The sequence below is a fragment of the Cupressus sempervirens genome, chromosome 8 (genome assembly GCF_028749045.1).
Source record: "Cupressus sempervirens isolate cs-2001-9-10 chromosome 8, ASM2874904v1, whole genome shotgun sequence".
Lineage (NCBI taxonomy): Eukaryota > Viridiplantae > Streptophyta > Pinopsida > Cupressales > Cupressaceae > Cupressus > Cupressus sempervirens.
Window position 1 is genome coordinate 50581796 of NC_143125.1, and position 72089 is coordinate 50653884.

The window sequence follows — 72089 nt, forward strand, 5'->3', positions numbered from 1 at the left end:
CTTTATTATTTTTCTTTATTTTAATTTTGTGCAACTTTTTGCATTTAATTAAAATAAACTTTATTAAATTTATTTTCTCTCTTTGTTTTATTAAATAACAAGACATCTTTAATAATATATTTATTAATTCAACTAATAATAATATTTAGAGTTTATTATTAAAATGGAACTCTTAAAAAAATTATTATAAAATAAAATAAATATAATTATGCCAAAATTAGAATTTTAATTAAATATTTTATTTAATTAATTTCTTAATTAATTAAATACAATCTTAAATTATTTTTTATTTATAAAATTTTCAATAATATTTTTATTTGATTTAATTATAACTGAAAATCACAAGAGACCCACAAACTAAATAAGAAAACCCATCTGAAAGACAAAGTACTAAATCAAACTCAAGGGTCAAAATCATGAATTCACGTCACTTGACAAATTCAAAAGGGTAAATAACTCAAATACTTGCCCTACTTTCTAGGACAATTGCCTTAGGGTTAGGATTTGGACTCAAGAATTATCTCCCCTCTTTTACCATTGAGATACTGTGATAGGGCACGCTCATCTTGGCAATTCAGGGAAGTTGATACCCAGTACCTATAATTTGCATAAAAGTCGAGCATGTACATATACATATAAATCTAAACTAAATAGATAATGGCAGGGAGTGGTGAATTTGTAGATCCCGACAAGCTGGTGACTACGAATCCCTCCCTCAACCATATTAGAAATGTCAAACATATAAAGTAAAGCATACAAGTACAACATACAAATGCAAGTATACCCCATAGAAACTGCATATAAATCATCCATCTAACTATCATCATCAAATAACTGAAATCACTGTATAAACATACATGTATCATCATCGAAAGAATAATCATGAACACATGAAATAATTGAGTGTCAAGTAGTTCATCAACTATATAAACTAAATATGAAATAACATCCAATCCAATCCAGTAACCATGGACCACTAATCATAAAACATAACCACAAAATTGGACCAAAATAATTCGACAATAACACATGAAAAGTAAACTAGGGGTAGACATTGCACCTCTAGTTTCTAAACCCATCATCATGTTATGTACATAGGTGATGTCCAATTTAGTATGTTTGGCTAGACTATGACAATCATCAACCTTCATCCTAGCTTTCTAAGGTTCTTAGGTCTACTACAATTGATTGGAAGGTATCTCATCTACCCTCTAAGAGAAAGTTCAAAGAGGGATTCATAACCAATTTCTACAACCAAAAATCTATTGGACTAAACACCAACATTTGTCTTTGCAATTCATGGCATGGTTTAATTGTCTATTGTATTCTTGATGCAGGAGCATCCAGAGGTATAAGGGCAATCCTGTGTCACCCAAAAAAAATGTACTTAGACTTAGTTTCTATTTTATGTCTTTGCATTTTTGGATACCCATTTGGCTCAAATAAAGGTTCCAACTCTCATAGTTCAACTAGCAGTGCATTTAAAAATCCCGAAAAAATAGGAGCATGCAATTTGACCATCATTTTGGTGACCTAGAAGGTGTGACTTGGCCAGATGAATGTAGTCGAGATTTAGAGCATTCCAAAAAAAGAATCAGGTCAAAAGGCCCCGCGGTTTGAAATTTATTGCAGTTTTTCGGGTTTTGGAGACCCCCTAAGAATGCTTCAAAGTCAGGTTTGGGGCATTAAATGACCTCGAAAAGGGTTGAAAAATGGGGGACGAGCAAAGCTTGTCCATAGGGCTATAGAGCGCTTCGAGAGCTTTCCGAAAATGTAAACGGTTCGTCAATCGGAGTTACGGTTCAAAAGTTATGCCTCCCGAAAGTTCGGCTACCGTTTATGGATTCTTCTAGAATTGCACCGACTTCTAACGCAACTTCTGGAACCTTCTATTTTGTTGGTGGATGCCTACTAGCACTTTCTAGAATGTACTCCTAGTCCTTAACCCTTCGGGGTCTATTTAAGGAGATTTCTGGCATTGTAAAAGGCAGTTCGGATTGGAGCTTGAGAGGAGGTGCTAAAAGGAGAAATATTCTCCAGATTTATGCTATTGTAAGCCCACAGGGCATGTTTTGGAGTTTATTTTCTCTGCACTGTTTGTACCAGCTTATTTTCTCAGTTAATATAATTTCCCCTTTCTATTGTGTCTATTCTGGTTGTTGGGTTGTGTCCCCATCAAGTGGTATCAGAGCCGGTTCTCCTGAGTGTGTAGACAGAGCGCCGACTGTGAGGCAGTTTGCACCAGGACTGTGTGGTTGTGGGTTCGAGTTAGAAGATGCCTCCACGAAGAGAGCGTGGTGGAAGGGCCAGAGCTGTTGATCCTGAGGAGGTTAGAGCCCTCCAGAGACAGGTACAAGCATTGCAAGAGGAGCTTCGTAGAGGAGCAAATATTGCTGCAGATGACAATAGTGAGGATGACAATGAAGAAGAAGTAATGGAAGTTGACGGGGAAGTTCTGAATACTGTAGAGGAAAGGCTTTTTAGGGCCATTTCTAGGTTTGGGAAAAGACCTACAATTGAAGTGGGTATATTTTCGGGAAATTTGAAACCAGATGAGTTGATCGATTGGATCAATGAATTGGACGAATACTTTGAATATGAGGATATAAGGGACCCAGATAGGGTTAAGTTTGCAAAGGACAAACTAAAAGGCCATGCCAAAATCTGGTGGCAAGAGATTCAACTGGAAAGACTTAGAAGAGGAAAGGAGAAGATCACAAGATGGGATCGCATGGTGGACAAATTGAAGAAGCAGTTCATTCCTGTGGACTACCAGCTTGATCTGTTTAAGAAGATGCATGGGTTAAAGCAAGCAGGAAGATCAGTCCAAGAATATACAGAGGAGTTTTACCGACTCCTGATTAGAGTGGGGCATGCAGAAGCAAATAAGGAGAAGGTTGCTCGTTATATCAGTGGGTTACGACCTAGCATCCAGGAGGAACTAAGTCTGGTAAGAATGACCAGTGTTGAAGAAGCATACCAGTTTGCCCTACGAGTTGAAGAGAAGCTGAGTAAAAGGTTTGAAGGAAGACAAAGAGGGCGCGGTCAAGGAGGAAGGGGAAGCGGTAGATCATCTGGAGGCCGCAATGAAACTCAAAAGAAAAATGAAGATGAGGGTACTAGCAGGAACCAGAGGAATGAGGGTTTCAAACGCTCCCGTGATCAAGACTTTGGAAATCAAAGAGGAAGAGGTAGAGGACGTGGACAAGGAAGAGGAGGCTTCCGTGGTACCTGTTTCCATTGCAATGAAGAAGGTCATCGTGCCTTTGAATGCCCTCAACGACAAGGAAGGACAGATAAGAGAGCTGAGGGCCAAGCTAGGGTTGCTCATGTGGATGAGGATGCATAATCATCACATTCAGAGGATGCAGAAAGAGGAGAGGCCTTGGTAAATGAAAGAGTCCTACTAAGTGGTGAGAATGAACCAGGGCAACGGAGGAGTCTGTTTCGTACCAGATGCAAGTGTGAGGATAAATGTTGTGATGTGATCATTGATGGTGGTAGCACTGATAACCTGGTATCAGAAGAGATGGTCTCTAAGCTGAAGCTCAAGAGAGAGAAACATCCCCAGCCCTATCGGATTTCTTGGGTAAAAGATGATCATAAGGTCCTGGTAAGTGAACAATGTTTAGTAAAATTCAAAATTGGGAGTTACCATGATGAAGTTCTCTGTGATGTTATTTCGATGGATGTTTGCCATCTATTGTTGGGTAGACCATGGCAGTTTGATGGACATGCGAACACATACTCTCTGACAAAGGATGGAGTTCGCCACAAATTGAAGCCCATGAAAAAGGAAGGTGAAAAGGTATGTAGCAGTGCTAGGATTTGTCTTGTTGATGGAAGGAAGTTTTTAGATGGCATGAAACATCAGCGTATGTGCTATGCTTTGATTCCTAGGAAAGATAAAGAAGGTAGTAGTGAAATACCATTTGAAGTTTCAGATTTACTAGGAGAATTTGGAGATATTATCTCTGATAATGTTCCAGATGGATTGCCACCAGTAAGGCAAATCAGTCATCAGATAGATCTGATTCCAGGAGCTAGTTCGCCTAACAAGGCTACTCACAGGATGACTCCTACTGAAACAGAGGAGCTAAATAGACAGGTTCAGGAGCTGTTGAGGAAGGGCTTGATTCGAGAGAGCCTGAGTCCATGTGCAGTACCTGTAGTACTTGCACCAAAGAAGGATGGAGAGTGGAGGATGTGTACAGATTCTCGAGCTATAAATAGGATAACCATCAAGTACCGATTTCCTTTACCAAGGATGGATGATCTTATGGACTGCTTGAGTGGAGCTCAGTACTTCACAAAGATAGATCTGAAGAGTGGCTATCATCAGATACGGATTCGAGAAGGAGATGAGTGGAAAACAGCCTTCAAGACCAAGGAGGGTCTTTATGAGTGGTTAGTCATGCCCTTTGGATTGACGAACGCCCCAAGCACCTTCATGCGGCTCATGAATGAGGTACTTAAGAAGTTCTTGGGAAAATTTGTTATTGTCTATTTGGATGATATTTTAATTTTCAGCAAGACTTTGGAAGAACATTTACTGCATATTCGTAGTGTCTTTGAAAGGCTAAGGGAAGAGAAATTGTTAATTAATCTAAAGAAGTGTGTCTTTGCAAAAAGGGAGTTAGTCTATTTGGGATTTGTTATATCACCTGAAGGTCTCAAAATGGATCCAGAGAAGGTAAAAGCCATCTTGGAATGGCCTACTCCAAGGTCTGCTACTGAGGTAAGATCATTTCATGGTCTGGTTGGTTTTTACAGGAAGTTTATTAAGAATTTCAGTGGCATATGTGCACCCCTAACTGATACAATAAGAGGGGATAGAAAAGAGTTCAAATGGACTGCAGCAGCTGCGAGAAGTTTTGAATTGTTGAAGAAGAAGGTGACTGAACAGCCTGTGTTGGCACTTCCAGATTTCAGAAAAGTATTCCAGGTGGACTGTGATGCTAGTGGTAGCGCTATTGGGGCTGTATTAAGCCAAGAAGGTAAGCCTATTGCATATTTTAGTGAAAAATTGAATGATGCAAAGAAGAAGTATTCTGTTTATGATCAAGAGTTCTATGCGATAGTTCAGGCCTTAAAGAAATGGAGGCATTATTTATTGCCAAAGGAATTTGTTTTGTATACTGATCATCAGGCATTACAGTACCTAAATAGCCAAGGTAAATTGAATCAGAGGCATATGAAGTGGGTAGAATTCTTGCAGAGTTATACATTTGTGTTGAAGCATAGAAGTGGAAAATCTAACAGGGTTGCAGATGCATTAAGTAGGAGACAATTGTTGCTTACAACAATGCAGGTTGAAGTAGTTGGGTTTGATGAACTCAAGAATTTGTACCCCAAGGATCCTGATTTTGCTGAAGCATGGAAAGCTTGTAAAGAACCTGTTGCTGTAGATAGAACCAAGTGGTTAGACTATTTGATTCAGGATGGCATGTTGTTCAAAGGTAGTCAATTGTGCATTCCAAGGAGTTCCATGAGGGAAAATCTGATTAAGGAGAAACATAGTGGAGGGATGGCAGGACATTTTGGTCGGGATAAGACCATTGCCATTCTTAGAGAACATTATTTTTGGCCTCAAATTACACAGGATGTGAAGAAGTTTGTACAGAGTTTCCAGGTTTGTCAAGTTGCCAAGGGGTTTAGTCAAAATACTGGCCTATATCAGCCATTGCCTGTTCCATCAAGGCCATGGGAGGACATAAGTATGGATTTTGTTCTTGGATTGCCAAGGACACAAAGGGGTAATGACTCAGTATTCGTGGTGGTTGATAGGTTCTCCAAAATGGCACATTTCATTCCATGCCATAAAACTCATGATGCTGTCCATATTGCAGACTTGTTTTTCAAAGAGGTGGTAAGACTACATGGTCTTCCAAGGAGTATAGTTTCTGACCGAGATACTAAATTTGTGGGGTATTTCTGGAGGACATTGTGGAAGAAGTTGAGAACAGACTTGAAATTCAGTTCTACGCATCACCCACAGACTGATGGCCAAACAGAAGTGGTAAATAGAAGTCTGGGCAATTTGCTGAGATGTTTAGTTGGAGATAAGCCTAAGGGATGGGATTTGATTCTACCACAGGCAGAGTTTGCTTATAATAACTCTGTAAATAGGAGTACTGGAAAATCACCATTTCAAATTGTATATGGAAATAGCCCAAGGACTGCACCAGAATTGAGAAAGATAGAACAAGGGGAGAGAACAAGTGCTGAAGTTGAGGATTTTGCTGAACACATCAAGCGTCTACATGAGGAGGTCCAAGCACACATTATCAAGATGAATCAAGAGTATAAAGCTAGGGTTGATCAAAGGAGAAGACATAAGGAATTCCAAGTAGGGGATCTTGTCATGGTGCACTTACGAAAAGAAAGATTTCCAGTTGGTACTTACAACAAGCTGAAAATGAAGAAATTTGGCCCCTGCAAAATTTTGAAGAAACATAACTCAGGAAATGCATATGAGGTGGAGCTACCAGATGGTATTCACATTTCTCCCATTTTCAACATTGCAGATTTGACAGAGTATCATGATGATGGTACTGATGAGGAGCTGGTTTTAGAGCCATGTCCAATTCCTGCTTCTAAGAAGGAGGAGATAGAAGACATTCTTGATCATCGTGTGGGTAGGAGTACCAGAAATAGGCAGTATGAAGAGTATTTGGTCAAATGGAAAGAACGACCGATCGAAGACTCAACTTGGATTTCGGCAGCTGAGGTTTCCCATTTGGGATTTCCTCTACCATCCATAAAGTGACAGGGTCACTTTTCAATCTACCCTGGGTGTCTGATGCAGGAGCATCTAGAGGTATAAGGGCAATCCTGTGTCACCCAAAAAAAATGTACTTAGACTTAGTTTCTATTTTATGTCTTTGCATTTTTGGATACCCATTTGGCTCAAATAAAGGTTCCAACTCTCATAGTTCAACTAGCAGTGTATTTAAAAATCCCAAAAAAATAGGAGCATGCAATTTGACCATCATTTTGGTGACCTAGAAGGTGTGACTTGGCCAGATGAATGTAGTCGAGATTTAGAGCATTCCAGAAAAAGAATCAGGTCAAAAGGCCCCACGGTTTGAAATTTATTGCAGTTTTTCGAGTTTTGGAGACCCCCTAAGAATGCTTCAAAGTCAGGTTTGGGGCATTAAATGACCTCGAAAAGGGTCGAAAAATGGGGGACGAGCGAAGCTTGTCTATAGGGCTATAGAGCGCTTCGAGAGCTTTTCGAAAATGTAAACGGTTCGTCAATCGGAGTTACGGTTCAAAAGTTATGCCTCCCGGAAGTTCGGCTACCGTTTCTGGATTCTTCTAGAATTGCACCGACTTCTAACGCAACTTCTGGAACCTTCTATTTTGTCGGTGGATGCCTACTAGCACTTTCTAGAATGTACTCCTAGTCCTTAACCCTTCGGGGTCTATTTAAGGAGATTTCTGGCATTGTAAAAGGCAGTTCGGATTGGAGCTTGAGAGGAGGTGCTAAAAGGAGAAATATTCTCCAGATTTATGCTATTGTAAGCCCGCAAGGCATGTTTTGGAGTTTATTTTCTCTGCACTGTTTGTACCAGCTTATTTTCTCAGTTAATATAATTTCCCCTTTCTATTGTGTCTATTCTGGTTGTTGGGTTGTGTCCCCATCAATTCTATAAGTCTAGTGGTCATATCAGACATTCAAAGGTTGATCTTTTTGTGTAATGACAACCTTGGTTCACAAAAAATGGTATCAGAGCTTGGTCACATGTTTGAATCTCCTCAGGTAATGTTGATGGGGATTATTGGACTAACAACCAACATTCCTCTTAGGGATTCATGACATGGCTTAACCGCCTCCTATGTTCTATAAGTCTAGTGGTTGTATAGGGCATTAAAAGGTCAATCTTTTGGTGCAACGACAATCCCGATTTGTAAAAAGATCTACTTAAGAAAATCTTTTATATATTTTGTGTCTGTGATAGAGAAGGCTCTTCCTTCTTCAAAAATTGCCACCGTCCCTTTCATAGAGGCCACTAATAAAATAAATATAATTATGAATAATTATGCCAAAATTAGATTTTTAATTAAATATTTTAAAATTATTTATTTATTCTATGAGTCTAGTGGTTGTATAGGGCATTAAAGTTAATAAAGGTATTAACTAGAAGATAATAATCAGAATAATCATGAACACATGAAAGTTGAGCATGTACATATACATATAAATCTAAACTAAACAGTTAATGGCGGGGAGTGGTGAATTTTGTGGATCCCAACAAGCTGGTGACTACTAATCCCTCCCTCAGCCATATTAGAAATGTCAAACATATAATATAAAGCATACAAGTACAACATACACATGCAAGTATGGGGTAAGTAGCCATAGAAATTGCATATAAATCATCCATCTAACTATCATCATGAAATAACTAAAATCATTGTATAAACATACATGTATCATCATCGAAAGAATAATCATGAACACATGAAATAATTGAGTGTCAAGTAGTTCATGAACTAGATAAACTAAGTATGAAATAACATCCAATCCAATCTGGTAACCATGTACCACTAATCATAAAACATAACCACAAAATTGGACCAAAAGAATTTGACAATAACACATGAAAAGTAAACTAGGGGTAGACATTGCACCTCTAGTTTCTAAACCCATCATCATGTTATGTACATAGGTGATGTCCAATTTAGTATGTTTGGCTAGACTATGAAAATCATCAACCTTCATCCTAGCTTTCTAAGGTTCTCAGGTTGGCTACAATTGATTGGAAGGTATCTCATCTACCCTCTAAGAGAAAGTTCAAAGAGGGATTCATAACCAATTTCTACAACCAAAAATCTATTGGACTAACCACCAACATTTGTCTTTGCAATTCATGGCATGGTTTAACTGTCTATTGTATTCTATAAGTCTAGTGGTCATATCAGACATTCAAAGGTTGATCTTTTTGTGTAATGACAACCCTGGTTCACAAAAAATGGTATCAGAGCTTGGTCACATGTTTGAATCTCCTCAGGTAATGTTGATGGGGATTATTGGACTAACAACCAACATTCCTCTTAGGGATTCATGACATGGCTTAACCGCCTCCTATGTTCTATAAGTCTAGTGGTTGTATAGGGCATTAAAAGGTCAATCTTTTGGTGCAACGACAATCCCGATTTGTAAAAAGATCTACTTAAGAAAATCTTTTATATATTTTGTGTCTGTGATAGAGAAGGCTCTTCCTTCTTCAAAAATTGCCACCGTCCCTTTCATAGAGGCCACTAATAAAATAAATATAATTATGAATAATTATGCCAAAATTAGATTTTTAATTAAATATTTTAAAATTATTCATTTATTCTATGAGTCTAGTGGTTGTATAGGGCATTAAAGTTAATAAAGGTATTAGCTAGAAGATAATAATCAGAATAATCATGAAATCATGAACACATGAAAGTTGAGCATGTACATATGCATATAAATCTAAACTAAATAGTTAATGGCGGGGAGTGGTGAATTTTGTGGATCCCAACAAGCTGGTGACTACTAATCCCTCCCTCAACCATATTAGAAATGTCAAACATATAATATAAAGCACACAAGTACAACATACACATGCAAGTATGGGGCAAGTAGCCATAGAAACTGCATATAAATCATCCATCTAACTATCATCATCAAATAACTGAAATCACTGTATAAACATACATGTATCATCATCGAAAGAATAATCATGAACACATGAAATAATTGAGTGTCAAGTAGTTCATGAACTATATAAACTAAGTATGAAATAACATCCAATCCAATCTAGTAACCATGTACCACTAATCATAAAACATAACCACAAAATTGGACCAAAAGAATTCGACAATACCACATGAAAAGTAAACTAGGGGTAGACATTGCACCTCTAGTTTCTAAACCCATCATCACGTTATGTACATAGGCGATGTCCAATTTAGTATATTTGGCTAGACTATGACAATCATCAACCTTCATCCTAGCTTTCTAAGGTTCTTAGGTTGGCTACAATTGATTGGAAGGTATCTCATCTACCCTCTAAGAGAAAGTTCAAAGAGGGATTCATAACCAATTTCTGCAGCCAAAAATCTATTGGACTAACCACCAACATTTATCTTTGCAATTCATGGCATGGTTTAACTGTCTATTGTATTCTATAAGTCTAGTGGTCATATCAGACATTCAAAAGTTGATCATTTTGTGTAATGACAACCCTGATTCACAAAAAATGGTATCAGAGCTTGGTCACATGTTTGAATCTCCTCAGGTAATGTTGATGGGGATTATTGGACTAACAACCAACATTCCTCTCAAGGATTCATGACATGGCTTAACCGCCTCCTATGTTTTATAAGTCTAGTGGTTGTATAGGGCATTAAAAGGTCAATCTTTTGGTGCAACGACAATCTCGATTTGTAAAAAGATCTACTTAAGAAAATCTTTTATATATTTTGTGCCTATGATAGAGAAGGCTCTTCCTTCTTCAAAAATTGCCACCGTCCCTTTCATAGAGGCCACTAATAAAATAAATATAATTATGAATAATTATGCCAAAATTAGAATTTTAATTAAATATTTTAAAATTAATTATTTATTCTATGAGTCTAGTGGTTGTATAGGGCATTAAAGTTAATAAAGGTATTAGTTAGAAGATAATAATCAGAATAATCATGAAATCATGAACACATGAAAGTCAAGCATGTACATATACATATAAATCTAAACTAAATAGTTAATGGCGGGGAGTGGTGAATTTTGTGGATCCCAACAAGTTGGTGACTACTAATCCCTCCCTCAACCATATTAGAAATGTCAAACATATAATATAAAGCATACAAGTACAACATACACATGCAAGTTTGCGGCAAGTAGCCATAGAAACTGCATATAAATCATCCATCTAACTATCATCATGAAATAACTGAAATCACTATATAAACATACATGTATCATCATCGAAAGAATAATCATGAACACATGAAATAATTGAGTGTCAAGTAGTTCATGAACTATATAAACTAAGTATGAAATAACATCCAATCCAATCTGGTAACCATGTACCACTAATCATAAAACATAACCACAAAATTGGACCAAAAGAATTTGACAATAACACATGAAAAGTAAACTAGGGGTAAACATTGCACCTCTAGTTTCTAAACCCATCATCATGTTATGTACATAGGCGATGCCCAATTTAGTATGTTTGGCTAGACTATGACAATCATCAACCTTCATCCTAGCTTTCTAAGGTTCTTAGGTTGGCTACAATTGATTGGAAGGTATCTCATCTACCCTCTAAGAGAAAGTTCAAAGAGGGATTCATAACCAATTTCTACAGCCAAAAATCTATTGGACTAACCACCAACATTTATCTTTGCAATTCATGGCATGGTTTAACTGTCTATTGTATTCTATAAGTCTAGTGGTCATATCAGACATTCAAAGGTTGATCTTTTTGTGTAATGACAACCCTAGTTCACAAAAAATGGTATCAAAGCTTGGTCACATGTTTGAATCTCCTCAGGTAATGTTGATGGGGATTATTGGACTAACAACCAACATTCCTCTTAGGGATTCATGACATGGCTTAACCGCCTCCTATGTTCTATAAGTCTAGTGGTTGTATAGGGCATTAAAAGGTCAATCTTTTGGTGCAACGACAATCTCGATTTGTAAAAAGATCTACTTAAGAAAATCTTTTATATATTTTGTGCCTGTGATAGAGAAGGCTCTTCCTTCTTCAAAAATTGCTACTGTCCCTTTCATAGAGGCCACTAATAAAATAAATATAATTATGAATAATTATGCCAAAATTAGAATTTTAATTAAATATTTTAAAATTATTTATTTATTCTATGAGTCTAGTGGTTGTATAGGGCATTAAAGTTAATAAAGGTATTAGTTAGAAGATAATAATCAGAATAATCATGAAATCATGAACACATGAAAGTCGAGCATGTACATATACATATAAATCTAAACTAAACAGTTAATGGTGGGGAGTGGTGAATTTTGTGGATCCCAACAAGCTGGTGACTACTAATCCCTCCCTCAACCATATTAGAAATGTCAAACATATAATATAAAGCATACAAGTACAACATACACATGCAAGTATGGGGTAAGTAGCCATAGAAACTGCATATAAGTCATCCATCTAACTATCATCATGAAATAACTGAAATCACTGTATAAACATACATGTATCATCATCGAAAGAATAATCATGAACACATGAAATAATTGAGTGTCAAGTAGTTCATGAACTATATAAACTAAGTATGAAATAACATCCAATCCAATGTGGTAACCATGTACCACTAATCATAAAACATAACCACAAAATTGGACCAAAAGAATTTGACAATAACACATGAAAAGTAAACTAGGGGTAGACATTGCACCTCTAGTTTCTAAACCCATCATCATGTTATGTACATAGGTGATGTCCAATTTAGTATGTTTGGCTAGACTATGACAATCATCAACCTTCATCCTAGCTTTCTAAGGTTCTTAGGTTGGCTACAATTGATTGGAAGGTATCTCATCTACCCTCTAAGAGAAAGTTCAAAGAGGGATTCATAACCAATTTCTACAACCAAAAATCTATTGGACTAACCACCAACATTTGTCTTTGCAATTCATGGCATGGTTTAATTGTCTATTGTATTCTATAAGTCTAGTGGTCATATCAGACATTCAAAGGTTGATCTTTTTGTGTAATGATAACCCTGGTTCACAAAAAATGGTATTAGAGCTTGGTCACATGTTTGAATCTCCTCAGGTAATGTTGACGAGGATTATTGGACTAACAACCAACATTCCCCTTAGGGATTCATGACATGGCTTAACCGCCTCCTATGTTCTATAAGTCTAGTGGTTGTATAGGGCATTAAAAGGTCAATCTTTTGGTGCAACGACAATCCCGATTTGTAAAAAGATCTACGTAAGAAAATCTTTTATATATTTTGTGCCTATGATAGAGAAGGCTCTTCCTTCTTAAAAAATTGCCATTGTCCCTTTCATAGAGGCCACTAATGTGGTTCCTCTTATCTTGCCTCAAGTTTAATCACCTATATCTTATGAGACATGCATGTTTAACCTCCTTTGTAACTACCACTCTCCTCCATTGTAAATAAATGCAATCAATTCTAATTCCTCTTGTTCACTTTATTGTTTGAATTGATAGATTCTAAAAGTATGACATTCCCTTAATAGATTTTCCAAAGTGGAGCTATGGATTCATGTATTAGCTACAAGATAAGAATATATATAACTGCCTGTGATCATAATTAGAATAATAATTTATATATTTTGGACCAAAAGAATTCGACAATAACACATGAAAAGTAAACTAGGGGTAGACATTGCACCTCTAGTTTCTAAACCCATCATCATGTTATGTACATAGGTGATGTCCAATTTAGTATGTTTGGCTAGACTATGACAATCATCAACCTTCATCCTTGAAAAAGAGACATAGAGACATACAAAGAGAAACTACTGTGATAAATTTAGAAGGGTAAATAACTCAAATACTTGCCCTACTTTCTAGGACAATTGGCTTAGGGTTAGGATTTGGACTCAAGAATTATCTCCCCTCTTTTACCATTGAGATACTGTGATAGGGTACACTCATCCTAGCAATTCAAGGAAGTTGATACCCAGTACTTATAATCTGCATAAAAGTTGAGCATGTACATATTCACATAAATCTAAACTAAATAGATAATGGCGAGGAGTGGTGAATTGTGTAGATCCCGAAAAGCTGGTGACTACGAATCCCTTCCTCAACCATATTAGAAATGTCAAACATATAAAGTAAATCATACAAGTACAACATACACATGCAAGTATGGGGTAAGTAACCATAGAAACTGCATATAAATCATCCATCTAACTATCATCATGAAATAACTGAAATCACTCATCATGTTAAGTACCTCGTATCTTGCCTCAAGTTTAATTACCTATATCTTATGAGGCATGCATGTTTAACCTCCTTTGTAACTGCCACTCTCCTCCATTGTAAATAAATGCAATCAATTATAATTCCTCTTGTTCACTCTATTGTTTGAATTGATAGATTCTAAAAGTATGACATTCCCTCAATAGATTTTCCAAAGTGGAGCTATGGATTCATGTATTAGCTACAAGATAAGAATATATATTGTTGTGGTAGCATTTGCTTAAAAAAAAAAGTTAGATACAATTGCAAATGACTATAATATGTATTTTAAATGCAAAAATTCAAATTGTCTTCATACAAAAAATATAAATTTGATACAATTTAATTAATTAAAAAAAAGGAAAATGAAGGGTCATGAGATTGTTTGAGTATTCATAAGACATTTGTTATTGTTGTTAAATTCTGCCCTCATTTCATTAACCTGCACATTTGATTACACAATATTATGTGTAGATCCATTTATGCAGGCTTGAACTTGAATGCATACTTTAAATGATGCAACCCACATAAATTTAAATTGTTAAGTATGGATTATCAATATTCACTCGTCTAGACTTTCATGTCTACTTGTTGTAAGTACAAGTGGTGTCCATAAACAACTTTGAGGGTCTTGTTTGTCTGCTAGGGTCATGTTTTCCTTAGTCAAATCCCTAATAGGTACATTTCATGATTAAGTGAAATAATCATGCATTGAACCTAGAAGATGAATTGATCTTTAATTGTTTGCCAAATTTTCATCCACTTCCACAAATCAAACTCTAGGTGTGCTCAATAAGTTTTAGTCCATATTTAAAAGAATGAGTGAATTTCCTCAAATACAATATCCAAGTACGTAAATCAATAGATTATGCATCAATTTGGCTTATAATTGCTTGTAAAATAAATGGATGAGATCGCCTATTGTGAAAGTGGTCTAGGTCAAGTCCATAATTGTAGATTCGATTCATTATGACGAATAATGGATCCAAGGATTAGTAACAAAATTTGAGGGTTGATGATAAAAAGACCATAATATGGTTTAACCTCTGCCAATTTTACATGCAATTATGTCACTTGTAAGTTGATTATAAATTCATGACACTTCAATCAAAACATACCCAATAAATAAGGGAAAAGAGTGCGGGTGTGCAATTTTCATCATTACAATTTTGATCAAAAGTATGTGTTTCCCCCATAGGAAATGACGTGGAGGCATCAAAATTTTTTATGATGCAAAAAAATTAACTACGAGTTGACTAACCTTGCACTAATTCAATACACAAGGCTTCCCTTTTCAAACCCTCAAAACATCATGTTGTTGAAAAATCCACTCCTAATTTCAATTCCAAAAGTTAATTCATGACTAAATCAAATCTCATCCATCTATCAAAAGATCATGCGAAAAGACAACACTTTAAATAACACCAAATAAAGTCATCTCATTGAATACAATTTGATAAATTAGATTATTCCTCCTTATGATACACAAGAATGATAAATATAATTAATATTTTGTATTTTTAGGTAAGATTTTAAATAAGACTTTTTCAGCCCTTTTTTTATAATATAAAATTTTCAAGCAATACTAATATATACATAAATTTCTCACAAAGTTAAATTAAACTTTATCTAACAAACTCTTAATTTTTTTAAATTAAAAAAGAGGGAGAAAAAGATAGGTTATCTCCTTATACAAGTTTAGGTTATCTCCCACATGTTAGTGTGCATATACTCATGAATATCCTCTTTACACCAGACCTTTTAGACGTGATCGCATTATAGCCTGCTCAAAATAATAGGTTTAATTTGATGGTTTTCTAATCTTTAATTGTTTCCACCTTGGAATTCTATATTTTCCCAACTGTGAAACGTAAAAGTTAGAGTGTAATACGTGGCATCCCGCCATTGGACCAATTCATTTAAGCAAAATGGTCCATGTCATCTCCTTTTGTTGCAGAATAATAGGAGAATCACATAACAACAGCAAAAACAAAACAAGAATTTAAAAACAAACAATTAAAAAAAATAAAAATGCTTGGGCATATACACAGAATGTATACCACAACTAAAAAATAATTATCGCAATCGCGAGGTCCAGAAATCGATCCAATAAGACCTACTCCATATTTTCAGTCCACGAGCACTGTAAATTCTTTTCTAATCACTGGCTCCGATTCACTGTTCTTGAGCGTTTTTGGGGCTACTTTTTTGCCTTTTTGGGGTCCCTCTTTTCATCCACAGGAACAAGCAAAACCTGGGACAAAGACGAAGACTCGAACCCGTGACCGGTAAGTCACAAATTTATTGCTGATCAATCCAGGGAAACATTAAAAATAAAAGAAATCGATATCCAATTTTGAACTAGGGTTACTTTCTAACTCTATGGCGGGGTTAGATTTACAAAAACCCACCTGCATTACCGATCTCGCATTTTAAACAGATATTTTTAAGGCCGGCTGTCTTTTGCTTGCGATCTGAGCTTTGAAACGCCTGGCAATGGTCACGAGGTCGAATCGCTGGAAGTCGTTTTTATCTTGACACATATACATATTTTACTTCTTCCTTGGCTCTTACAATACCGTTGGAGGGCGTGCCTGAAGATAACAACTGTGCTGCAAATGCTGCCGTAACCCTAGCAGGTAGCTATCACACTTACCGAGGACACTATTTTTTGCACTGATACCTTGCCTGATATTTTGTTTCGCTGAATTAAAATGTAAATTTTGCGCTTTGAGCTTTGGATACGTGAAGTGAGCAATTGAGAGCGTAGGTTTATTATTGGTTTTGCTGTTCTGTTAAGCGGCAGATCCTTTTGCGTTTGCGGAATATGCTTGCCATAACATAAATTTAGAAGTAATAATCTTTCCAAGGCACAGAAACTTCTATTGAAATCTTGTGTGATATTGTCAATGGGTGAATTAATTTGTAAGTTTTACGGTTTCAGTTATATCTGCATACTGGATACATGAAATGTCTACTGATAGACTGCAAATTTGTAAATTCTTACTACTTAGTGAAGCTTTGTATCCATTTTTGTTTAGGGACTGGCAATTTCATTTATGGATCTTTGCCATTTTTCAAGCTACGTGCTCAGTATGTATATTGTTGACAGCTTTAATAAGATACATTTGGCTGTAGTAGTCTTCAGTTTTGAAAAAGCAATCTAAAAATCACTCTGCTACATTTACGAGACATTGTGCCTTACATGTGAACCACCCTTAGAGCTTTAGAAAATAACTTGAGAAAAAAAAATCTGAAAAAATCTTTCACTATTTGGCACCTCGATACAATATTGTTGGCAAATCGACTGTGATTTTTGTTGGCAAATCGACTGTGATTTTTGTTGGCAAATTGACTGTGATTTTTGTTTACTAAATCACTGTTGTGATGATTTTGTTTTCCTTGTTTGCCACGTTGTTGCAATGAACTTTTGTTCATGAATCTTTAACATTAATTGCAATGACTGTGTTTCTCTGTGGTTCTGGTAAGACGAATGCAGAAGATAATCTCTGTATTTCACTGCCTTGCAATAGAAAAGGTCATTCCAATATGATTTTCCCTTGCCAAAATGACAGTCTATATTTCATCTTCAGATCACTGGCATTTTCTGTATTTTGTCTCGAGTTTGGCTCTTGGAAGAATAATCTTCATTTTTCATTGCCCTGATGTATTAGTATGGGCTGCTAGTTTGCCATGGTTTATAGTTTTCTTTGTTTTTGATATATTATTTATAGATATAATGAATTTTTTTTTGATCTTTGATAATTTTGTTAGCCAAGTCCACAGTATGTACAGTGTCTTATGGCTTAATATTAAATAAGCTAATATAGAAGCAGCAATCTTCATTTTCTGCTGCTTCAATGCGATGGTGCATGCCATTCTGCTATGACTTCTAATCTTTATTTTTGTTTTGCCTTGCAAAACTGATATGGTGGAAGGATTTCTTTTCTGTACACATTTAAATTTCTTCATTATGATTGTTGATTGTTAGCATTAATAAGTACCAATTGTGTGTTATACTTCTCTGGCTGTTGGTTTTCCGAGGTAAATTTACAAGAAAGAATTTGATATTTATGCTCCCCGGTGCAGGGCAGTCTGCCATGATTCCTAATCTTCTTTATTTCTATGGTTCCTTCTCTAAATTGTTGTGATGAGGTTTTCCTAATCTCTTAAAACTTTTTTCTCTAGTTTTTCTGTTCCCGTGGTTGGTGAGTTCCTCTAATCTTTGATTTGTGAGACCAGAAATATTTGTATCCTTTTTGAAAATTAGTTACTGTCTGGTACAATTGCACAGGTTGTGCAGATGGTTTTTAGATGTGAATATGAATAAGAATTTACCAAATTTAATGTGTTAGGCTTTGTTTTAGAAAGACGCTAATTTGTAAGGCCAGACTGATATCTTTTTCCCCAACTTCTTTTCATGTAGGTAGTAGGAATTGGGATCTACTTTATCTTAGCGTCCAAGCCTCCAAACTGCACCAAGATTGCTCAGATGTGATTGTTTCATACTTTCATGTCAATGTTATTAATATATTTGAAACAATAACAATTATTTGAGAAGATTGATGCTGTGGACATGGGGGCAGGATTATGGAGTTGTTTTGTTCTGGTAATTATTTAGTAGGTTGATTCTTTGAGTTTCAATGTTTGTTATATTGACTATTCATTTCAGTTAGATTCCATAATGCTATTTCAGTTTGCATGATTTTTTTGTTGAACGTTGTCTATATATGTTTTTGATGTGCAGTTATTGCAGATGTTATCATAATATTGACCACTTAAGCTATAGACCAGGGCAGGACAGGGGCAAGGGTGTCAATGGCAGACACTGTGAATGTTATATTGGACTACCTGCGAAGGCACCATTTTACAAAGGCTGAAGCAGCATTGCGAGGGGAATTGGTCAACCGGCAGGGCTCAAATGGTGCTCTTCCCCTGTCTTTTACTGGTAACTTGTCTCTAGCAGGGAGCAGAGAAGAGAATGCTGATGAAGGCAAGGAAAGTCGTGGACGACAGGGAGCAGAATTTCAATGCTTTCAGAACAAAGATGAAAAGTCAAAATTTGTATCTGAAGGCATTGCTTTTGATGAAGAATATTGCCATAAAGGGGAAATTATGAATAGTCGGTCTGTGGCTGATGGAAGTTCCTTCCAAGATAATGTGACAGACACGGAACTTATAGTCAAGGAGGTGGAATGTAATCCCATTAAACATGGACATGGGGAAGAGCACAAAAATGGAAGAAACAGTCCAGTTAATGTTGAGAGCAAACAGCAGCTTGTACGGAATGCCCAAAGGACACTATATGATTCAGCTGGAACAAGTGATACAGCAGTCATGTTTCAGGAGGCCTCTGCAAGGGCTGAAAATATATTCCATCCAGACAAATATGCAGAGAATTCGGGTGCTGGACACATTCAGAATCTAGGACCTTCAGAGGGTTTAAACAAAAACAAGATTCACAATGCAAAAAAGTTTGTGGACATGGAAAAGGACGAAATTGCGACAGGGTCCAACAGTGAGGTTCAGGGATTGCCAGTGAAAGTTCGGACAACAATGGAGATGAGGAATGGAAAGAAAGCTCCTAGTGGGTCTTTCTATGAGGAAGAGCTTGTTCCATACCCATCAAATCCTATGTCAGAAAAGAATGGCAAAGGTAGTGCTAGGATTCTAGATTCAGATGGAGACAGAAGTATGCTGTCACTTGGAGAGAGGAGTGTTTTTATTAGACGTGAACAGAGAGACTTGTGGTGTGAAGGGAAAAATGCTACTGCTGAAGAAGGAATGTTTGCTGAGCAGTCCAGATTTGCCCAAGGTCCGGAAGCTGTCATTCACTTCCCTTCAGGAGGCACAAGGAGTGAACAGGTGAAGCAGGATATTTTATCCTTTTATGATCCGTTACCTGAAAATATACCTTTGAAACCAGAGGATTGCAGGACAATATCCCTTGATCCATGGAAAGGAGGACGGAATAAAACAGCTTTCCCATATCCATTAATTAGCAATCCTGCTAACCTTGGACAACCATTGCAAACTCTGAATCTTGAACAAGCAGGTAATAGTGGCAAAGAAGTTAACAGACAAGTAGTGTGGAAAGAGTCAGTGTTGGCAAAAGAAAGGGCTGATTTACACATTTTGAAGGCTCAAGAAAATACCGAGCAAGAAAAGTTGGAGACTTTGGAAATCATGGTCACTCCAGAAAAGCCTTCGGAAGGGCTCCCAAGGTTGCCTCCTGTAAGGCTAAAGTCTGAGGAGAAGAATCTCACCTTTCTGCAAGAAGGTCTTGATAGGGGAGAGAAATCAGACCAAGCAGTATCAAGTACAAAGGCTACAAACATGGAGGGCACATTTCTATTAGGATCATTTCTGGATGTACCTGTTGGTCAGGAAATCACCAATTCAGGTTTGGGTTTCAAAATTTGCCTTTTCAGTTTTCAGTTTTGCCATCTGGTTTGTTTACGTGTTATTTTATTAGGCCCAAGCATTATTTTCATTGGAACAACTTGTGTTATGTTTGTTTAACCTGCCACAGAAATAGCACTATGTAGATTTTTTAGATGTTTAAAAATTTTAAAAAATGACTTAATTAATACCATGTATTATTAGTCTTTTACTGATCACTTATAGAGTAACCCATTGTTGGCCTCATCTTTGATGTTAGTTTACTGTTTGTTACATAGGCGGAAAGCGTATGATAGGAAGTAGTCGATTGTCTGTAAGCCAAGGTATTGCTGAAGATGCTTCAGAACTTGTTTCTGGTAATGCTGCAATTGGAGATGGCTTAAGTGAATCTATTGATTATCCAAATGAGTATTGGGATTCAGATGAATATGAGGATGATGATGATCTTGGATATATCAGACAGCCTATAGAAGAGGAGGCCTGGTTTTTAGCTCATGAGATAGATTATCCTAGTGACAATGAGAAAGGAACTGGACATGGGAGCATTCCTGATCAGCAGGAGAGGGACGCTGGGAAAGATGAGGATGATGATCAATCTTTTGTGGAAGAAGATTCATACTTCTCAGGAGAACAATACTTTCAGTCAAAAAATATTGAACAAATAGCTGGTTCAGAGGACCCAGTTGGACGGTCTACAACTGGAATGTATGGAACGAATGAGGACAGCGACTTAATAGCTCAGTATGATGGGCAGTTAATGGATGAAGAGGAGTTGGCACTGATGAGACAAGAACCTGTATGGCAAGGTTTTGTTACACAAAACAATGAGCTTGTAATGTTAGGTGGTGAGAGGGCTGTCAATGATCTTGAACGGCCACGGCCTGAAGATTTTGGCATTGATGATGATCAACATGGGTCAGTGAGGTCTATTGGTATTGGAATTCATAGTGATGTAGCTGATTTTGGAAGTGAAATGAGGGAAAGCCTGGTTGGGGGGAGCAGTGAGGGAGACATAGAATATTTCCATGATCGAGAAATTGGTATTTGTGGGTCTAAGCAAGTTAGATATGACCGAAGTAGGAGCTCTCGTGAACGGTCAGAGAAAGCCAAGGAAACTTTGACATGTCAGGATTCTTCTAAATATGATGCTGTGGATGAGAACGAGGATCTCTTAACTAGCAGGAATTATGGTTCTTGGTCTGATCGCAGGAATAATGGCAATAGTCAAGCTGGGCATAGCAGCTGTGAAGATCAAGACACTGTCAAGCATGTTGTCAAAGGAAGGGATGCTGAAAGTGGCGGTCTTGATTTTGGAGGATTCTCTTTTCCATCTCCTTCTAGCACTGGTGATATGGTTGGGTCGAAGGCAGAGTCTGGAAAATCCCTTTGGTCAACCAAGGGGAATATGACACTTTATGAGGACATGGATGACTATGGCAATGAAATCGTTGAACGTGATGATATTTTTGCACCATGGAGGCGCAAGAGCAATGAATCTTCACCTGTTTTAAGCTCAAGGGATGAGAAACAAGCTAATTTGCAACGATCTGCACATTCCACTGCTTCTACATATTCTAATTATGAACTTGGTGAACAAGAACTACAGAAAAGGGATACAGAGGAAAATTTGAATGATCCCAAGGAAGATGAAGAAGCGGGAGTAATAGATGATGAAGAGGCTGCTGCTGTTCAAGAACAAGTTCGACAGATAAGGGCACAGGAGGATGAGTTTGAAACGTTTACACTGAAGATAGTGCACAGGAAAAATAGGTGAGATTCATTTGTTTACCTTTTATTAATCTATAGGATTCTTAAAAAGTACGAAATTTGTTCATAAGATTGTTGCTTAGATATTTGAATTTTTATGCTCCATCATTGGAGGGACATTGTAATTTTTATAAATTTAGAGGACACAACTTAAAAATTTGATTTCCTCATCGTTTGATTTTGAGAAAATCCTGTAAAGAGAAGATATTATTTTTGGTGATTTAGTTTAGAACTATGTGAAGTTATTTGGTGGATGGATGGGGGCTGTGCAAGAGGGGGTTTCTATTACTGTATGAATATTCTTTAAATAACCTCATGCTATCATTATTCTTTATTTTTTCCCCAGGACTGGATTTGAAGAAGATAAAAACTTTCATGTTGTTCTGAACTCAGTGATTGCTGGGCGCTACCATGTTACTGAGTATTTGGGCTCAGCTGCATTTAGCAAAGCAATACAAGCTCATGACTTGCACACAGGCATGGATGTTTGCATGAAGATCATAAAAAATAACAAGGATTTCTTCGATCAGAGTCTTGACGAGATAAAGCTTCTTAAATATGTAAACAAGCACGATCCTGCTGACAAGTACCATATCCTACGCTTGTATGATTACTTTTACTATCGGGTAAGTTTCTCCCATGGCTCATAGTAGAAGCTGTTGATATAATTTGAATTGCAATTCATCAAGTAGAAACATCAATCTTTTAATTGGGTTTCTTGAAGTAAAAAACTTTTACTGAGTAATCTAGAAGCAATACCTCTTAACTGCCAATGATATATTTTTTGTCTATGAGAACTTGCAAAACTATTGTTTTCTGATCAGGGCTATCTAAATATTATATTTTCTTATAGGAGCAGATTTGTTAATGCTATCAGAATACCCCATTTGAAGTGGGCGTTTGTTTTAAATTTAAAATACTAAAATGCAATTTGGTGAGTGGCTAAATTGGGCAGGGATGTCTCATTTGTTTCAAGGTTCACTTCATTATAGGTTTTACCTTGGCATTCAACTCAGGATTGAATGGGACAATGGAATGTGCCACAAGTCATCTAACCAATTAGAAATCACAAAGACGAGGATAAGAATTACCTGTAGGCGTCATTGATATTTTCCTCTTCAACAAAGAGAGATTAGGTGTTACATATCCAAACTCATTCTTGTGATTAATATCTTTTTTACCCTTGAGGATATTGCATAATGCAGTTGCACTTGGAATCTTGCTAACTAATAAATGGGAGTTGGGTGCTTGGGATTTTTTGGTAGTGTAATATATTTGTGTTTCTAATTTTCTTGTTAGCTTGGAAGAGAAAACTTGTGAACTGTAGAATTATGTCTGTAGCAAATTCTTATTCTTGCTAGTGCTTATCCTCTGTGACATTTTCTTTTCTAAATAAAGATTTTTGCGTGCGGATGTGAATGTTCTTTTTAATTCCAATGTTACTTGACAATCCACTGAAAAAATCAATCCTTGCATTCTAACTGTGAAAAAAGAGAGGTTAAGTTGATATTTTCTGGTGTCAACCAACATGTATCAATGTACATGTTCTTGATCAACAGCTGTGTTGCAACCTGGCCTCTTTCTTCATGACCAGTAAAATTTAACCTATAATTAACATCTATCTGCTGAATAGGGTGAAATTGATTTCAAATATAGAACACAAGTCGTCTTTTGGTCCTTAAGTTTAGATGATATTAATGGATTTTTATGAATATTGGAATGGTCAACTCAAAAAAGGTAATAATTAGCATTTGCACTCTTTGCCATGGCCAAAGCTATCTGCCTTTATATTGTCCACTGTCGAAAATTGATTGAAATAAAAAATAAACTTTCCATAGGGATTCTTGCTGGTATTTGTCATTTTTCATAGATTTATGATTTCAGCATTTTGAACAGGTATTAAGGTGAACCAAATTCTTATGTTTCATACTTCTGAGCTTGTAATGTTCCTCATTTATGGCTGGGTCAACCAGCTTCAATAATTAATAATTTAATAAATAAATAAAGTTTTAAATAAGAAACAAATTGAAATTATAAATAATGCAATTATTAATAATTTCATCAATGCTGACGCTTCTTGACCGTACGGTTCTCACCTAAGCCAACTTTTTTATGAACTCAGCGGTTATTTACCCTATGGTGAACTTTGGTGCTATCCTCAAATAATTTATTAAGTGAATGTGCTTGGGCCAACTTACTCTAAACCAACTTTGGGTTGGTTTGTACTTGAGGCCAACTTTGGCACGTTCAATTTATACAGGGGATTAAATCAAAGATTAGGCATGGAAGAGTACATGCTTAGATGCATTAAATGAACTTCCTTTCCAAATGCAAACTTGGATAGAGCTTTGTTGTAGGCTAGGATACCGATTCGTCCCAGTTGGCTTTTCTTTTGCATTGGAGGCAGACGGATGCTTGATGCATCCGGAAGCCTTGCAGTGCTGGCCGAAAGCCAACTGCAGGCTCCCGGATGCATCTAGAAGCTGGGAGCCTGCGGCTGGCTTCCGGCCAGCACCCGTAGGGCTTCCGGACACATCTAGGAGCATCCGCGGGCCCAACGGCCTTTCAAGCAAAAAAAAACAATAACAAACATTTTTTATGACTTAAGTTACCAATAAGACATGTGGTGTGATGTCTTTTTAAGGTTTTTTTTTTACTATGAAACCCTAAAACGACCCTAAAGGTGAATATTGAAGCATTCACAACTCATTTTGGAACTTTCTTTGCACCTACAGCCACTTCTCATTTGGTCTCTAGTTTTCATTGTCATTGTGAAACTAAGTTCAGCATTTTCGAAAAGGATCGATCGAAGAGGGAGAGATAGCTTTCTCAAAGGAGTTTAAACCATTCAAGGTAAGTGATCAATCCTTTTCTTGAGTATTTTGATGAATTTTTTAGAGTTTTTGATGATTTTTTAAAAGTTCTTGAAGATTTTTTTAAAAAGTTTTTTTTTCAAATTTAAAAAAAAAAAATATGTAGAAGCAACTTTGGGTATCTATTTTAGTAGTTTTTCTCACTTCTTTCCACTTGTATCGATGATGTTCATAGTTGTTAGGAACTAATTAAAATTTATTAATTTTCCTATAAAATAGGTTGCAAAAAACTAGGCAAGAATGGATACCGGTGGTAGTGCTAGTCAAAGTTCAGTGGGGGGCCAAGGAGGGGAAGGAACTGATAATTTCAAAATTGATATAGGTTCTCCTTAGTGGAGACATACAACATGGATATCATAGGTTTCAGGAGGTGGCTCATACTATTGGAAGTGCAATTATTGTCAAAGTAACAAAGGAAAACCTTTCAATAGCTCATATTCCCGAGTGAAGCTTCATTTTATGGGCCCTGCTGGCAAAGGATTTGGAATGTGCAAAGGCAAAAATGGTACTCAGATGACTAGTGCAGAAATACTTTCATTTATAAGAGAGCAAGAAGCTGCCGATGCATTGATCAATAGATCAAAAAAAAAAGCTACCATCAAGGTCCTTCCTCAAAGAGCAAGCTACAGACATCCATTGAACCAATTGCATCCTCCCAACACCCATTCTTGCAAGTACCTGTGCCAGGAGAGGATGAGGAAGAAGTGGGAATTTCAACCCGCAAAAGAGGCTCATTGCACACTGCATTTAAATTGGAAGCAAGAGACCGCGCTGATGAAGCTATTGCACGTTGCCTCTATGCGAATGGGCTTCCTTTCAACTTGGTGAGATCGCCATATTGGAAGGAAGTGGTTGCAGCAATCAAAGAATCACCAGCTGACTATAGAAGCTCGAGGTATGAAAAGGTTTGTACAACTCTATTGCAACAAGAGAAGGCACATATAGAGAAAGACCTTCAACCAATAAAAAAATCTTGGAAAACTTCGGGTCTAACTATTGTGTCAGATGGTTGGAAGGATACAAGAAACTGGCCACTGATTAATGTGATTGCAGTTTCCCCCAAAGGGGCAATGTTTTTGAAGGTTACTGATTGTGAGGGGCAAGTGAAGGATTCCGAATTCATTTCTAGAATTCTCATCGAGGCCATCGAGATGGTGGGTAGTGAGAATGTGGTACAGGTGGTCACAGACAATGCCAAAAATTGCAGGGGTGCGGATGCTTTAGTTGAGAGTCAGTATGACCATATTTTTTGGACCCCATGCACTGTTCACTCCCTTAACTTGATCATGCAGAGGATTGGCACTGAAGTAGAGTGAGTGAAGAAAATATATGAAGAGGGGGAGGACATACAGATGTTTGTGACCAACCACCACATGTCACAATCCATTTTTAGAACATACTCCAAATTTTTTTTAAATTACCAAGTTTCATGGTTTTGTAATTTAGTTAAAAAGTAAAATTTATAATTATATTGTCAGTAGACATATTGTTAACTTGTTTAGGTTGCTGAGATCCGTTTTGCATCTCATACAATTGTTATGAGACGACTCCTCAAGGTAAAAGATGCATTAAGTCAAATGGTAATCGGTAATCAATGGGGCGTATGGAAGATCTCAAATTTAGAAAGAGCACAAAGGATCAGGGATTTGATCTTGAGTGAGAGTTGGTGGGCTCGTGTGGCATATGTATTGGATTTCACCGAGCCCCTCATGACTATGCTCCGTTTTGTTGATACAGATACACCTTGCTTGGGGGATGGTTGAGAAGGTAAAACATTCTATACAAGCACATGAGAGTGACCCCAGACAATGCGAAGTCTTATGCAAACAAGTGCAAGCAATTATCCACCATTGTTGGAATAAGATGACTACCCCATTGCACCTCCTTGCATATGCCTTATCTCCTAGGTACTATAGGGAGGAGGTAGTTGGTATGCTGGGTAGAGTTGCACCATTTGCAGATGAGGAGGTTGCTGAGGGGTGCGACAAAGCTCTTACAAGACTCTTCCCACTAGAAGAAATGCATGAAAAAGTGAGGGAAGAATTTGGGTTGTTTGCTTCGGGGTTAAGGCATTCTCCATTTGCACTAAAGGACCAAAATAGAATGGGAGCTATCACATGGTGGTACATGTATGGTCAACCTTTCAAGCATCTTCAACCTCTTGCAATTAAGGTCCTATCACAAGTAAGTTTTTTATTTTGTTTTGTAAATTTGTTTTAAACTTTTATGTTTACACTTGCATTCTAGAATTTAGTGTTTCACACATTCTATAAAATTAATTTGCTTTTCATTTGTATGATTTGTGACAACTATATAGGTTGCTAGTTCTTCTACTGCTGAAAGGAATTCGAGTACATACTCCTTTATCCATTTAGTGAAGCACAACCGGTTGGGCTCCAAGAAAGTTGAGGACTTGGTCTTTGTCCACACCAACTTGCGTTTTGTCACGTAAGAATGATCGTTACAAGGAAGGGGCAACAAAGCTTTGGGATGTAGCCCCTGAGTGTGCAGATTTGGATGCAACACTTCATGATCTTGTTACAGTTGGAGACGGTGATGATGATAGTGTGGCACGTGGTGCATCTAGCATAAGTGGAACCATGCTTGGTTCAAATGATCTTTCAGCAGTTGGAGATGATAATGAGAATGTGTATTTTCTTGCGAATCCCTATGATTCAGAATCAGACTTTGATTGATTGAATTTTCAGCCTCAATCATTAACTATGTTTTTAAATTTTATTTTGTTGGAATCTTGAACATGACCTATTTGAACTTATTGTTTAAGAGTCAAGACTAAATGCTAATGTTGGACAAGCACATACTGATATTGATATATTATATGAATTTTGAAATATTTTGAATTTTGATAAAGGTTTAAGTATCATAGATTCATAGTCATATTATCAAATGATTTGTTTTTGTATATTTCTTGCATTTCTTTGCATATATTAATATTATATATATTATATGTCTATATATATATATACTCGTTTCCTCCCGCATCCGCATCCAAAAAAAAAAAATCCCTGCATCCCGTATCCGCTTCGGAATCCGCATCCGAATCGGTAACTTAGGTTGCAGGACAAAATTTCCTGCACAAGTGTCATCAATCTCATTCCTAGAGATCATAGGAGCAGGGTGCTGAGCTGTGTATTGCAGGATGTGCTCAGGCAGTCACATAAATCAGCGACCTCAAAGGTTAGGAATCAGATGTTCCTTTGTTGTTGTCTGATACAGAAAAGCATACTTATATGGCAATAGGGCTTGGACCAGCGTTCATGACAGCGGGAAGGTGAATGCAGGAGTAAAGATGCAAGGAGCTGATGTGTAAGGTCAGATACGCTGCAACAGTCATTGATATGGTCTATGATAGATGCTACTGAGAACCGGGTGCTCCATTGCTAAGGTGCACAATCATAATTGCATACATTCAGAGAAATACTGGCAGGCCATATAGGAATCACTGATATCAGATTTGCTTACCAAGTTATGAGTTGGTTCAGTCTGTGAATGATCTCTTTTTCTTTCTGTAGTTGTGTCTATTGTTTTATTGAGACTGTATGAACAAACTAACGATTTAACTATGGTTACATTGATGTTTTTTAAAATATCGACAAAGGAGATGTATGCTTCTTAAAGGAGAAAATAAGATGATCTTTCCATAATGGAAATGATCGGAATAGAAACATGAAAGACTGAAAGGAAACTTTCTAAAACTAACTAAAGATGATAGACATAAAATAAAGTTTTCAAATACTAAGGATGCCATTTATCAATATTGCAATGTTATTTTAATACCCTCCCTTGGTCATCCTTCTAACAACCCTACAAAAGACTTGACATAATCTGCAGATCATTTGGCCATGAATACATAGAAGTTTGACTTTGGGCTTGTTGCTGAGAACCTACCTAGTTGGACTTTTGGTCAGCCAATCTTTCTGAAAAGTACTGAAGTATAAGAACAAGCTGAGTGCCTTCCAACATGATGTTGGGTAACCAAGCTATTCCTCCTGTTATCCAGAGATGGAAATTGAGACCAGCTTCAAAATGCTTTTATTTTTGTTGACAAAAAATGGCAAAAAACGCTGAAACCACAATTTTGCCAAATATCTTCAGAAAAAGCTGCTGCAAAATAGCACCATGATTTTGTTGAAAAGTCATCAAACCCTCAATACAATGCTGAAATCACACATGTTTTTGTCAAACAATTTCCAAAAACTCTTGTTTTGTAGAACAAAGGTTAAAACCCCCAAAATTTTGTCACTAAAACCATAAAAAAATAGGAATCTCAAGACAAAGAAAACTACAATTTTTGGGGAAAAACTGAGCATAACCCTCTTAGATTAGGAAAATATGATTTTTGTGAAAAATCATAAAAAGAAACCCTCTGAGATGTTTAGGAAAATAATCAGGTGAAACCCACAATTTTTGCAGGTAAATTCTTATACACCATTCAAATTGCCTCCCCAAAAAGGCGTCAATAGAACACTATCAAAAGCCCAGGATTTTTTAAAAAAAAATTGTGCAATAAAGAGGATGCACGTTGCAGAGATCAGAGGCAACCACTGAAAAGAGTGAGAGTGCAGCCTGTAAAACGTCTGCCATCATGCAGAAAATTGCAATCAAAATATCATGTGGCAAGCAGAAAATCCCAGGCTGAAAAATTCTTTAGGCAGCAAGAAAAATTTAGCAGAAAATGTAGACCTTCAGAACCAAAAAATGCTGTGATATTCCCCAAATCACTACACAGGTAAAAATGGAAAAGGTGGCTTGTGAGCAGAGAACCTAGGCCAATGCACTTGCTGCCAGCCTGCAAGAAATGACGCCCAGAAAAAATGTAACCTCTGTAGCAAATTTTACTTAAAAATCTAGCAAATGTTACCAAAAAATCTCCCTTTGTGATCCAGAAAAGCAATGATTATTAGTGAAATATCATCCAAAAACCCTTGGTGCAGCACAAACAGAAAAATAAATGCTGTGAGCCCTAGCCGGAAAGAAGTCGCAAACCCTAGCTGAAAATCCCTGGATCTTAAAATAGTTGGATTTTATTTAAAAATTGGTAGAAAGCTCTCCTAAAGACTTTAAAAAAATCTCTGGGATCTTCACCGTCTTTCATATAAAATGGTTAAAAACTTGTGGAAATTTACTATATGTATGAAACTACAAATTGATGTTTTTTCCCAAAAACTAACCTATGGGCTCTGATAGCATGAACTTATAGTCGATTGATATTATAACAAAGGAGATGAAGGCTCCTTGGATAGATGATACTAGATCTTTCCACAACAGAAACAATTGAGAATAGAAACACAAAAGACACAAAGGAAACTTCATGAAACTAATTCAAGAATCCAAATGAAAGACAAAAGAAAATTTCTAAATGCAAACTAAGGATGACCATTATATCAAATATTATATCAAATATTACAACATTATTTTTGACTGTTTATGGAATGATTCATTTTAAAGTGAACTATTGCCTAGTTATTTGAAGTGCAATGTTCCATCATTTCCTCTCTGGTCTTATTCATCATCACATCCCCTATTGTTACCACCTTACTCTCCTTCTTGCCTAGAATAGGTGGCAGCACCTCCGTTGGGATATCCCTTGCATTACGTTCCCTGACTTTACTCGGTGTGAACTTCCTCTTCCTCTCTTCTGCCATTCGCCTTTGGTCCTCCCATTGTGCCATAAAGTGCAGCAACTCGATCCAAGCCGACCATGCCTCCCCCACCCTCTTCCAAACTGGCATTGAAGTGCTTCAAACAATGAATGAATGAATAACATCCTTTGGCCCATCAACTCGTCTCTAATGACCCTCAGTCGTATGGAAGCCAATGCCCACTTCTACCATGTCTAGCCATCATTGATATCCCAAGCACCATTTTGGTTCCACACACAATTCTACCATCCTCGTAAGCTCCTCTTTGTTCTGAGTCAGGAGAAAAGCCCATGCACAAAACATATATGAAATATCAAAATTCGTGTGTGGATAAAAATCTTCAGCCATAGACTCCTTTTTGAACAAATGCTAGAGAATTTAGAGGAACTCATCCTCTGCAATGCGAAACACCTCTGCAAGATGCCGTGGAGTAATCTCGTTATAGAACCCCAGAGTTTGCTTTTTCTTAGGTGTCAATAGGTAGAAATTTGCTTCCATTTTTCCCTTTTTCAGTTAACTCCACTTGCTGTTGAATGACAATGACCTCTGCATTTTAATCCAATTTTAAACTTTGCCTCGATCTAGAAAGTTTGCTTTTTGCTTGTGTCACCGGGAATGAAGCCTTCTCATTATTACCAATGTTACCCGTGGACGTGTCTTTGGTATATTCTCAGCCATCCCGGTCCTTGTCCTAGAAACGTCTCAGAGATTTGGGGACACCTAGGGGACTTTGACTTTGACTTCTAGAACAAATTAGATTAAGACTTCTAGAACAAACTAGACGTTGACTCTCAAAGCAACACAAATTTAGCATATGAATTCTGCTGATTCTTATATTTTAAGGTTCTATTATGTATAGGTACATGCTTTATCCATGTTTTCATATAAATATTTTAAGTTTGTCTATATATTTTAATTGTTCCTATTGTTAATTAGCCGTCCCCCTATTACAATAATAGATAATTGTCTATTATTAGTTAATAGTAATCTATTGTAAATATCTTGTTAGCTTTAGTTAGTTTTTGCTTTTTTAGCTTTATTTGTCAGAATAGAATATTTCTATTCTTTTTGATAGTTTCCTAAGGAAACATCGCTTTATTCTTTTTTATATATAGACCTCTCGGTCTTTCTTAATAACAAGCAAGTATTTACCAATTACTTCCGTAATATGGTATCAGAGCCTAGACTTCAATTGTTTTCAAATATTTTTATAATTTCTTTGGAAATTATCTGCTCCAAAAAAATTTTGAAATTCTTTCAGAAGTCTTTTACATGCTTCGTAATACCTAGTCACGGCTAGGGTTTCAGAGATAGCTCTGCGAATTCGTCTTAAAAAGAGGCATATTTTTCTTGGTCGTTTTTTCTAAAAATCGAAAATCTGCAAATCAGTGATTTCTTGGGGCATTTTTGGTGCTGTTTCCTCATCCTCTCTGCTGTCTCAGCCAAAATGCCTCTATTTTTGAATAAAATCAGTCATTTTTTTGCCTGCAAAACACTTTTTTTCTGCAATTTCAACCTTTAATGGCTGCCAGCTAGGGTTTTCTTAGAAACACTAATTTTTGGGTTCAAAAAGAAAATTTGATCACAGATTCTTTGTGGGTTTTTCGAGAGCTCAACTGGGTTGCCATCTGATTTTTCTGGGTGCCTCATTTTTTGTGCTAGCGGATCCAGAAAACGACAACATATTCCTTCTGGGTTTTTCGAGCTCTCGTTTGGGTCACTCTACATTTTTTTCGGGTCTTCCATTTTTTGCCTCGAAGAATGTGCCTCCACAGATTTTCACAGTTTTTCATTGAAAAACATGCTATGGCATCTCTGACAAACATTCTTCTCGAGCACAACTCCAAATTCAATGGTTGAAATTATGGCACTTTGAAGTAGTAGATCATCGCGATTTTTGAATATCGGAACACCGATCAACTTGTTTTGGGTGTTACGAAACGTCCGACTACTCCTAGTTCTAATTAGGATACATGCGATCTGAATAATCGAGAGGCGGTGATGCTTCTCAAATTATAGGTGGCTGATGATTAGCTTTCTCAGATTCCATCCGGCAAGATAGCTGCCGAGATCTGGACACATCTTAAAGGTCTTCATGAGACTTTCGATAAAAATAGAGTCTTCTTTTTGGAAAACATTGTTTTCTACTGTCATGGATGAGCGCACCTCGCTCCAGGCAACCTGAATCAAATTAAGGAAATCTGTGATTAGTTACTTGCCATAAGTCGCAAGATGGAGGAAGAGGATATTGTGGTTATCACTCTCCAGAGTTTACCAAAGTCCTATAAGCATTTTATTGAGACTCTCAACATCACATCTTTTGGTGTTGGTTTAAAGTTCACTGATCTCTGCACACTGCTGCTTCAACAAGATCGGTGGAAACAACAGTTCGGTAGCAGCTCCAGTTCCACCTCCACAAAGCAAGCCTTTGCTGCGAAATCATTTCAGAAGGATAAAGGCAAGTTTCAACAGCCATCTTAGCAGAAGTTTTTTGCTCTAGCATCAGATGGTTCTCAAAAGAAGAATATTCAATGCAACTGCTGCCACAAGTTTGGACACATGAAGGTTGAATGTTGGAAATACTTAGCTACACAGTTTAAGCATTTAGGTTCGCAACCCAAAGCAAACAGTGCAAAGCACACTGAGCAGGTGGAATCTACCTCTTACGCCTTCATGGCTAAAAGACTTGTAGATCATGTCAAGTCATCTGCTTGGTACATTGATTCAGGTGCCTTTCGTCATTTTACTCACCGCAGAAATTGGTTTACTGACTACTAGCCTTATTCAGACTGTTATTTTTGGTGGCGGAGAAGATTACACAGTTGTCGGTAAAGGAAACATTTAGATTCAGTCTATTGGGAGGAATCTCATATTCCTTGATGTGTACTACGTTCTAGGGATGGAACTAAATCTACTCTCAGTCAGTCAGTTGTTGCAACATTCTCCACATTTGGCACTCACCTTTAGTTCACATCAGTGCACCATCACTGGTCGAGCAACTAAGTCTACCGTTGTAGTGGGTCTTGAGGATCATGGTCTTTTCAGATTTCTTGATTCTAGTGATTCTCAGGACTTAGCTATGGCTACTCAGCGGTCTTCTGTCAGCACACTTTTGCATCAGCAATATGGGCACATAAATGTGCATTGTCTCTCACAGCTTTCTCAGGATGAGCTTGTTCTTGGATTGCCAGAGATTCAGACTCAACAGCTTGGAGTTTGTGACACATGCCAAGCTGGGAAGCAACATCGCACACCTTTCACCAGTGGGACTCATGGCGAGCTTCTTAGGTACTTTAGCTTGTACATGCCGATATCTGCGGTCCTATGGCCACTCCTTCTGTTCTTGGGTCCAGGTATTTTTTGTTGTTTGTTGATGATTTTAGTAGAAAAATGTGGGTGTATTTCCTTAAAAAGAAATCAGATGCATTTCCTGTATTTCAGAAGTTTAAACCTTTAGTTGAAAAAGAGTTTGGGAAATCTATTATTACTCTTAGATCAGGGAATGGGGAGGAATTTTGTTCTAATGTTTTCTCCAGCTTCTTGCATACACATGGCATCAAATGCCAGTTAGCCACACCCCACACGCCAAAACAAAAGTGTAGTTGAACGTCGGAATAGGACAATCACCGAGATGGCTTGATCCTTGCTCGAACACAGACATGTTCCGAAGAAGTTTTGGACAGAAGCAGTTAACACTGTAGTTTATCTGTTGAACTAATCACCCACAGTGGCGATTAAAGGTAAAACTCCGAAAGAGGCTTGGTCAGGTCGCAAGCCCTTAATCAGTCACCTGAAGGTTTTTTAGCTCCCTTGCTTTTGTTTGGATCAGTGATGCGTCATGCACCAAGTTGGATGACAAGAGTAAAAACTCATGCTTGTTGGATATAGTATTATTCACAAAGCATACCACTGGATCGATATTGAGACATCTCATCTGCAGTCGTGATGTAGTCTTTGATGAGCAGTAGTGAGGAGCTTTCATGCTTGCTTCTCCTGTTCCTAATCTAGCCGACTGGCCTATAAAGGCTCATGATTTAGGAGTTCGACTTCCATTAGGTCCATCTGATGGGAGGGCTCCAGTAGCTCTTGCAGCTCCAGTTATTCCAGTGATCCCTGTACAGACACCTCCGGCTTCTCCGATAGGATCACCTTGATTTGTATATGCGTCACCTGAGTTTGATCCCAATTCTTCTGATAAGTAACCTGATCACCAAGCTATTAATGTTTTAGCGTCAGTAGAAGTAAAACATTGATTATTTGATATATTAATTTGTGTTTATGTTTTTCAGATAAATTGTTATTGGTGATTCTTATGTAATATAATATATATTATATATTATGCATTATATATCTTATATATATGATATATGTAATATAATAAGTATTATATATATTATGCATTATATATTATTATATAATAATATAATAATATTATATTATATTACATATATGGTTAATATATTAATATTATATATATAAGATGAGTTATGCATATAGTTATTTATAAACTAAATGGTGATTAACTATAGAGACATGTCTGTTCATGTCTTTTGAAGAGACATGTCTCCTCCTCTCATATTATACATATATGAGATGCAAATCTGCATTTGGAAATCATCAATTACAATGGCAATGAAAGTACATTTGCAGAAATGATCTAAGTTATTTCAACATGGTATCAGAGCCTAGTTGCAAATATATAAATGAATAATAAGAGATTGGTGTTCAATATTTGGATTGAATCAATGCAATGGAAGCCAATGCAGATCAAGTTGTGTGTTTAGATTGTCAATATGTGCTATTGGAGTTTCAGCAGGGAACAAGAAATGGTCGCAATTATATCAGAAATCACTGGCCCAGAATAATCGCACAGAGTTTTTTCACCACTAAATGGCTTGATCGCAAGCTGGCAGAAGGTCTCTGCTATCCTCTGTCACCAGTAAGTACCATAGAGAGGGTGTATGGTCTAGATATCGAATTGATTTAAGTGGTTGGAAGGATGTAAGTTCAAGTTGCAGGACATATTCCTTATACATGTAATCCATATGGACAGTACCAAAGTGGGTTTCTGCAACTAACAACATACTCAATCTAAGTGCAAGAAATGCAAAAAATGGTTTTGTTAAAAGGGCAATAGAAACTTCAAGACTTTTTAAAGTTACATGGCAAGCTAATGTCAAAATCTACGGTTCTTTGGAACATATAAGAGATATCCACAAAGATCTTGTGCACGGTGAGCATAGGTCAAAGAAAATTTTAATTGGGATCCTTGTTTAAGAGTATGTTGAGAGGAGAGTCCACTGCCTTAAGTTGTGATCATGCATATTCTATTGCATACACATTTCAATTGTGGTGGTTGCCAATGTAAATAGTTGCTTTGCCTAGAAAGACATTGAAATCACATGGATCCTGTGCACACTGACCCCAATTATTATTGCTAGATTGCAGGAGTGATAGCGAAGAAAGGATTGCAAAGAGAAATAAGGTCATAGCATTCGATGATAAACTCCATACATGATTTTGGCCCAAGCTATCCTTTACAGTGCTTATATTTCAACGAGAATTACCATTGGAGACTCTGAGTAAACATTTGCCCTAGTTATAAACCGACCATTTGCAAATATCGTCATGATCAATATGTGCACAGATATACGAATGTTGAGGGATCAATGTTTATATGAACCAAAAATATTGTCCCTCCTTCAATTTGGGAGTATAAAGCTATGTCCACATTGCGAATTGCAAATATGATATGACTTTAGAGGGATCAAGATTGTGCAAGAGATCTAATATATATGGAACATTTGTTCCTCAGAGACATGATTGTTGGGACGGAAGACATTGTTAACTCTTCTATTTGTAGCCGCCTGCATAGACATGTGTATAGAATGTGAATCACAAACATTACACGCAAATAGCTTCATAGAATTCCTTTGCTTAGATTATGTCTCACAGAATGCGAAAATTGGAAGAATTATCAAAGAATGGATTTGTGGTCAAACTCTTGAAACTATTAAACTGAATGTGATGCACACAAATAAAATCAAGTTATTGCGAGGGCGTTCTCTCTTGGTACTGCAGATTGTATATGAATATAATTTGGGAATATACACCAAGGAAGATCAAGAACATAGCATATTTGATACAAATATTGGCATTGCCACCACCTAAGGAAATGATAGTCTTCGACAACATTAGGGTAGATCAACAAGGACAGTGCATATACGTTTTTGCCAATAATCACCGTGCCTGACCAACATGGAAATAATAGACCTATGTACTCAAAACATATGCCAATAAAGAGGTAATGAGGGAAAATTGAATATTCGATGGGGGCCCATAAGACCGAGACATTCCCAAAGTCATTGTTTAAAGTCATGTCGACTCATTAAGAGTGTGATATACAAGAAGGTTGAGTGACAAATTTGCAAATAACGAACACATCAATTCATAGAGTCTTCTCTCCATTCAGTATTGGTCGATGTGAAACTAAGAATGTTCACTTCGTGAAAATTGGGAAGGTCATATCTTCATCGGCATATTGAAATACTGAGAGTAGATTATTTTAATAAGAGACCTGTGCGAAAAGATGCAAGGGAATGAAGACTAACCTCGCACACATTAAATAATAATGATGCCTACGGTTATAAGGACCAAAGGTAAAGGTGGGTATAAGGTATGCTTTATTCATTTATGTGATATGTATATTATAATTGAAAGTACATTGGATATATATATATATATATATATATATATATATATATATATATATATATATATATATATATATATATATATATATATATATAAGAAATAATTGATGTTTATGAGATCATTATAATGTCTAATAAGAAGGGTGAAAGAAATTCAATGTTATATGCATAATTACTACGTTAGTGATGATGAGGACAATCAAGGATGTTGTAAAGTATTTATTTTCCTTGAGCATTAAAATTGTCTATTCATTGTAGTTCTACTTCTATACACACTATAAGAGTTATGTGTCTTGATTTTTTCCTCTAAGGATGTTCTTGCAGGAAAAGGAGGATTAATATTTCTTGCAGGAAAAGGAGGATTAATATTAGATTCAGAGGGAGTCTAACACTTTGTTAAAGGGAAGTTTATTTTAGAAGCTTAGAAGATTGATGTTCAGAGGGATTTTGACACATCTGTCAGAGGGAGCAAATAGAGGATATGGTTTCGTCAACCTTCAATGATCTCAATCATATTGATTCAGAGGCAGTAAACCATGTTGTGATGGAATCTTTAGTGTTCGATAAATTATAGCAGTTAAGAGGATTGAAATTTATGCAACTACGTGATTTTAATTAATCCTTGTGTACATCATAAGAAAGTGGTGAATTCAATTGGATCATCTCTGATAAATGAAAAATGAAACTTGATGTATGAGTTGTAGAGTCATTCAAGTGACACAATCATACTCAATCAAGATATTGGCGTATTGTGGACGAGCTTATGTTAGCTTCTAGTATTATGCTTAATGAATGGTTGGAACTTCAATGGATAAAAGAGCAAGTTGGAACTTATAAAGAAGTCGTCAAATTTGATGCAATGTGAAAGTGTACAATAATATAAAAGTGGCAACTTTACATTGTGGGGGGGAATAATAGACAATGTTTCATTCCCACTTGAACCATCCTTAGAAAAGGAGATATTCCATGATCCTAATGGGCTGATAAGTACTTATATCTTTTACATTTATCTATTCATTTATTTGTAATTCTATGCATACTATAAAGGTCATTTGCTTTGATCTTTTCCTTTATGTTTGATGATATTCTTACAGGAAAAGAAGGTTGGTACTTCAATATGCTACCAAATATTGTACAGACTAAATCTAATGATAGTAGTTCCAAAGACCTTGATGATCAAGATGGATAAAGTGTGGCTCTTGATGCAAGTATCTTTGATGATTGAGATTATAAGATCCTTCTACATTAAGAGGGAGTATGACACTTCTCCGAAGGCAATGTTGGAGCTTAGAAGATTGATACTCAGAGGGAGTCTAAAAATCCACGTGGGTGACTACATGATGTTGATGGGCCTACTCCTACGTATATCATGAGGGAATGATGAGTTTGTCAATCATCCTTGGGAAAAGAGAGTTTTTGAGGAAGTAACAAGAGGACCTGACATCCCAAGATCAATATTCAAAGGGAGAAATTTTGAGATGCAATCCCTTGTGGATGATATCTTCTCTATGAGGAGAAGTTCTAAAGGGAAATGTTAAATTGAAATATTTCAAAGATAAAAAATTGATATGTTGATTTCAATCTATATTTGGTTATATAATTGTTGTTTAAGACATGTAATGAAAGGTGATGATCTTTCATTGGCATATATAAACAGAAGGTAATCATTGTAAGGTGACGATCTTGCATATGATAGGCCTGTTATCATGGTTCTTTGGGTCGGAATCTGTCGGACACCATGATAACAAATAGAAGGTAATCTTTGTAAGATGACGATCTTACAAATGATAGTCCTGATATCATGGACAATTAGAGTTCATGGGTAACAAATCTATTATGTCATCATGGGCATCTCTAGACATTGCTCAAGTGCAAGTAGAGATCATATGTGTATCATGAACATCTCTAGACATTGCTTAAGTGCAAGTAGAGATCATGAATGTGTTATGGGCATCTCTAGACATTGCTTAAGTGCAAGTAGAGATCATATGTGCATCATGAACATCTCTAAACATTGCTTAAGTGCAAGCAGAGATCATGAGTGTGTCATGAACATTTTTAGACATTGCTTAAGTGCAAGTAGAGATCATGAACTGCAAATGTGTCATGGACATCTCTAGACATTGCTTAAGTGCAAGTAGAGATCATAGAAAATACTTTATGTTGCTAAGAGATTTTCATATACACTGTGTTGATTACATAATGATGCTGATTCTAATCTAATGATGTTTTACTTCTCCTTTGCTAAAGAGGGAGTGTTAATGTTTTAGCGTTAGTAGAAGTAAAACATTGATTATTTGATATATTAATTTGTGTTTATGTTTTTCAGATAAATTGTTATTGATGATTCTTATATATATAATATATATATTATATATGTAATATAATATATATTATATATCTTATATATATGATATATGTAATATAATATGTATTATATATATATTATGCATTATATATTATTATATAATAATATTATATTACATATATGGTTAATATATTAATATTATATATATAAGATGAGTTATGCATATAGTTATTTATAAACTAAATGGTGATTAACTATAGAGACATGTCTCTTCATGTCTCTTGAAGAGACATGTCTCTTCATGTCTCTTGAAGAGACATGTCTCCTTTCGTATTATACATATATGAGATCCAAATCTGCATTTGGAAATCATCAATTACAATGGCAATGAAAGTACATTTGTAGAAACGATCTAAGTTATTTCAACAATCTTCTGATATTCATATTTGTCGTTCTCCCCTTCGGCCTAAGTGGTGGGCTAAGACGCTTGCTGATCTTTGTGATGATGAGCTCATTGATAGGAGAACTGCTTGGAAAAAGAGCAAAACTACAGATTCTGTTAACTTTGCTCTCATGGCCAACATTTACAGTGTGTTTGAACCTCAAACATATTTCGAGACTAAAGGAATTCCAGAGTGGAAATAGGCCATGCAATCTGAACACTAGAGCTTGCTGAAGAACAACATCTGGGTCCTTTCTGATCTTCCCACCAGGGAAGAAACCCATTGGCTGCAAATGGGTGTACGAAATCAAATACAAATCGGATGGTACTTTGAACAAATACAAAGCTCGTTTAGTGGCGAAGGGCTTTTCTGAGCGTCAGGGCATTGATTATGAGGAGACTTTTGCTCCTACTGCAAAGATGAGCACCATCAGATTAGTCCTAGCCATGGCAACACAGTTTGGCTGGAAGGTTCATTAAATGGATGTCAAGAGTGCTTTCTTGAATGGTGATCTCCATGAAGAGGTCTACATGACGTAGCCTCCTAGTTTCAAGGTTGTTTGTAAAGACCATCAGGTTCTTAGATTGGTAAAAGCCCTCTATGGCTTCAAGTAGGCCCCTTGGGCATGGTACATAAAAATCGATAAGTACCTCAGTGATCAAGGCTTCAAGAGGAGTTCTTCAACTCAAATGTGTATGTCAAGACTATTGACAGTGACATCATCCTTCTGGTTATTTATGTGGATGATCTGATCATCACTGGCAGTTCGGCATCTTTGATTCAGGGAATCAAACAAAATTTATGCCAATCTTTTGATATGACTGACCTTGGGCTCATGCATTATTGCCTAGGTGTTGAAGTTTGGCAATAGTCTTCTGGTATATTCATCTCTCAGTCCAAATATGCCAAGGCCTTCTTAGACAAATTCTGTATGCAGGATTGCAAGCTTGCATCTACACCTATGGAGAAAGGTCTCTAGTCATCAACAAAGTTTGATTCTCCTTCAGTTGATGATACTACATACAAGTAACTAGTAGGCAACCTCATCTACCTCTTTGCTACTAAGCCTGATATCAGTTTTGTAGTCGGCTATATTTCACGCTTTATGACAGATCCTAAGGCTGATCATTGGATGGCAGCAAAGCATGTGCTTCGTTATGTGAATGGCACTTTAGATTATGGACTTCTGTACTCTTGAAGTTCTAATCCTAAACTCAGTGGATTCATAGATTCAGATTGGGCAAAGCTTTGTTGATGATAAAAAGTCAACTTCTGGATATGTGTTCAGTTTGGGATCCGGTGCAGTCACATGGACTAATAAGAAGCAGCAGGTAGTTTCTCTCTCCTCTATAGAGGCTGAATACAGAGGGACTGTTAAGGTAGGATGCGAAGCTGTTTGGCTTCGTCGAATGCTTGGGGATATGCAGATGTCACTAGAAGGACCGACTACTTTGTTTGTTGATAATGAATGTGTTATTAGTTAGCACCAAATCCAGTCTTCCATGAACGAACCAAGCATGTGGATGTTCACTGTCGTTACATATGACAACTGGTTGAAGACAGGACTAGAGATTTGCAGTATGTTCCTACCACAGATCAGCCTGCAGACATTCTCACCAAGCCTCTTGGTCCTGATAAGTTTGTCAAATTCAGAGGACAGCTTGGTGTTCTAGATAGATTAACCATTAAGGGAAGGTATTACAATAATAGATAATTGTCTATTATTAGTTAATGGTAATCTATTGTAAATGTCTAGTTAGCTTTATTTAGCTTTCGCTTTTTTAGCTTTATCTGTTCGAATAGAATATTTCTGTTCTTTTTGATAGTTTCCTAAGGAAACATTGCTTTATTCTTTTGTATATATAGACCTCTTAGTCTCTGTTAATAACAAGCAATTATTTACCAATTACTTCCGTAATACCCCCACTGTCCCCAAAATCGGCAAAACATTTTGTTGTCCCAGAAACCTTTCTCGTTGTCCCTCGCTGTTCTCGTCTCAAAAGCTTGGGGGAACATAGATTATTACGCTTGTCTCACTCTGTTATGAACCTTCATCACGTGCCCATGGACGTCCCCTCCACCATCTACTAACCACCACTTCACCCCATCATTTCTAGGACACTTTCGGACATGGAGTTGAATAAGGGACATACTCAAGGAATTGAAAGATTTCTAAAATCTTCTATCACCTCTTTTTGCTCTCCCAAGTTCACACCAATGTTAGCCATTTTATCTGCTAACACATTCTAATCCTTTCTAGTGTGACTTACATGGAAATTTTCAAATCCATCTAATAGACTACGTATCCTCCTGAGAAACTTATCCAAAAGCCATGTATGTATCTTTCCTTTGATAATGCTGTTAATCATTATGTGCGAATCACCATAAAGATGAATTTTCTTACCACCACATTTCTTAGCCACTCGAAGAGCAAAAATCACTGCCAAGCATTCAGCCACATTATTTGATCCCTTTGGTAATGCATTCACACCTAGAACCAAAACATTATTCGCTGCATCCAAGATAGCACACCCTGCACCACTGCATCCCAGATTGCCTTTTGATGCACCGTCAAAGAGAACTCTAAACCATCCATCTGCCATCTTTATCTCCTCCCTGTTCTTGTGATTCTCAACCAATGGATAATCCCTTGAAAGCCCATAACGGGCTGTTGCCACCAATGTTCTCCATGCATGGATATTGATTATTCTCTCATTAAACGGATGAGACATTAGTTTTTTGCATCTAGGCAACATGAGATTCTTATTGCTCTTCTGCATTGCCCTGAGACATTTAGCCCTAGCCTGTTTTCAGGAAAACTTCATTGTTGGTTGTTTTACAGAAATCTTTGCCTCAAATGTGTTACAATGCAGGTTTATAGCATAGTCTCTAAAATTGCTTTCATCAACTGCTTCTTGTCTTAAGGGCTTTTTCTCCTGCAGGGCTATTCTTTTTGATCTTGGATTATTCTGTGAGTTTATCAATTGTGGAGTAATTTACATTTTGGTCCACCTAGGTTCACATTGTATTTTGGAGAAATGGAACAGATTTTGATTTCTATTTAATGTTTACATTTCTTTTCATGGTTTTTTCAAGAGTACTTCTATCATTGGATTTATCTTGTGATGCTTTTGTTGTTTATCTGTCTTGGGCAAGTCAAGCTCAGGTCATTCCTAAATCACTCTACATGAAAAGCACACAAGTTCATCTACATTCAATCTTGTCATTGTTTTGTTATTTTAGTTATTAATAAATAGTAACCATTTTAGCAACAAAATGCACCGTGACAACAGAAATGTACAAGGCAGAATTGCAGGATATGCTATCCCCTTCCCCTTGTATGGATATGGGTATGATACATTACCAATATGCCATGCGTACTGTACCCTCATGTTTTCAAACAGAACACTTGAATCAAGTTGAGAAAAAAGTTTGTTTCTTAAAGATTTTGTATAGGACAGCACAGGGATATATAACTTGATTGACAAGTTGAACTTTAAAATGCTTGGTATCTAAAAAAATTATGCTATGTTTTAGGATCATGTGATACTTGGAAATTCATAACACAAGTTTTGGTAACCCTTTGTGGAAACTTAGCAGGTTGTACTTCACACTATCATCTAGTGGTTCTGGTCATCGATCAATATCAAATGTGTTAATTTCATTATATTGTTCTTGATGGATTCGTCTTTCATTGCGAGCTTGTTTGGTTCTTTATGTATCAATTGATTATTTTAAACAAGGGAATCATCAACAATGAGAAAGTTGTGAGTGCATAGTGCTTATCTAATAAAATTCTGAATAGCTGTAATGGTTTTGTATAATGCTGGCAACTATCCACATACCATCCTATCATAGACTCTGTGTGAAACTGACAATTGACTATTTGTTTATTCTTGAATGTTGGATCTGGAAAGCATACATTACTATTGTGATTAATTGTGGGAAAATGTGTTGGATTTCTTTCCTGTTTACTGGTGCCAGATAAAATTGAAATTATCATTAAATGTGCAAGCTTCGTTTGATAAATGATGCTACAAATGGTAACTTTGCATATGGGTGTTGAATTCTGATGCAAGATTTGGATTTCATGGTTTTTATGGGAATCAGTGTTTGACTTCATTGCCCATATTCCCATTCACCGTGTTCATTGCTGTGTATTTTTTTATTTCAATTATTTATATATGCATGTATATGAATTCAGAGTCTTTGTTGCCATGACCCTAAGGTGCTTGTTTTCTAGAGAAACAGAACATACCTGTGCTAGTATATTTTATTATTTCTTCTCTCTGTAATGAGAACATATAAAAGCATTATGCAGATCACATAAGGCAATGGTTACATTTCTTGGAATTCGGTAATAGTCATTATTATTGTGTTAAGAATTGTTTGCTGTCATTGAACTTTACATAGAGTGCAGTAGTCAGAGTTTTGTGCCATAAGCGTTTCTTTGTTAGTAAAACATTTCCCCATATTACAGAACCAAATAGGCATCTGAGATGATTCTTTATTTGATTTGGACTGGTAAAGATTGATTTTGAATATCATATTGATATTGGTGACCATAGCATAATTTCATGTTGTAGGTCTCTTACAAGAGTTTTCTGAGCTTTTAAAAGTGGAAATTGTTGTATAAAAATTAACTATTCTGGCTAGCTATCAGATTTTGTTTTGATTGTATATTATATCATGCTCATTCATTTCCAATTATTTTGTTTGACAAAGTTTCTCTTCTTGGTGACAATTCTACTTTGTGGTATCATTTATTTCTTAGTCATGTTCACATTCTTGTTGAAATTGTTGCCATGAGATTTTTGAGAAAGCGTTTTATTTTCTGCAGGAGCATTTATTCATTGTGTGTGAACTTCTGAAGGCAAACTTGTATGAGTTTCACAAGTTCAATAGAGAATCTGGAGGGGAGGTCTATTTCACCATGCCAAGACTACAGGTTGGTTTGTTAAAGAAATTCTGAGATGTTTTTGTTAAGTTGTTCCAAAACTATATCATATATATCGGTTTGCTTTTTAGTGGATACTGATATAAGTTGTTTGCATATACAATAGTCGATAACCTGTTGGTTTTAATGCACTTTTGCTTGTGATGCAGTCAATAACAATTCAGTGTCTGGAGGCATTACACTTTTTGCACACTCTTGGCCTAATTCATTGTGATTTAAAGCCAGAGAACATTCTGGTTAAAAGTTACAGTAGGTGCGAGGTGAAGGTTATAGATCTTGGCAGCAGTTGCTTCCAAACAGATCATCTTTGCTCATATGTGCAGTCTCGTTCGTATCGTGCACCTGAAGTTATACTAGGTCTTCCTTATGACAAAAAGATTGACATCTGGTCACTTGGTTGCATTCTTGCTGAGCTTTGCTCTGGCAATGTAAGATATTGCTGCCCTTTTTCTTTATTTTTTGGAAAGTGACTGTCAGAAAACATACAAAATTTCAATATAAATACTTATTAATACTATGGAATTTTTAAGGACTTATGTTTCCCTTTTTAGGGGATTTAGTTATGATTCAGCGATCCTATTCTTTCAGACTAACGAAGCTGAAATAATGAATGAATCATCGTAAATTGCAAATCGCCATTAATTTTTCCAAAATTTGGGCCATTTTTTGAGGTTCAATGAATCACATTTTTGTTGCAATTAAACTGTGAAAAATATGAATGAATCAGGGATCATGTTTTTATTGTGATTTACTCGAAAACATTTAGAATTGTTGTGAAAAAATTAATAAAGATCAGCAATTTTTTCTCTTTTTTAAGTTAGTCAAGCTATTTTAATTTTTCAAAATTTCCAGAATCATTGAAAAAAATGGATCTTGGTTTGCTGATTTATTTCCCAGAAAGATGTTGACTTTGTATCGTATGATGCTTTTGTCCATTTGCATTTTAAAATGCTATTCATCTTACCAATTTTTGTTATGGTATTGATATTTTGTTATGCATTATATTTTGATATGTAAAATGATATTGGTGTTCTATGCAATAGAGCAGGAATATGTTTTCTTTTTTGAAGCTAGTGGCCTAGGAATACATTAGATGTAGAAGTTTCAAATCGCAGTAGAAGTTTAGAATACATTAGTTCTCTGTTTAGAGAGACCGGTTGACCTCACATGCTATTATCGTATCATGTTGGCTATATCAAAAATAAATATTCAGTGCTTGTTTGATCTATCGTGTGCTATGAATAAATCTTAGCCTTGTATTGATTCTTCAAGCAAATAATTTGGAAATAATCATATTAGACATCTTTTACAACAATCTTTATTTTGCGTAGAGAATTTTACAAAGTAAAGCATGAGTTTTAGAGCAGCATACCCAGACATCTAATGAATAGAAACTCTATGCCTCGGAGCTTAGCTTGAGGCAGTGCACATGGGCACATGCTTCATCTAGATTGTGGGTATTGGCGATGAGTGCATGCTTCTGCAAGTGATCAAACAATCCTCCAGTATATTTCATGAGCTCTTCTCTCCTAATTATAACTTTTGCTCATTTGGACGGCCTATTTCCCAAATTTGCTTATGCACACTTTGTCTTGGCCCATGTCTCAAGTGATGCTATTGCATCATTCACTCCTCTTCATGGCATGTAGGTCAAAATCACTGAAGGAGAAGATGCTTGAAGTCTTTCCACTTAGAATTGAGAGGTATATTCTTGAGTTCCCACAAGAGTGCATAACACTCATACTAAGAGAGCATCTTTGGAGAGCCTTCACTTTGCAAAATTAATATATTGGTCTGCGGACAATGAAATCTGAAATAGACCTCCATTTGGGAGATACATTGTTTCAACTTCTTGGCAATATGCGACTAATCTCACCACCATAGGGCTGTTTTTTTTCGATCTTTACTTCTACTTTGAAGAACCTTCCCTTAGAGGCCTCACTTCATCTCTGCTTTCTTGTTCTTAGTGTTCTTTCAAGAGTCCTATTTTGGAGACTAGGACTTGCACTAGCATGATGCTTTCTATTTTTTCCAGGTTGTCATCAACCTTCTCCTCTAACACTGAAAAGTGAAAATCCAAGCAACATCTTCAAGTTTCTGAATCCTAGTTTTCTGTCGTTTCTCTCTCTTTACAGTTTTCCTTTGCTTAATCACTATCTTGGTCCCATTATAGGTTGAAAGGTACCAAATTTCAATCACTTGAATTTGTTGACAGCACACCTAACTTGCAAAAATGAAATTCCGAAAGGAAACAAGTGCTTTAATCAATAAGGTCGAGTCTCTATTGATTATTAGCAAGCAAATTTACAGTGAAGAACTCAACAAACTATTTAACAATGGATTTTACATTATCAATGACATTTACAAATCAAGGAAACACAATAACTTCTCAACCTGCGTTAAACTAAAACCCAATAACTTCTCAACTTGTGTTAAACTAAAATATAGGATCAAAATACAAATTGAACACATAATTTACCCTGGAGAGAACCAACACAGGACATAGTTTACACTTGAGAAAACCCAACATAGGTTGGAAAACTCCAGCTCTGGAGAGTGAATATTCTCTTAAACTATCTCAATTGTTGAATATGGATGTACAATTGCTTACATACCAAATTACAAGAGCAAATATTCTCTGTTCCACTATCTCAAGTTTTGAGTATAGACATACAATTGTTACATACCAAGTTACAACAATTTTGAAGCTTCTGTTACACTTGCAACATGCTATCACCTCACTCTAACTTCCACAGACTTGTGTCAGCCTTGAAGATGGAATACAGCCACCATGCAGTGAGAGCCAATCCCCTGTCAAAATGGAGAGGCAATGTGTAATAAGATAGATTTATTAATGTCCAACAAAAGACTACAAAGAGGGAAGAGGGTCGAAGGGACTGCAACACACAACAAAGGAGGCAAGCCAACAGCGGGAACACTAAACGGTGTCCGGGGAAGCATAAACAACACCAACAGAAAACAGAAGAGGAAGCTAGGGGCAGCCATCTGCAGCCAACTAACCAGGCTCAGCAGTGGAGATGAAACCGAGTATCGAGGGATATGGCCCAGAACAAGAAGAAATCCTGTGATGCCGCTGGGTGCTGGTGGAAGTGGAGGAGAGCTCGGGGGTATGGGGGACCAAGCGGTCGCTTGGTACCCTGAACTTTGTTGAGATGAAAACCAATTGACCAAACAGAAGATCAATACTAAATGTCTTTGTAATCCATTCCCTGTTTTTATCAGAATGAGTATGCCAGTTCTCACTAGTATGAGTTTGCTGGTTCTGACAAAACAAGTTCACTGGTTGTCAATGAGTTTGATGTGATGAGCAAGCAGTTTATACATCTGTTTGCTGCAAGTGGCAAACTTGCCAAAGTAACTTTTCGAGGTCATTTGAGGTCTGTAATCTTGACCAGAGACTCTCTAGAGTTATTATCGTAACAGTTTCTTTTCATCAGTACATTGACTTGACTAATTCATTCTCCCAGCTTCTCATCAATGAGCTTGAAGGACATGATCCCAATGGTACAGTATATATCTAGAGTTGATTTTTTGAATCAGGGGGAAATAAATCCTTGAAGGTTTAGGGGAATTGAAAATCGCAAGCTTTATTTCTTTGCATGGAAATTGTCAGTCTTGTTGGTCAAGATCACTTATGCAGAACATTTGGAACTCTGGACATTAAATACAGTAAAAGAACAGAATAATTACAGGATACAGAGAATGTAGCCTCTTTGTTAAAATTTAGTGTGATTTATACCCCATGAGGTGGTTATTCCTTCTTTTGATGTGGAGCTCTGCTCACAACGTAATAATATAAGGCAATCTGGTCCCAAGATAAGTGCTTAGTGTGCTGCTAATTTATTTACAGCCTTTTTCTAAAGTCTTAAGCTGCAGAGGCATTGATTCCATACATATTCTATGTTTTTCGAAGTCCAAGCTGCTCATTGTTTTTTGCCTTATTTTTTTGTTCACCCAAAAAATGCAGTAAAAATACGGTTGAAAACTTGAAGGCATTATTTGAAACTATGGGGTTGGTATTTTAAGTTAACTATTTGAGCATGTCAAGGCTAATTAATGAAATGAAATACTGCAATGATCTTTTATATCCTTTTGCCAATAATTCATTCGCATTGGCTCTGTTTTTGCAGGTTCTCTTTCAAAATGACTCCCCTGCAACCTTGCTTGCACGAGTGGTTGGAATAATTGGATCAATAGACCAAGATATGCTTGTCAAAGGGCGTGATACATACAAGTATTTTACCAAAAATCACATGTTATATGAACGGAATCAGGTATACTACTAATATATGCTTTCCTTTGCAGCGCATACTGCCTAATATCGAGAGATCTAGATAACTAAACATTTGTTAACAGTAACATCTCTCAGCAGGAGTAAATTTATAGGTATAAAAAGTCAAACAGATCACCTACATTGCTACTGTTTCTTGGGGTTCAAATTGTAATATTTTGTGATTTTGAGAAAAGATTATACTTACATGAAGTAATCTGTAGTCATGATGGTATAAATGCTACAGTTACAATGAAAAATTTGGCATACAAAAATATTGAGACCGTCAGACAAGTTGTACTCCATTATTGGAACATTGACAGTTGATGATATATGTAGTGTTTCATATTTCTTCAGAATGATTTCACTGTATTTGAACAGCAGTACTGTTACTGAGGCATATTTATTTTCTTTCCAGGATTCAAACAGACTGGAGTACTTGATACCTAAGAAGACTTCATTGAGACATCGGCTTCCCATGGGGGATCAAGGATTTATTGATTTTGTTGAGTACCTTCTTGAAATCAATCCAAGCAAAAGACCTACTGCTGGTGACGCACTGAAACATCCCTGGCTTTCTTATCCTTATGAACCAATCTCATCTTGATCCACAGATTTTCTTCTACAGGATGATATTCACAAAGTATTTCACGTTCTTGTAGCCTAATACCACAACATTTGTGAAATTCCTTAAGCTTTGCTAACTTTCATACAAGCTACCCTCCTTGAGAGCAAAAAGGACGGATGGCACTAATTCTGTCGTCAGGACAACTGTTAGTTCTGGTGCAAGATTGTGGGGGAAATTCCACGTTGCTTCATTTCTCGCGAACAGAATTAACTGTTAGAGAGTAATTTCAACCCTGAAGCATCGTCTATCAACTGCACCTTGCAGTCAAAAGGCATCTATGCATGTTGTATAAAGGTCACAACCATGGCACTAAGATTAAAATGAAAGATTGATCAGAGGCCAGCATGTGTTCAAGTATGGCAGTTTGCTTTGCTTTCATCTTTCTTTAAGAAGATTGAGCTGCACCTTGATAATGTTTTGTAACAGGCCTTCTAGGTGTGGATGTATGTCATATTTACTGTGTTCATGAAGTTTTCTTCCTAGAAGTATTCTGATTTACCTGAAAGTGAACTTTGGTTCTTCAAAGACAACATGGTTTTGAAGGTGTAAATGTTCTAAATTAGAGTTCCTTTCAATCAGATAGTATCAGCCATGTAAGATTGTATCACTATTTAAGGTAAGCTCTGAATACATGATTTAAATACAATTTACATTAGGATATAATATTAAGAATATTTTTTAAGCAACTCATTTCATCATAACTAACTCCTTTCACAATTTGATTGACGGGCAGTAGAAAATTAACAAATCAGCATGTTGCAGTTGAATAAAACATCATATGAACTAAATCATTTTTGTAATAGGAGACTGATGAGCAAATTTGCATAAATGTTTTATACGCAAGTCTCGAAGCGTATTTCCTCTGGTTGGTATATTTCTCTTTGATCCCCTTGGAGAAACTTCTGTTGTCTGCTATCAAACAAACGACAATAGATACACACATCTCTGTGCTTAATAATGTCACATTAATTAAAACTAAAATACTTATTTAACAATTCTGAATTTACAAGAGTTCAAATCATTTAAGATATCAGATTTGTCTATATTTAAGCGACAATGACTATAGTTCGATAAATAGGTCATATGTTCCAGATTACAATACACCATGGATTTGTTATGTTGCACTGTAATTTGATCTAATGACTATATCACTGTACCTGAGCTTCAATTGTCAAGTAATAACATTCTGTCTGCTTTAATTTATGTAGATTATATTTGCCGGATATCTTGAATTTGCAAGGGAGTAAATTAAAAGGTGTCAGTGGCTCAAACAAGAGATTTTAATTTGGGCTCTCTTGTAAGAATAATATCTCACAATGTTATCGTTTAATATTATGATTGAATAACGGTGTTGCGATCTTACCTAGTCTCAAAATTTTAATTATATTTTTGATGAAGATATTTATCCCAAACAAATGCAACAAATAAATATTTTTTGGGCACATTTTGATAATGAGGCCAATATCAGTAAAACTATAATAGTGCCTTCAACTATCACCACATGATAGGATGTTCGCCCATTTAATTCAATTATCTATGAATGCCTTTATTCATAATCTCAAGAATATTAGTAACAGTAGCCCGTGGATTTAAAAACTGCATGACAATAGGCTTGTTAATGGGCCCAACGGGTTAATCAGTTCACATTTGAAGAGTGCGTTGTGAAAGAAAAGTAGGTAAAAGTGAATTTTGAAGCGGGGTGTTTGGTCAAGGATTTGAAGGGTAGTGCGTTTGCACGGAACATGCGAAAATTGGCTATAGGAACTAATAATTTTGCAGATGAGAGGCATTCTTGGGTATAACAATGGTGAAAAGATTAGCCTTATAACAAATGCAACCATCGAAGGCAATGTAGAGGACTTGTGTATTGACAGACTTGTGATGCTGATTTCAAATGTGTTTATCAATGTTGAAAAAATTTAAAGCATAGATGTCCAACATGGCCAGTGATGTTGGATGATGGACACCCTTGTTCTTCTAGATGCAAGGGAAGAATATACTGTTGATTTGAACTCAAAGCAAGTTGATATACTTACGTGCTTTAATGAACCAACATTTACTTAGTGATGATTGATATTGTGTGAGGTGGAATGAAACTGTGGGAAGCTTTCCTTAATCTTCACGCTTTCAAAGATGATTTTGAGATTGAGAGGTTGTGGTGTTTTCAACTGTAGAGAGAAATGTGGCCCAGCTTATCTTAGCATATGGCGATGGTTGTGATTGCCTTTTGAGGCAAGGTTTTGCAGAGTATTTTAAAAATATCTTTGAGGCAAGGTTTTGCAAGAGTATTTTAAGAATATCTTTGCTTTCGAGGATGTAGAGTTCCTCCACAAAGTCTCAATTGTTCTTGGAGATGACCACTTATTGGCGTAAGGGAGATACAAGAGCAACATTGAAATTGCATGTAGGTTCTTGGGATGGTGTTTGGAGATGGGAACATGTACAAATACTCGAAGGTTGGTGACGGAGCATGTTGGAGGTTAGTGAATATTATTCTAAGGGCTCGAATTGGATTTGGGTTGGTGTCGAGGAAGGAAGATAGGTTGTAAGTTGGAGACAGTGATGCCCCCCATTCACCCATTTCTACCATGGAATGTTCATGGAGATAGGAAGGTGCGACAAACATCGGGTGGCCTAGGATTAAACGACCTTAAAGACTATTTGTAGATTAAGGAGATTAGAGCTTGTAGAGGGGAGGTATCCTTTGTCTCGGAGAATCCCAAGCAATATAGGGGTCGTCTTGGGGACGCGGAAAAATCAAGAGGCATGAAGTGGGCTCTTCTTGTCAGTCAAAATGATTGTACACATTGAGGGCTTGTTCGTATTGAGCATTTTGGTTTCGTAAAGGTATATTTGCATGTCTGCACCTCGTCTGTTCTCAGGTGGTAGTAGATTGTTTGATTGGGCAGTGAACTATTACTTGTGCTCTTCGTGTGATGGTGTTTTGGATTGTAGAGGACCCACAGATGTCTTAGAGGACCCATAGATGTCTTGGAAAATCACATTGTAAATCTAATACTTGATTTTTTATGTAATACATTATATTAATTAATTAAGAAAAAATGCATGACAACTCACGGGTAGAAGCGTTTGCTTGAGGTTGTGGGTAGTTCTCCATGGTCTTAGGTTTGAATATGCTCCCAGATTTAAGAGGCGAGACGATTTGCATGCAGACAATCTCATCTGTGGGATGATTAGTTTTGCCCTAACTCGTGTAGATACCCAAGATATGGGCTGTTGGGCGTTGGGCTAGGTCATAGAAATAACTCCTACGCAAACAAAAAAGCCATGCATAACAATATTAGTTGCATTTTTTTAAAAGTAGGTACTTTGGGACTTGATTTTCTAGCATCTATCCGATCGAGCATAAGTTGTAATTAGAAATTATGTGCTATACGTATTGGGTATTACAAGAAGTTGTGAATATATCTGAAATTTTCCACTAGGGGAGAGGACCCAATAGTTGAGCACCCTAATTTTTATACAGTAGCTTACTTGGCATGTCCCCTACCTGTGACTAAGGTTTCAAGACCACATCATCATATATGATGCCACATCAACATGCTTTTTGTTTCAAGACCACATCATCATATATGATGCCACATCAACATGTTTTTTGTCAAGCTGTTCAAAACAGTCCAAACAAAAGCAAGACCAATCGTAGTGCATTAGAGACCCCATACTGATGCTCGTCACACAATGCTTATTTTCACTAGTAAATTTAGGCCTAATTTGCGACGCAAAAAGGTCTCAATTTTGACACAAGTTGGTCGCTAAAGCCACCAAAGTCATTGTCCGACAAATTTGGTCAATTTTTCGCCACATTCATTGCACGTCGAAATTTCGACTACATAAATGTCGATTTATCGACACAAATTTCATCCATTTCTCTATCCAGCCTAAACTGTTATTTTCCCAATTTCGACGTAAACTTGCCCAATTTTGAGTCGAAATTTCGATGAAAAACCCTTTTCTTTCGACGCCGGAGCCATACTCATGACGTAAATGTTGCCAGTTTGGTGTCTCAATTGCGACGAAGATTGGTCGCAATTGAGACCAACATATGTCGCAATTGAGATGCGCTGTCCCATTTTAAAAAAAAGCTTTGCTCTCATAGGAGCGTTGAAAACTGCACAAAACTTGATTATAAAGCGTAATTGCTTGATGCATGAGAGTCAAGGTATCATGCACATTTCTTCCTCCACACCATTGTTTCGTTCGTCAAATGATTTATTTTATACAAAACAATGGGAAGGAGGAAGAAATGTGCACGATATCCTGTTTCCACCAAGCAATTATGCTTTACAACTCAAATTTTGTGGAGTTTAGAAGGCTCCTATGAGAGCAAAGGCTTTGCAATAATTGGCACAGCGCGTCTAAATTTTGGTTCCTGCAAGGAAGAATAAAATTAGGAAATAATTATTTATCAGGAATGAAAGCCAATAATTTCATCTATTTTTCAAACAGATAAACGTGACAAAAAAACTTACAGTCCCGATCACATCATCATAAGAGCGCATATATAACTATAACTATAACTGTCTAAAACCAACATAATTTACAAATATCTACAATTCAAATATTATCCCTTGATGTTTTCTTTAATAATGCTCCAATGCCTTAAGGCATTCAGTTAGAAACTTCAAAATTAATGCTATCAAGTTAGATGTCGTTTCATAGCCACCAAGGATAAGGTCCATAATAAGATTCAATATCTCTTCATCCATAATGTATATTAATGCTATCAAGTTAGTTGTTATATTAATAAGATTCAATATCTCTTCATCAATATACCTCTAGTTCTCGATGGAGACGTGCTCCAATCAATAGGAAACGTCATCATGAAGCAGGAGGTGAGGTTGAAGGATTTTATGGAGGCATTTGGAAGTTAATTACAGAGGAAGAGATTTTAGCCTAGAAGAAGTTGTAGCCAAAAGAATCACTAGAATGATTGATTGTTACATTAGAATTATCTTCATTTAACATTAAAGCTGCATGCATATTGGAATGGCTGACACCATCATTAAGTGCATTTGATGATAGCACATTTGTTTAGGATATACATAGAGAATGTCAAGAGTGTTGTTGACAACTTTTGTATTTCTTTTGGCTTTAACATTGATGACTGCGTTCCAACTGTTTTGGGCTAATATTTGCTTCACAAATGGCCGATGTATATGAATCTTGTGCCAATAGAATGACTTTTGTTGAAGTTAACCATAATGTATACATAGATTTGTAATCATTATAGTCAGGATGACAACTGTTGCAGTTCACTTGCCCATTGAAGAGTTGATTTTTTTATGACGACACAACAAAATGTTCTGAATCATAGATTGCTTATCCTAAAAATCTTTCATCATCCTCCGAAACTGATCAATAATAATGCAATATATTGTAGTATTAATTGTTTAAATTATTCCTGCAAATGAGGAACTTAATATAATTTGATTGAGCAACCTTACATTTTGTACGTTGCCATTTTGTATTATACCTCAAACAAAAAAATGATGGTGCCATGTGATCAAGACAACAAAAATCTCTATGGAATGTACAAACATTGGCACTAGACTTCTTCTCCATCTACGAGGCATTCAATGCTGGAGACAGAACCTTGTATCTACTCCACAAATAATGTGCTTACTAAAGTTGCTGTGGCAGAAAGTTCTCATAGGTTAGTTCTAATCAGGTCTGGTGAATAATATGTGAAAACATCAATACAACCAAGGCACTAATTTTGCCCCATTTTCCTCATGTATGAGAGCCTTGAAGAGAAGCTCGGATAAAAAGAAATTAGTCGTATGGATTAACTTAATAATAGCAAAACTAAAGAGAAAAATTGTTGGCGGTGAACTACTTAAGCTGCAAATACAAGAAAAAGACTGGTCACAATGTATGGGCTATCCTAAGTCGCAGAAATGGTCATAGTACAGTGAAGTTCACAGTTTCAATTAATCTAATTTGTAATTAAAAAGAAATTTCACTGTATGGAAATATGAGGGCTTCTTTTACAAACTTTTTTTCATTTGTAAGAATTTTAAGAAACTTTTTTTGTCAAATTTTAAACCAAAAGGATTGCATTGAGCTAATGTTTGAAACTCTACCAAGAGGAAATTGAACTAAGGCATCCAAATCTTAACACACTATATTATAACAATTTCATAGTTAAGAGTTGTCCTTGTAGACAACATCCAAATCTTATCTGGTGGGTGCCTCTCATATTAAATTTTAAAATTATTTTTTTCTAGTTCAACATGGAATGACCTTTCATGTTGGTTAGTCTACTAATCCTAACTCATCTCATCTAGGTCATATCAGATCTTGATAAAGGCTAGTTTGCAACAATTTAACTTCTAATGGCTAGTTTGTAAAAGTAGTTAAAATAACTTGTTAGTAATACAATTATCTTCATAAGGAGGTCTAATTTGCATTCTCAGTACAACACTCACCCAAATATGCTTTCAAAAGGTATTTAAACAACAATTAGATCTTGACAAAATTAGATATGAAAGTGGAAATGATAATCAGGTCATGTACCTCTTCTTCATCTCGTTTGCGCTTGTTTTCCTTAACCTTTTTGTGAAGATTTGCAATGTACTTATCAAATATCTCCCGACAGAAGCTTTCATCACTAATTGCCCTGAATATTCATATCCAATATATTTATAGCTACTACTAGTGTAAGGTACATGATAACTACCTTTAATTACTCACAATAAGATTAATTCTTGATAGTGGCTCTTTTACCTGTATGCTTCCGCATCTTTGAGAAAAGGTATGCAATCCTCCCATTCTGAGGAAGCAACAATTTCCTGAAATGGAAAAACAATATATAACTAATTTATCGTTACATAAATAGAAATTCATTTATGATAAGAATAGAAATTCATTCATATTCAGGATTTTTAATGTACAAAACTCTGTGAAATTTTACTCCAGGTGTAAAAGTAGTAGAGGAAAAAGAGACTGCATTAGAAGGATTTTTTCCAAAATGAATAATGTAAACCTTCAGAGAATAAAGCAAAGCCGTGAAATCATCTGCCAGCCTTTCCCTCCTTTTTGCTTCTTTCTCTTCCTTTTCCTTTACTTGTTCAATCACTTCTTCAAACACAAGTTGCAAGCAATACAAAGGATGTCAATAAGACCTAACAAAATCATATATCCCAAAACAACTTGCATTACTTTCAACATTTGCAATTGTTTCAGTTTAACCTAATAAAAATCCATTATCCACTAATGAGAACCGACTAATGCATTTGTGATAGCGATTCACTTCCAGCAACTACTTACCAGTGCAAATGAGTCAAAACATAATATAGCTGATGCAATGATCGAATCAGTTAGGAACCAGAGTCATATGGAACATAAGGATAAGATCCTTGTTTGTATAAATAGTAGTTACTAGGAACATAACAATATGTGACAACATTGTTCAAAGGCAAATACCAAATACTTTTATTGTGAAGTCTTCTGTAGCTGAGACAAAAAATCTAGAAATGTAACCAAAACAAACCTTAAGATTTGTTTCAGATGCAGCAGCCAAATCATATAGTTCCCTAATGGAGGCTTTGAACTTGTCAAGAGTCCATGCTGATGTTACTGCGAGCTGCAATCATTACATCAAAAAGATTACAATATATTTTACATCCAATGGAAAATCTTAAAGCACAAAAGGCACACCTTTCCTGACTCCATAGCATCTTTTATGTTTGATTTGTCCTCCTGGTACTGCCAAAGATACATATTCAAAAAGCGGTTACATCAAAGGAATCAAACATACATTGCCTTGAGTAATAATGATTGCAAGCCTGATTGTGAAAGTGCAATTAAATCCTGCAATCAAATCATTAAAATATATGCAACTTTCTTACCTGCTTTTTCATCCCTTCTGCAACATCTTCAAACAAATCCTTGGGTGGTGAACCAGATGTATTTGAAGCAGGCTCTTTGCTTTATGATCCTCTAGTTCTTTGCTTTATCAAAGAATTGGAGGATCATAAAGCAAAGAGCCTGCTTCAAATGAAGTGTGTCTTTGTTGTAAGCAGGCCAGTTGCTTTATGATCCTCCAGCAATCTTCAAAATTCATCTCGGTTTTTACGTTCTTTTTGGCACAGTTCTTCCTGCATTTAAAAATATTCAAGTCATTCCAATATACAAAAATAAGATAGATGAAAACTATGGAAGCACACTACTCTCTCATTCTAGACAACCTTTTGAATTGTTTGTACTTCTTCCTCCTCCAAATCAGATATAACATGTCAAAATTTTAGGATGTTCTCCGGTCATTAGGTATGATTTTGGAAAGATAAGATGCCTGTAACCAAAGCCATTATCCACATAATGACAGCAAACTATTCATCAATCAAGATAAAAACCAAACAACTTTCCAAACATAGGCATTTCACAGCTATGCCATCTCCAGTGCGCCTTCCAAATTCGAGTACAACAATATGGGTTCTAAGATTACACCAAAAGCAGGTCCAAAGAGAAAGTCAGATAAATTCGCAGGTTAACATGTGTATTCAACACAAGATCACAATTTCCTACAGGCAAGACTTTAAGATAGAAAAAAAAGAATGTGAATTTGAGATTTGCTGGGATACCTTGCAAAGTCATTACAATTTCAGAGATTCCTGACTTCAGAATTCATAAAAGAAATGGAATAATGTTTTAAGGAAGATCAATTGGGGTTATAAAACCCAAGCATGAAATTGAGGAATAGGACAAAGAATGAAATGTCATTAGTTTATCAATCTAATTTTGTGTTCATGTTTTCTGCTCACCATAACCTTCCTACCCATCTCAAATATTATAATGTGAGCAAATGCCGAAAACTCACCTTGGTTGAGCGACTTGTCCCCCCTTTTGATTCCCTCCACTGTTGAAAGAACTAAAATATATCAACAAATTAAGTGTTAGTGAAACTACTTGAACAAATGAAAGGGAAAAGTTAACAAATTTTGTACAATCTAAGGGATTTATTGTGAATTAAGTAGATTTCGAGATCATTTGATTTCTAACATATGATAATAGATCACACTATTGAAACATTGATATAACAAGCATACAATATATTGAAAAATAACAATAAAAAGCATTACATATTGTAAAAACAATAATATGTACCAGAGATGCAAGGGGTGAGGACGCCATCTCCTATAACCATACAAGTCCCCACAAGGGCTAGTATTAAAAAACATCTCTTGGCAAAGTTACTTTGTTCAAGAGCTTCCTTTATCCTAATGGATCTATTGGGCTGTCTACCTGCAACTTCAAGTGTATATGAGGAGAGTTTCCTGTCTTCTTCCCGGTGATTGGGTATCATGCTGACATTTGCATGGCGGAAAATCAAAGAATAAAGAGAAAATGTTCCACCTGCAAAAAAAATCGTCCCTTTAAACTTAGAACACATGTTTTCACATCAAAAAGATCAAACTTTGACCTAAAGACAAAGTGAAACTAGAGCTGTTATAATCTTACCATCTCCATTATCATTGGGCCACAATACAATGAAGACGTATTTGATGAGGGGCAAAAGAGTGAGAGAATATATGATCAAAGACAAAGCCTCAAGAACGTCATCAAGATGTTTGATACCATCAGGAAAAGTACTTGCATACACATAAAGTGGTGATGTTCCTATGTCCCTATAAACCACACTAATACTCTGAAACACCAATTGCACAACTGCAGCCATGCTCAACATCTGAAAAATAGGATTTGTCATAAAGAGATGTTAGAATAGTTACTAAAATGGTCATAAATTATGTTGTTATAGTAAAAGAATACTTTAACTTAAGAGAAAAAAACTATACAATATTAAAGTGCTTTAAAAACTAAAAAGGTACCTGTAACGAAGAACTTCATTTCGACTTGCTAATTGGTTGTCACTATTAACTATAAGCTTATCTTTAAAGTTTGAGCTTCACTTGGTTTCGAGAATAGTTAAATATTCTCTACTTAACAGGGCCAACCACGTGAAGGTGGAAGCTCATTTGGCCCCTCCCCCCCCCCCCCCCCCTAACATCACTCTAAATTCCCCATTAACATTTAATTAATAACATTTAATTCATCTATTTTTGAAATAGAAAATTCAATCATTATAATCACATGATAACATTCATTAACACATAAAATTCATAAACACACAACATTCACGAATAATTCATTAACACGCAACATTCAAGAGTAAGTCATCCATGAATAATTCATTAACACAATATTCAAGAGTAAGTCATTCATGAATAATCATCTCTTTTTTGCTTTCTTGCCATTTCTTTTTTTCATAAAATTTCTAAGAGGAATATCAATGTCCTCGTTAGGATCCCCCTCCTCTATTGGTTCTAACACATGTCTCCTCCTCATCCGTTCAAGAACACCATGAGGCCGCTGCACCAAAGGGGGGTCCGCTGCAATAACAAGTACTTCATGAGGTTAAATTCCCACCATTTTATATTAGTGAATTATGAGTTTTTATTTAAGTAAAAGAACTATAAATCAAAAAATTAATTTAATAGAACAAAACATAGATTTTCTTTACCTGAATGTGCCACATGATCTACCTGCTGATCAGTCTGAACATCCTCTAGCACTCGTTCAGCACGACATGATTCTATATCCTCAACACAAAAAGGTTACACCAAGTTCAATTAAAGATGTTAAATTGTATTAATAATTACATAAATAGTTTTAAATAACAATTGAGCACCTCCATCGACGATACGATGCACATCAGGGGCTTCATGATGCTGCGTATGATCTGTGTCAGGATTAACAGGCTGCATTGCAATGTCATGCACATTATTATCAAATAAATTGTTGCTCAAGTATTCAATTTCTAATATATTTTTTGGCATATTTACCTGTGCACATGATGCAGGAGACTGTTCGGTTGGGGCAATGGAAGCTTGCCGTAGGCGTTCAGCCACCGCTGCATAGCCTTGCTTGAAGGCAATTTTTGTGTGTTCTTCTGTGGCCTCTAGATTAAAATCAACGCCCTGCATTTTTTTATTAATTAAAAAATTATTTGCATTTTATAAATAATTTTTCTTTGCAATTCATTTATTGCTACTTACAATGCGTGCTTTGATTTTCGAATATTCCCCCAGAGCCAAGTTTGCGCTGCCCAACCTTTTCCAGCCTCGCCTTTGTTGCCTTTGATGTGTCCTGCAACTTATGAAAAGTTTGAAATATGTTAGATGATATAAAGAGAATACTAGAATCATTGTGGAAACATTTACTTCACTTGGGTTTGATGTCTTTGGAGGAAAAAATGCGCCATATGTATGGGTTCGATTTCCTGGTCAAAATTCATGGGATATTTTTACTGAGATCTTTGAGAAAGAACATATAGTTACAACTCCAGGAACTGGGTTTGGACCCGCAGGTGAAGGTTTTATAAGGGTGAGTGCCTTTGGTCACAGAGAGAACATATTAGAAGCTTCATTTGTCAATATATCTTCATTTGTCAATATATCTTATGTAGGATTTATACCCAGATTGAGATTGAGATTTATAAGCAATTGTGTCAGCATATGAATTACATACCTATATTTACAATAACAAAATTTAAATACCAAAATTGAGGATTATGCGTGGTAGTATGTTGGAGAAATAACTCCTATTTTAGGGATTTTGACAAAACAACATAGCGAGAAATATTGAATTCAAAAGGATGAGAATGTGAAGGAACAAGAGGTGCAGGTGAAGGTTCAAATCACATGAAAATTCATTTGTACACACCGTGAATTTTTTTGTACATTATGTTGTATTTTAAGAGTGCTCCCCCAAGGTAGATGTGTTAGGCTTGGTACTTTGTCTCTTTACTTCATTGATATATGTCTTTGAATTAGTCTACACACAAATAATTAACATGTTACCAAAGCTGATACGCCTTTTGTGAGCTTGCAAAGAGCTAAGGAACGAAAGAGAAAGATTGGAAACAGGGTGATATCAGGAAAAATCTCTTAATGAGTTTCCATCTTTACAGTTTCCACAAGAGAAAAAGCAGGGATTCCCTAAAAAGGATAATCTATTGGTTGGGTATAGACACATAATCCATGTGATCAAAGCTTCAACAACAACGAAAAATACTAAAAAAGAAGAATGGATTTTAGATGTGGTGGAAATGCTCAGCTTTAAATTCTTTAGGATTCTCAGACTACATTGTTATCTAAAGATAGAGATTAGATTTTGTGATGCTTCACACTTAAATCTGATGTATAATGTATATGCACTTCTTTTTTGATATGCAACAAAGCACAAAATGGAATTGATGACAGTATAAAATAACAATCACTAATGACAACATTATATACTATTATCATAGTTAACAGAATACTACAGAATATGGGATTTGATATCTTCAATGATGGATTTCATCAGGATTTAGATGCAGGTTAAGTGCAGATTTGATGCACACATGACCCAAAAGAAAACAGGGGATAGGAAACTCAAGATAGCGAGCAATTATTGTAAAAGAAACGAAAAGTCAACAAGTATAGTGGTCAAGGCGTTGCCTATTTTTATGACTCAAAATCTAACATGGTACATCATATCACAAGATTCGGTTGTCACAACTTTGAGTAGGAATTTCTTAGTTGAATTAGAGTTTGAGTTCAGCGAAGATAAAATTTGAGAAAAGAACCCATAGGAGACATAGGCTCTAAAATTTGTCACTAAATATGAATAAAGGGCTTCATTTTGTCAATATATCTTATGTAGGATTTATGCCCAGATTGAGATTGAGATTTATAAGAAATTGTGTCATCATATGACTTACATACCTTTCATCAATAGATAGATTAAATTGAGCTAGTTGAAATTGTTGATACTGAAGTTGAACCCTAAATTTGCTCATTAATGTACTAGTAGTTAATACTATTGCATACCTTTTTGGATTTGCTAGCACACTTTCTTTTGGCGGACGTTTCCCTTTCTCCTGTGCATCCAAAATGAACTCATTCCAGTCCCTAACTGAAACAAAGGGAGGACGCTCGTACTTCGGGTTGTGGACGAGGCTCTTTCTATATGTGTCCCTCACAACCTTAAGATGTCTGGCAACTTTTTGTAACAATTTCTTACGATAAAAAATGTTACTACCAAACTCATGCTCTATATCTTTGATGAGCTCATCTTTTAATTTTTGAGATTGGTAGTTCCACCTTTTAAGAAAAAACACAAAATTGTTAGATATAGCTAGTATAAGAAAAGACTCGAATGAAAGGAAAAATGTTACACCAATTAATGATATGAAAAAAAATAGTGGGATAAAATTAGTTCAGTTATGATGTACAACAACCTAGTACGTATGGTGGGCCCGAATCTTCGTAGCGTGAGGTCATAAAGCCTCCTATAAAATGTATCGTTTCTTACAAAAAATGTCATGGGATAATTAATAGTAAAAACCATTAAAATGAATCATATGAAAGAAGACTCCCACTTTTGGTTCTCTGTAGAAAAATTAGTTAGTATCTTCTATTCAAAGCATGAAATTTCAATGTACCAAATTACTAAACTAGAGAATTACTGGTATAGACAAAAGGTCATTGATAATTCAGACGATCCTACCAAACCCCTAATAAAAAGCAATTCCAGAATAATTAAACAACTTGCACAATACGACACACTAAAGGTCATGAGGCATCACTCCACATCAAAAGCCCTTGCATTCACCACTTCCTATCATGTTTACATCTTGCAAGAAAATCCTTATTACAATAAAAATAAATTTATTTAAAGTACCTGGAAGCTTAGGACATTTCAAAGGCATTAATTCATTATGGTCAATCAATAATGATGTCTCCATAGATTCGGTGCTAGAAACACGGGTAGCTCCAAGAAATGACGGTGAATTATCACCAATAGATGTACTATGATCTGCATTTGGCGATGTACCAGATGGTGCATCTCCTCCCACAAAAAAAAAATACACTATGTGATGCATCCCAAGATTAAAGTACATATTATCAACTCATAATTAACACAAAACCAAATATAGCAAAACAAGGATTTACCAGCTGGGTGTCCCCTTGTTGCCGACATTGCAGTCGGCAATCTTGTACGAGCATCCGTCAACCTCGTAGGAGTCTCCTGCACTAGATGACTTGAACAATACATTGTTAGCAAAGACATAAAAAATTCCTTCTAACTTGTCAACTAAAAGATTATTTTACCAGTTGCAGCCGGAACTCTGCTACTACCACCCTCACCGTGTTGTCCTTGACCACATTCTGGATCAATTCCCAAAAATTCATGTATAACAAGAATTTAGTAGTTAAAGTTTCGTACAACTCTTTAAAAAAATTGCATCAATAAAGTATTTTTGCACATATTACATATTTTACTTCACAACATAAAAGATTATAAAATATAAATCTTTATTGAACTTTTGTTATAACTAAATATTCATTGGAGCTTACTTCATAACGCTGAGCTTGCACTTTCAATTCTGATAGCCTCTTCCTCATCTCCTTGGGTTCCATATTTGCCTCATCCAAAATTTTCATTGCTTCTAAATTAATTTGCCTAATTTTTTTTTTCAACATTTTTATAAAATTGGGAGTATCAACAATATCAGCCTCATCAGAATGCATAGCTAGTGGCTCGGTGGTCACTGCTACTGCTTTACCCTTATCCTGAACATCAAATTGTGAGAGGAATATCAGTAAAACTATCATAAAAACTCAAAAACTGTAAATAAAATAACGTAATAATATAACATTTTTCAACTATCTAATTTGTACAATTTCAAAAAGGTTTACCCTCGCTGAAGAAGGGGTGGGAGTAGCATCCTGCTGACCTCTATCATCTGTCAGATCCATATCATCCTGTCACAAAGATTAAACATAAAAAATTCAGCTAATTGAAAGCAATAGACAGCAAAAAAAAACTTATTAACAAAATGGTAAATAGTACTTACACCCCTCATGATAGTAACATTGTTTGTATCTATGTGATTTAAATGGTAATCAATTAGCAGTTCTTCCCCTGCACTTATTGATTTTATTGCACAAACAAAAACTTCATTCCCCTCATGCGCCTCAAATATCCAATTGGGTTGCTTACTAGTTGAAGCAGGTCGCGTACTATCTATAAAACCTGCAATATTACCTATTGCTTTTGGTCTCCCATCAATGTACATAGCAAATATTTTACTTTGATCATTTAATTTCCGTTGTATATAATTAGCTGATACCCCATACCTACACATACTTTTTTTATATCGAACAATCCACATCCAATCATTGTAATTGTAACATGGACCGACATACTTGAACAATTCGACAACTTTGTTGTAACATACCTTTATCCCATCCATGGAAAATAGGCCCAAACCATGTAATGAGGATGGAGCAATGCGATATATCCTCTCATTAACACAAAAATCTTTGTTAATTGGAGGTAGCTCATTGGGTATCCATTCTTTCTCAATGTGTGAGTACCGAAAGGGCACTTTGATGTCGCCTTTGGTCTCATCATCATAAGAACATGACCCCCCATTAGCAAGGGAAAATTGCATGCGTTTATCAAATTTTTTTCTATTCTTTTGACCTCTAGTTGATCTCCCTCTTTTAGCCGTAGTACATGTAGAGATTTCATCTACCATTTCCTCATTTCCCTCATTCGATGTAGATAGATCTGACAGGTACCTATTTGGTGGGTCCTGCAATCCATCAAATGGAAAGTGAAAGTGACATATATAAAATGTAGTAAGTTGAAAGTGATTATACAATTATATTTCTATACGGACCTTCTTTGTCTATATATACATTATATGATTATATAATGTCTATTTATAACATACGTGCTCAATGATAAAAAAGAAGAATATAAGAAAATTATGTCTATTTATTGACTTATACCTGCTGATCCATGTCACTGTGCACAATCCAAGCCAAACAGGTCAAATCTCCTGTAGTCAATTGACTGTTTGCAAAAAGGTTGACAATCAGACATAATATAAACATTGGTAATTATAAATAACCTATGTTGTAATCATTAGAAATGAACACAATAAATATGTAATCAAATTTCTTGAATATGTTAATCATTTACCTTAAGTTAGCTAAAAATTACATGATACACGTTTGCTACAAATAACTTAGAAGACAACATGAACTATAGGCAACATCGCAAACATGTCAACAGAAGGGGTGATGATGTACCTATAGTCAATTGACTATTTGCAAAAAGGGTCATAATCAGACACAACATAAACATTGGTAACTATAAATAACATATGTTGTAATCATTAGAAATGAACACAATAAATATATAATCAAATTTCTTGCATATGTTAATAATTTATCTTAAGTTCGCTAAAAATTACATGATACATTTATGCTACAAATAACTTAGAAGACAACATGAACAATATGCAACATCATAAACATGAACAAATTTACCTTATATATGGAATGCAAGATTGTCAACAGAAGGGGTGACGATGTTTGTAGTCATTGATTATCTTCATCATCATCATCATCATCATCATCATCATCATCGCCATCATCACCATCATCATCGCCATCATCATCGCCATCATCACCATCATCATCGCCACCATCACCATCGCCATCATCATCATCATCACCATCATGACCATCACCATCACCATCATCGTCATCACCATCATCTTGATCTTCATCATCTGCTTCTTCATCATCTTCAATATCTTCTTCTTCCATAACATTATACTTTATCGGCCTTCCTCTTGGATCATGTCTAACAACAAATGACCAACCTTATTTATTTGGAACCTCTGAGTAAAACACTTGCTCACATTGGCTTGGAAGAACATAGGGCTCATCTCCAACTGGCTCAAACGACCTTGTATTGATCATTGTAAATCCATTATCATGTTGAATAACCGTTCTATCTGGATCATTTTGATTTAGTCGTAACTTGTACCATTTGACGACGAATAGAACTACTTTGAAGGTGTTAAATTCACACTCAATTATATCATCCAAGATGCCATAGTATTGATTTTGAGATTGTTGAGGATGTATGTTGCTTCTAGATGATATATTGGTGACCTCGAAAACTGCAGTTATCCTAGAATCACAAGTTTTCTTTGTGTCATCCAACCTTTTTATGCAGAATTTGTGGCCATGATAGTACATAACTTTGTGGTGCTTGACCTACAATTTTTGAAGTCTGTGTAAATTATTTGCATCGTGAGTTGATACGAAACATACGTCAAGTTATGATCATTAATAAATTTCTACATACCTCTCCACCTCTTAAACCATTTACTAGATCAACTACCATCGGCATAACATTGGAATCTCCATTACGATGAGCTTCTGTAACCAATGTAGCAACACCTTCCCATGTTAATGAGCAACCATTTTGTTGACATCGTTCAATCCATTCCGTCATCCAATCAAGATTGTTCACAATATACAAATGTATTGCATCCCACTCCCGACCACCTGTTTCAAATAAATACACCAATTAAAAATAACTTATATTGAAGATTTATATGAATTAATTAACTACAATAAAATCTTAGATTTACCTCTCACTTTCCTCGATCTACCTTTGCCCATCAAGTACTCCCCTTCGAATTTGTTAATTGAGTTTCAATCCCAAATATGATCTACATGGATGTTTGCTGCAAACTTAGGAAGATATTTAGTAATGTACACCATGGTCTGGTATACCATATATCCTTCCACCATAGAACCCTCGGGATGTGCTCTTTGTCGAACCAAGCCTTTCAAAAATTTAAAGTGCCTCTCAACCATCCACATTGACCTAGTTGGCACAGGTTCACACAATTCAATCTCCTCAACTTGATGTATGAGGTAGTGTTCTTGTGCATTGAAAAAACTTGGAGGTAGACACTTTTGCATTTCACACATTAGAAGAGGAATTTTTCTTTTCCAATATTTTATATCTTCTTTATTGAATTCTTTAGATGACAACCACCTCATGTATTTTCCAAGATCATATATAACCTGTTTGACATTGTTGGCAAAGTGGTGTGGGAGAGATAGAGGTAGAACGTACTGCAATATTTGTAAAATGATCTTGTCAATATTTTATAAAAGAATGCAATTGAAACTACATGCAGTATATAAATATATAGTGAATAAAAAATAACATGAATTACCTTAATAAATGTATGCCAATCGTGTGTTTTCAACCTTGGCCCAAATTCACTTTTATTTGATATGACATTGTTTATGTTCGTAGCAAATCCTGTGTGAAATCGTATTTTTTTATGACTTCTTTTATAGCGTTGCTCTGCTGCTCTGACAATAACCAACTAAGGGCACTTGTATCAATCCGGTCTCCATTGTTATTTGGTCGAATACCATTTTTCATTGCATGGTTGGATTCTTCAATGTCACTACAAGTTTTGACAATTTGATCTTTGTCACGCCTTCCATCCAAGATTTTCCATAATGTCTGTGCTACATTCTTTCCAATATGCATAGGATCAAACAAATGCACAATCGAGAGTTGCTCGTAGTACGAAAACCTAGTAAATTGTGTAGGATAAATTTTTAGTCCTTTTGGAAGTTGGACATTGATGTCTTGACGACCTTCACAACCATCAGTAAACAAAACACAATAGCAAAATATAAATTTGAAAAAAAAAGCATCAAATGGAATGACATGACCTCGATGATTTATTTTATTGTATGCCAACTTCCATAGGCGAGGTGTCATTCTCTGTGGCTTTGATGTAGTCTCTTCTAGACCATTGAAAAGATGTTTTTCGGTAATTTGGTACTTATGATTTCTGTGTAGAAAGTGTCTATTCTCATCAAACACCTGCTTTCTTAAACTTTTTGAATGACAAGATTTCATCTTTGGACCACAAAATGGACACACAAATTTACCCTTTGTCTGAAGACCTACAAGATCGTGTATAATTGGATTAAATGTGTTAACTTTGACATACCAAAAAAGAGCTGTCAAGAAGAGAACATACCACAAAAATGTGTTAGCCCAGGGGCATCATGTATTGTCCATACAAGCATTGCATTGCATGAAATTGTCTTTGTCCTATTGGTCTACAAATGTAATACATAGTAACCCCATTCCATAACACCACCAACTCGTCGATAAGGGGTTCAATATATACGTTGATATCTTTGACTTGGTACTTACCTAGTTGAATGAGCAAAAACATTACATAATTATTTTGACCATTTGATGGATTAGTAATAATAAATTAATTTAGATGACCACTAAATCAAAAAATACCTGGAACAATCAGTGTCAACATTATGTGCTCTCTCTTTATGGACAACCAAGGAGGTATGTTATTGTTGATAACAAAAACAGGCCACACCGAGTAAGTAGATCTCATCTCTCCATAAGGATTGACACCGTCTGCTGCCAATGAAAGCTTGAGATTACGAGGTTCTTCTTTAAAGTGTGGCCATTTTTTCTCTATTTCCTTAAATGCCGAACCATCTGCAGGCATTCGCATAATGTCATCTTGACTTCTATTGTGTGCATGGTAATCCATAAATTGTGCCAAGCTATTGCACTTGAATAATCGTTGCAGACATGGAATAATGGGAATATGCCGAAGAACCTTGCGAGGCACCTTTTTTGTTAATCGATCTGATTGATATCTACTGATATGACAAGTAGGGCATTGTGTTGCAAATTCATGCTATTTATAATATATAATATGATCGTTCGGACATGCATCTATTGTTTGATACTCCATTCCAATATCTTTCATGATGGCAGATAATTCTCGGTACGAGTGAGGTAGAATGTTTGATGGTGGTAACAAACACTCACCTATCAACCTACGACCAAAAATATAATTTCTTAATTTAAAGAATATTAATTGCTACACGAACCCAATGTTAATTGTAAGGGAACTACGAGTAAAATAATGAAAGAAGGTGGCATATCTTAATATACATGTCATTGCTACATTGGATAAACCATTCATTACCTTCAAGTTCACCAATAGCAATACAGCGGCAAGAAGAGTTGTTTTGGAGCCTTCATATAGGGGCTGCTCTGCCTTCTCAAGTAAAGGTACATCAAACTCTACATCATCATCACCATCATCATCATCATCATTATCATCTTGATCATCGTGATCTTCATCATCCTGATCTTCTTCCATGGTATCATTACCTTCTACTTCAATATTCACACCTCCATGTTCCCTCGTTTGGAAAACCGCATTCTTCGAATTGTCATGGTCCATAACATGAAACTCAGGGATGTTGACCTATATGAAAATGATGACCTTATATTAACCATGACCATGATGTCATCGTCAAATCATGTCTCATGTAATTTATAAACTATTAAAATACATACCAATGGGCGATACTCGTTTCCCCCTTCAATGTGACCATGTTGCCTACAATGTTGCTCAGCTGTTGTGATTAGATATCTTCGAGTCTTTAAGCCCTTACACATTTTGCAGGGACAATAACATTTTCCATCACCTTTTCTTTTTAAGTTAGACCGCAGTCTAGCAATTGCCTCCCTATTTTTTTGTGCATTGATATCGTCAGACATGGTCTTTCTTGAATGGAATTACTCGTTGGTGGAAGAAGGATGATTTTTTTGCAACCTGCAGATGGAGTAGTAAGAGGAAGACACATATAAAAAGGAGTTAGGTCTCTGAACCAACTAGGAGTTAGGACATGCTGGAGTGGGGTCAGCCCAAGATATTTTGGAATCTTGAAGAACCTGGTATAGGGTATCTGGAAAAGTGAAAATTAAAAAGTATTTTTACAGCTACAAAGGAGGAATCAAGGGCATTATAAATAATGAAGAAGAAACTTGAATCCATACAACTTCACCTCTATTTACAATTTGACCTTTCTGCAAGTGAAATATGACAATATACAAAATTTTCAATCACATCTTCACTTAAAAAAGAACACCAAATATACCTTTGCTACAATATCTTCTTCAAATTCTTCGCTATCAGATTCTTCAGAACTGCAAGCTCCTGTGCAGAAAAAAGATGAGATGTACTAAGTAATTTTTGATGGGCAATATTTAAACAAATCGACTATCAAAAAAATAATTTATGAAATTTAGTTGCTTTATTATGTACTGAAGACTTGGCAAGATGTTCCCAAGTCTATCTATAGAATGCCTATCTGCATGGTTATTTGCAAATAGTCTAGTATGGTGCCGCTTTTGAACAACAACAAATGTCACTGGGGCTGGTAATTTGGCTCAGGAGATGCACAAGCCTGTTGACACCACAGAACTTTTAGTTCATCATATAGCATTTAGCTATCTTCTTTAACAAAATCCAAAGAGAATACAAAAAAACTAATGAGCCGTGTCTATCTCAATTGAATAGCAAGTACTATAGTGAGTATTAGGAAACTGACCTTGCGAATAACATCCAGTTCATAAAGTATTAGGAAAGTGACCTTGCTGATTAGTTTAACATAGATTGGTGAACAAAAAATTCATAATAAAAATATGATTTTTTTCCACACTTGTTCAAACCATATAATGAAACGACAGGGTAAAAGCACAAACCTGTGTCACCTTTTATAAAGGAGAAGTGATATCAGAATTTAAAGTCTTCAACTTTAACGAAATAAAAGTGGCATTTGTGCTTAGAATTTGAAGATGATGTAAACTAATGAAATGTGTAAAATTGGATGAAGTTTATGTCTATAATTTTTTTAATTTAAATTGAGTGAAAATTTTATTTATTTTTGAATTTTTAAAGTGTATTTTTTAATTTTAATTTTTAAAAAATACTAAAAATATAGAGTTTTTTTTCCCGTCAAACAAATATATGCAAATCTTCATATTTTGGTTTGATTTTGGAATATGTTAGAGTTAACATGTATACCTGGTGCACCGAAAAATAAAAATAAAAATTTGGCTAATATTTTTGAAGTTATAACTGGTCAAAGTCAAAGTTATCAGAAATAGACAGTTTTTTTCTCCCGTCAAACATTTTCCATCAAATCTACATATTTTAAAAAAAAAATTACATATTCTTGAAGAAGACTCTCTCCTCTAGTGCACCATTAAAAAAAAAAAAATTTAACATGATTTACTATTTTTTTCTTATTTTTGAATAGATATCTTCCTGAATCTTAAGAT

At 35.9% G+C, this 72089-nt stretch overlaps 1 protein-coding gene across 2 annotated transcripts; it reads left to right on the forward strand.

The window, feature by feature from the left end:
- The first annotated feature begins 16044 nt into the window (after positions 1-16044).
- On the forward strand, positions 16045-50692 carry LOC149541564 (uncharacterized). 2 transcript variants are annotated; one of them, XM_089796772.1, is made up of 10 exons: positions 16104-16249; positions 16357-16600; positions 18388-18570; positions 18709-20364; positions 20642-22133; positions 22477-22756; positions 44971-45078; positions 45237-45515; positions 49239-49382; positions 49797-50692. In XM_089796772.1, exons 4-10 carry the CDS (start codon positions 18780-18782, stop codon positions 49983-49985), a joined length of 4077 nt encoding a protein of 1358 aa, XP_089652898.1. In that variant the 5' UTR covers positions 16104-16249; positions 16357-16600; positions 18388-18570; positions 18709-18779; the 3' UTR covers positions 49986-50692. The 2 variants fall into 2 exon arrangements, with proteins under 2 accessions (XP_089652899.1, XP_089652898.1); XM_089796773.1 differs by lacking the exon at positions 18388-18570 and having other exon boundaries at positions 16045-16249.
- The last annotated feature ends 21397 nt before the right edge of the window (positions 50693-72089 follow it).

Bases quoted from the DNA above. Each gene is read 5' to 3' on its own strand.
- LOC149541564 (XM_089796773.1), top strand. From the start codon at position 18,780: ATGGCAGACACTGTGAATGTTATATTGGACTACCTGCGAAGGCACCAT. The intron at 20,365-20,641 runs GTTTGGGTTTCA...TTTGTTACATAG, and splicing joins TCAGGAAATCACCAATTCAG to GCGGAAAGCGTATGATAGGA. The intron at 22,134-22,476 runs GTGAGATTCATT...TTTTTTCCCCAG, and splicing joins ATAGTGCACAGGAAAAATAG to GACTGGATTTGAAGAAGATA.